Source organism: Phragmites australis, chromosome 1 (assembly GCF_958298935.1).
Source record: "Phragmites australis chromosome 1, lpPhrAust1.1, whole genome shotgun sequence".
NCBI classification, from domain to species: domain Eukaryota; kingdom Viridiplantae; phylum Streptophyta; class Magnoliopsida; order Poales; family Poaceae; genus Phragmites; species Phragmites australis.
Genome location: NC_084921.1, coordinates 53567806 through 53639894, shown reverse-complemented (window position 1 = coordinate 53639894; position 72089 = coordinate 53567806). Strand labels below are relative to the sequence as shown.

At 41.7% G+C, this 72089-nt stretch overlaps 4 protein-coding genes across 7 annotated transcripts; 2 read left to right on the top strand and 2 right to left on the bottom strand.

Annotated features, from left to right (window-relative positions):
* Nucleotides 1-18896: 18896 nt before the first annotated feature.
* On the top strand, nt 18897-19943 carry LOC133886243 (uncharacterized). The gene is made up of 2 exons (XM_062325994.1): nt 18897-19190; nt 19254-19943. Exons 1-2 carry the CDS (start codon nt 18897-18899, stop codon nt 19941-19943), a joined length of 984 nt encoding a protein of 327 aa, XP_062181978.1.
* Nucleotides 19944-20539: 596 nt separating this feature from the next.
* On the bottom strand, nt 20540-21619 carry LOC133886237 (glutathione S-transferase T3-like). Its single transcript, XM_062325981.1, has 3 exons — nt 21512-21619; nt 21191-21415; nt 20540-21109 (listed from the first exon to the last, which is right to left on the bottom strand). The coding sequence occupies exons 1-3, from the start codon at nt 21617-21619 to the stop codon at nt 20540-20542; spliced, it is 903 nt and encodes a 300-aa protein (XP_062181965.1).
* Nucleotides 21620-39465: 17846 nt separating this feature from the next.
* Nucleotides 39466-46143, top strand: LOC133927540 (probable histidine kinase 3). Of its 3 annotated transcripts, none has more exons than XM_062374013.1 (12): nt 39466-40599; nt 40691-40957; nt 41211-41377; nt 41455-41664; nt 41778-41964; nt 42083-42134; nt 42220-42449; nt 42551-42649; nt 42758-43866; nt 44041-44392; nt 45336-45406; nt 45776-46143. In XM_062374013.1, exons 1-10 carry the CDS (start codon nt 40171-40173, stop codon nt 44297-44299), a joined length of 3009 nt encoding a protein of 1002 aa, XP_062229997.1. In that variant the 5' UTR covers nt 39466-40170; the 3' UTR covers nt 44300-44392; nt 45336-45406; nt 45776-46143. The 3 variants fall into 3 exon arrangements, with proteins under 3 accessions (XP_062229997.1, XP_062230006.1, XP_062230002.1); XM_062374022.1 differs by having other exon boundaries at nt 45336-45490; XM_062374018.1 differs by lacking the exon at nt 45336-45406.
* A 791-nt stretch (nt 46144-46934) lies between these two features.
* LOC133927563 (calmodulin-binding transcription activator 4-like) lies at nt 46935-52827 on the bottom strand. Of its 2 annotated transcripts, XM_062374029.1 has the most exons (11): nt 52651-52827; nt 51971-52096; nt 51752-51867; nt 51541-51629; nt 50802-50847; nt 50039-50489; nt 49793-49920; nt 48797-49500; nt 47992-48535; nt 47582-47875; nt 46935-47405 (listed from the first exon to the last, which is right to left on the bottom strand). In XM_062374029.1, exons 1-11 carry the CDS (start codon nt 52661-52663, stop codon nt 47388-47390), a joined length of 2529 nt encoding a protein of 842 aa, XP_062230013.1. In that variant the 5' UTR covers nt 52664-52827; the 3' UTR covers nt 46935-47387. The 2 variants fall into 2 exon arrangements, with proteins under 2 accessions (XP_062230013.1, XP_062230017.1); XM_062374033.1 differs by lacking the exon at nt 52651-52827 and having other exon boundaries at nt 51942-52073.
* Between the last annotated feature and the right edge of the window lie 19262 nt (nt 52828-72089).

Genomic DNA, 72089 nt, shown 5'->3' with positions numbered 1-72089 from the left:
ACGATATATGCATATATGCATCCATGCATTCGCCGTCCTACGCGATCGATCCACAGAAACCGCAGTTTTCCAATAAAAAAATCATACTATTAACCGAACTGTTGGTATACACTACCGCAGGGCAACATGTACACGATGTACGTTAACGAGCATAAGAGGCATTGGACTCATTAATATATGGATGAATATCGCGTCGTGTTATATACTCATCCGTTTAGAAATAATAGGTCTATTTTGTTAAAAGTTAAATTTATATACTTCAACTAGCATTTAATCAAATTATAAGAATAATTACTATAAAAAAGTATATAACTAGATTCATAATTTAAAATGAGTTCACACTATATAGGTTTTGTAGCTATAAATGATATATTTTATAATAAAATCTTAGTCAAAATCTAGTTTTGAAGACCGAGTTAAAAAGAAATACGTCTACTATTTCTGAATGGAGGAAGTATATAACTATTAAGGTAGTCTCGCTATAATATTTTGTCCCGATAATCTTTGATTAAAAATTAGTATCTTTAGTATAAAAATTAGAAGAAAAGATAAAATTTATGTTAGTGGGAGAGAAAATTATTTATGCTTCAAATTTATACCTGACCCATATGCATGTATTTGTTCGATTTGTATATATTTTGATCAACCGCCATAATTATGCGTCAGGAGTAGGCATCCTAACAAAAATCAAAAATAGATTTGTCTTGCCTCCGTGTTATGCCTTATCTGTTGTTTGCTTGATGATAACTTGAACTACATTATGCTTCTTAACCTATTATCTAAGTAAAAAATTTGAAATTTTAATTATTTTAATTATGAATGTTAGCTATTGATTAGTTGTATTTTACATTGACTCTTTATTTAGGTATTTGATTTTTTTTTCTAAGACCATATTTGATATGGATGCCTCTTTTTTCTATTTAACACAATTTCAATTTTTATTAACTTTGTTTTATTTGGACTCTTTATTTAGATATTTTGCTTCTTGAACTATATGGAAATCAAACAGCCAATTTTTCATATCTTTTAATTCCGAATTTATCTATTTATTAATCATATTTAATATAGATTCTTTGATTTAATTTAGATTATTATTATTTGGACTATTTATTTAGATATTTTTCTTCCCAAACCATATGTAAATCGAACTGCTAATTTTATATATCTTTTAATTCCGAATTTATCTATTTATTAATCATATATTTGATATAAACTCTTTGATTTAATCTAGGCCGTTAGATATTCATAACAATAAGTTGTCTAGATTTTTTTCTTTTTTTATTACCGTTATAACATCTTGAGAGGAATATGTAGTTTTTTTTTTCTTAAATATTAAGATAATAGATAGATAGATAAGAGAATATGTACACTTGTATCCTCTGGCAGCCTGGCCTGGCCCCTACGTACACACGTACGTACAGTGTACTGCCTGCCACTACTGCACGTATAGGAATCTCATTTCGCGTCGTATCAAAAGCGTATACCGGTACGGTTGGGTACGTGCGTGCGTGCGCCTGCAGTATCCAGAGACGAATAAACCCTTGAGCCAGCCGGCCGGGAAGATGAAAAACTGTGGACGGACGGACGGATGCGTGCGTAATTATTCCTGCATGCATGTACGTCAACGGTGAAATTGCTACTAAATCATATCGACGCCCTGATCCATCGATGAATGGGTCACGAGCTCATGCTCCAGAATGGTCGGCCGGCGGCCGGCCGGTGTAATGTCATATCGTGCCATGCATGCCATGCAATGTCAACACCTTCACGCCGCACGAAGGGTCCTTCATTTATACTACGAGTCAATGCATATGCGCATAAACACCAACATACTTCATTGCTACTAGGACATTTACAAAACATTACCAATAACTGCTCGGACGTACGTGTATACTCCGTATATGGATGTATGTACCATGCGTATACTATTACATACGCACACGGTACACTACAAGACATGATCGATCCTTTGTCGGTTTGCCGGTCACACCGTCAAGTGACAAGCACGGGCCCAGGGCCGGCCCTGGGGCAGGGCGGGCGGCGGGCCCTGAAATCTGGGTCCCTCAACCAGTTATATATATGTATTGATCGGTCTATTACCTATCAATTTAGCCTGTGTGTTGCAGTAGATCACGTATGCTCCCATGCATGCAACGGTACGTCCGTACGTTGCTGCATAGCGTACAAATCGTACCAGTGCCTGCGACGTACGACACCACGACGCATTCATCCATATACCGGCTGGCCAGCCTCGCTGGCCTGCTCTTTTTCCGCTGCTAGCTGGCTCGTCTCGATCGATCTGTGTGCACTGCGAGCAACCCGGTATTGGACGCTGGCTGGGCATCCGTATAAATGGGTTCCGGTTTGATGGATACGTAAAATATCATAAAGAATTGTATTTGTAAAATATTATAAAGAATTGTATTTGTTTGGTCGTATGTACTATTTTAGTTTGATCGTGAGTGTAAATATATGTCTGCAGTCTAACTTTGTGGATGCAGCCTGCTGTATCCATTTATATAGACGGTGTATTTGTCAGTGTCATAAAATCACATTTGTACCAGCAACCAATCAGAATATAAACTCTTGTATCCATTCATAAGACTTTAAATTTAGTCAATTAATTAGAAACTCAATTCAACATGTTTAGATAAATATAAATAATCAAACATTATTTTTTTAATAAATATAACTTCACTCCACTGCCTATACGGACCGGACCATTCCAGCAACAACGCATGATCATCGCTTCATTGCTCTCTCGCTGCCTCCAAACATGCGCAGCGCAGTACGCAGTACGCATTCACGCGTCCATGTTGGCTGCTGGCTGCATGCCTCGTGGTACGTATCTCTCGCTACATTGTACTGCCTGATGTATCTCTGGATCTCCGGCCGCTACGTATTCCTGTACCATCAGGTGCTGTACTCTCACTGTGGCAGCCTCCAGCCAGGAACCAAATACGAACCCCTCGCTTATCGATCGATCTCCGGCATGCGGCAGATACGTTCCAAACCGGAGGCGGAGTAGGCTTTCGTCGCCAATGGATGGATGATCGACTGCATGATCGAGGGCGAGGAAAACAAGAACGACAGGGCCAAGGATTTCAGTGGCGAAAGGAGGCTTTAATTTCATCATCGATCTTGTGTTTCTCTTGTTGCTCCCTGTTCAAATGCAACAATCATGTCGGAGCAGCTGAGCACAGGTCAAGTGGCTATGCATAGTTAGTGCCTGATGCCGGCATGTGCCGGAGCCCAGCTAGCCGGCCTGAAAAGTGGAACAACACTCAAGGCACAACGGCAAGAGGGGGGGGGGGGGGGGGGGGACGTAGCAGTAGTACTGACTGAACCCGCATGCAGCAGCAGATAGACACCCATATATCGGCTTGACTTTGAGATTACTGTATCATGGACTAAATTAAAAGGGAACATGTACAGTAATTACTACGAACTCGTTCTCTCTTCAGCTTTTCCGGGCTCTCTCAGCAGCGCAGGATCTAATAAATCCCCTGCGCCGTATATGATACTAGTACAATAGTTATTTGGCTGATCTTTTCGATCAGTTTAAAACAAGATGCGAAGTGAGATCGATGAGTACTCTTCTCAGAGCATCTCTAATGACTAATAGTTAGCTCTTAGATAGGAGAGCGTATGTCTTCAAATTTATATAACTCTCGTTGTTTATAATTTTTTATGCCTTATAAAAAATAAAGGTGCTGAAGTGGGTTCTATTTGTACGTATACGAAATTATACTTTTATGTGATATATAACAAATTGTGAACGATGGAACCGTATAAATTTTAAGAAATATGTTTTATTATCTAAGAGCTAGTATTATCTCTAATGTCCTTAATTTGTGTCGCCAGTCTGTCAGTACAGTATAAGTCGTAGTAGCTACTAGCACCCCAGCTAGCTAGTAGCACGGAGTTCAATTTCCCATCGAGCTAACACAGTGTATCCAAATTAGAGTCTCGATTGCATGGCAGCAAGTATCACCGTCACATAGACTAAATAGGCGACCGGCTGGGACAATAAGACTATTGTTGTAAACATGGACCGGTAAACACAACTGACAGGAGATTATCACTATCGCTAATTTAGTATCCGTTCGAAAATCAATAGTAATGTGAGTTACAAACCGATATTGATTAGAGTTTCGGTTGTATTATATTATATATAAATGTTTAGCAATATACTATGTCTATCTGTTCCCATTGTGAGACAAGCTGATGATATGGCTCCAGCTGTTGCAAGTACGTACAGCCAGTACATGTTATTGGTCAAGGTTCAACAAGACAAAGAATGTTTAGTTAGTTTATGCACCTAATGCGCGCGGTTTGGATGGTCGGTCGTTTGTTTGGTAAGAAAGGGATACGCGTATACGATGATGAGGCCGCCTGAATTAGGGGAGGCAATTGACCAGATTACGCCGCAAGCCCCGTCTCTCGAGCAACCAAACCCAAACATGCGTGTCGATCACTTGTCGTTTATGCGTATACCATCGACGGGACATCTTCGGACGTAGAGAGTCAGATACCAGTGTAATATCTTGGCTCATTAGTGTTATGATTTTAGGCTGTTTGATTAAGTATTCTGTTTTGATAAGATTAGTCTTATCTTAGTAATCTAATATGTTAGAGTCAGCTTATAAGTCTTATTATTCTTCGCAGGACCGAGAACAATGACTAAAAAAGGTGAACAGACGTATCAATAATTTCTTTTAAAACATATGCTCTTCTTCTATTTTATCACATAACACATCTCAAAAATAGATCACAACAAAGCGTAACGTAAAACGCAAAAACACAGCGGAAACAGATGAATCCGGAAGTTCCGTGTAACATCCTGAGTTTAGTATATTAAATTATTGCAAGATTCACTCTAAATTAAAAAAATTATAATTAATTAAAACTAACTAAAATTGAGAAAATATACGACTGAATATATATATATATATATATATATGTCTTGTACTTATCCTTGTTGTTCAAATAATTTTAAAATCAACCATAGAGGATACAATTGAATACCTATATAAATTGCTTTATGTTTAAAACTAAACTGTGAAGTCTTATCCTTGAAGCTATCTTATATGCATCTATCAACATTTTGAAGTAGTATAGGGCTTGCTGATTACCTTCCGTACTCACTCTTATTATCATTTAGATGAGAAAGCCGATGATGACTTCATTGGAGCCGAAGGTAAGGATAAAGAATAGACTTAGATGTCACGTTTGCACCTTAACTACTTGTGGCTTTGAGTCATCATTTCCACTATGCTTTTTGGTTGGTCGTCAGACCAGGTCTGTAATATACAGTATGGTTTGTAAATCTTTTATACTTTGAATCTTAATTATGTATGAAGTTTGACTGTGATGCCATAATTGTTATACTATGCGTGTCAGCTACTTGATCCAGGGACTGATACGGAAGACATATGAGATCCCGGGTTTGAGGTCTCACATTCTGAGTTGGATCGAAAAGTTCTGGCCTATCGGAAGTTCCGGATTGAGACTAGAAGAAGAGCCTCAGGATGAAATTTTGAAATTATCCAGAAGTTTTGGGTCGAATAGATCCAGAGGAAAAACTGCAGCATGAGAACCCAAAATTGGTCCAAATCCAACAAAATTTTAGTCATATCTTAGCACGTGCATGGTGAATCTTTGCCCAACAGATATTTTAAAGAACATTAAGATTTCACCATTGATTTCGTGGATTTGGTTAAGAACTCAAAAAGGAATAAAAAACATCGAGTGAAGAAATCTCCAAGTTGATGATCTAGAGGCAAGAGAATTTAAGACTCACTTCTATACATTTGTATGTGAATTTTATGCCTCTAGCAACAAGAAGAAAGATTTCACAAGGTGAAAAAAATTTCAGTTTTCAACAAAAAATGAAAATCGCAATGAAACACCGAAAACTTACAACAAAGCAAGGGAGCCAAGAGAAGAAAACTAGAAGGAGGCAAACAAAATCACAAAAGAAAACATAAATTACATCGCTTGCAGAGATAAGTCCTATTTTATGTAAATGATAAATATTTTCCTAAAAAAACTCTCATATATTAAAAAGGCTAAGCTTCCTTCTCTCATCTCCAATAAATTCCTAGCATAAAGCTCAAGTGGCTAGCTCAAAACTCTTATACAGTCATACCCCTCTATTTATAAGCCTAGAGTGCTTCCTTAGATGCCAAATTTACTTATTCTCAAAGTGCTAATCGTACCTACCACCGAGGGCATTTCCATCCATTTTCTCCTCCGTCTATCGATCGACTGTGGCGCCTTCATGATTTAGCTTTGTCTCGACGCAAGATTTATGATGATGCCACACGTACTTCAATTCTTCCCACAGTTTTTAAGTTAAACCGCGAAACTCCTTGCACGCTCCTCAAATTGTGACTCACCGCCACTTGCTCACACTATAAGAAAGTGTTACGATATCGATACGTGTACTCCATCTTGCGATCTTGACCACTATCAAGTCTCTCCCGCTTCTGATCTTTCGGGCTACCTTATCACATTACCGACATCCCTTTTACTTAACTTTGTCAACACATTGTCTCTATCCATCTTTCATACTTTGCTTGACCTTCCACGTGTACAGTTAGGACCACCCTTAACACTGCCTGGCCTCCTTGATTATCCTGCAATAAGCACCTCGCCTAGTCCCGATCATCCCGTCGTCAACTGTCAAGTGCATCCATAAGCTACACATAATGAGACAAGCAAACATATTTCTCCAACTTCATCTCTAGTTAATCAAAAATTAAAATTCTCAGTTAAAATTGCATTCCCAAAAAGAATCTTGAACATCAGACATCTGAACTTTAACTTGGGGTCCGGGTCAAAATCGAAAGTTTCGGTACACGGAAGTTCTGGATTCAATCCAGACATGTGCTCTCTGTTTTAGTTTTTCTATGACATTGGAAGTTCCGGTTTTGTACCGGAAGTTCAAGGTTTGCTGCTAAAATTGAACACCGAAAGCTCCGGCGAGACAAAAACTCTAAACACCGGATATTCAACCGCAAATTTTGGGTTCACCAGAATCAACACATCAAAGCTCATATTAAACTGAAGATCACCAAACCAAATAAATACTAATATAAATCACTCATCATATATAAATTATAATATATTTTAACTTGGTTTCTCATTCTGAATATAGGAACTACATGTTAACTGTTTTAGATGAAACGAGATTAAAAATGTAAATATATGCTATGCGTACCTGATGACTTGCACAATAAGTGGATTTTGGACATAGTGTGCTACAATGAGTTATTTTATTCCGTTTTCCAGCAGAAGTTGCTGCGCGCGCTCTTAACCTTATCCCCGCAAATTGAAAAGTCGCGAAAGAATTAACGATGCTACCGTGGTACGTACGCATAAAGTGCCGAACTCTCCGCTTAGGATTATTGCAGCTGCACGCACGCACTAATAATGCAGGCCATTCCATTCTTTTGTTCACTGTATTTGTTCGGGGTTGGTACATGCATGCATTCTACTGCATCACTTGTACTTGTGAATGAGGACTCACAGAACGGGACATGTAGTGATGTAGCTAGCCCAATCAAAGGGAAAGCAACGCACACGCACTGAGAGAGAGAGAGAGGACTGAGGAGTAGGTTAACAAGCCTGTTTGGTCCTTTCCATCATTGCATTGGATATATATTCTGTCTCTCTGGCTTTTCGGTTGCGAAGCAGTGATAGGAGCAAGGAGAGTGATGGCTGCACAATTATATTGCAGATGAATGGTCGAACTCCCTTCGTCCCTCCATTACGCACTATATATCTTTCTCTTGATCACCCTTTTCGGCGGTGCCCTACCTAATATTGCTGTCACTGTAATAGCCAATAGGTCTGTTTGGTTAGTTGAATTAATTTATACATAGATGAGGTTATACGGGATTTAAGCAGGTTTAGCTGTTTGGTTCGTTTAATCGTACTATTCTATTCACGATGAGATGATTTAGACTTTTAGAATATATAAGAAAATATTATACCGAGCCGTATGATAAAATCGGCCAAACGGTCCCATACAAGTTATGTCAACACTCTTAATTACTTGTGGTTAGTGATGATTAGTGATTATTAGTAGTCATTAAGGATTTTTAGTAAAATATTAGTTATAATTAGATATTATTAACTATAACTAATAATTATTGTGGGTATTTAGTGATGGTTATTGATAACTAAAGTTATAATTAACTGGAATTAGTAATGATAAGTACTAATTAGCATAGTTTGAATAATAAAAAATATAAAATTATTATTTTTTAAAATAAATAAGTTATACATGAATATAATACATTGCTTTTAAAACAACTAAACACATTCTCGTACCATCCCATACATCCAACTAAATACATTCTCGTACCATCATATACAACTAAACAAATAACCTACATGTACCACCTCATCCAAGGTCATCCCATCCATTTAGAACCATATCATACTATTCAACTTCGTTCAACCAACCGAATACACAACAATATTAAAATATCTAATATGTAAATGATTTGTTTTGTTTTGTGGGTCACTTACAATGGAGAGAAGACTTAAATCAACTATTCTCTCACCACATGAAAAAAAGCTCATAAGTGACGGGTGATAGCCATCATGAGTGACGGATCTCACACTCATCACCCTGTCACTGATGAGCTTATTGGTGATAGCTCACAGTATGACCCGTCACTAATAAAAGTCATAAGTGACGGGTTATAGCTGTAATATGTCGCTTATAAAAGGTTATAAGTGACGAGCCACAATTATAACTCATTATTTATGACTTATGCACGGTTTTTCGTGTTTTTAGACACGAAAAAAATAAAAAAAAAACAATTTTTTTCACAGATTCATCCCAACATAAGGGTCATCACCACTCGCCACATGTCATATGCTAATTTTTTACATTGTTTTTATACACTGCATTCTGTAGGAATCGAAGTCGCGACCTCTGCTCGCGTGTGTTGCCCGTTATCATCTCACCCTCACGTGTGTTCTGAAGGAAGCCATATATTTTATTCTTTTAATATTTTTTTGCCAGATTGTAATTTGACGGATAGTCATAAGCGATGGGTCATTGTTAACCCGTCACTTATTATTGTATTTTGCTGAATTGTAATTTGATAGGTGACCCAGAGTGACATTCGGTAATATAGGCTTAACTTTTACATATAGACTCTGATTTTAACCTTTTTTCACTCTACGAACATCTAAAAAAAATATACATCCGTTTCTCCTTAACTTTGTTGGGTTTAAAGAATTTTTTAGGCTAAAAATAGCCTAGAAAATTGAGTTCTCGTTCCCTAAAGTTTCTACACCGTTTTTGGAACGCACGTTTGTGTCCATAGCCGTCACACTTTACATGAAACTTGAGCAAAAATGTATAATGATTCCTATTTTAGTGCTACTAAGGTGAAAAATAAGAGAAAAATAAAATAAAATAAAAAAGTTTAGCATCATATACATATATAAAATAAATGTCACTGATGAGTTTTTCATTGGTGACGAGTCACAACTTGACCCATCACTAATGACTGGCTAGGATGATCCGTCACTAATGAGTTAGTCATTTATGATAGATCATAACTTAACCTATCATTAATGATTGGTTATAATGACCCGTCATTGATGAGTCGTCATAGATGACAGGTCATAACTTTGATCCATCACCTATGACTGGCTTAAGATGACACGTCACTGATTAGTCATCATTAGTGACGAGACACAACTATGGTTCATCACTAATTTTATATCTGCTTTGTTTTTTTTTTTCACGTAGTGTCTCCTCTTAATATGATTCTGTCTCCTGTTACTTTCACACTATTTATCTCTTGGACATCACATCATGCCATGAAAGTAAGCCTAACTTAGAGAGGAAATTAAAATATATATATTTATATACGCTTTGTGTAGACTATAATAGCTAACTAGTTTATGGCAAACAATTAGTTAATTGAAGGAACATTCTTAATTCTATTGTAGTGGGAGAGTAATGCAAGTCATCCATAACCACGTGTCATAATTCAAGTCGAACGCTGGGAATTAAGACACGTACTTAATCCAACCCTTCTCATGACGTGTATTCTAATGCTTGCTGACGAATGGATTTCATGAACCCATCTAGCATTTTTTTTATAAAAAAAAATCCAAACACTATCAAGCCAAAAGCAAATGCTACAAGCCATGTAGGTCTCGAACAATTCTCGTGAGTGTGCGTGTGTTATATGATACTAGAATATTTAGTACTACAAAGATGTTGTATATGTGTAGATGTCCATTGGAAGCCAAGGCAGGTCTGATAAATTTTTTAGGAAGTACTTGTCATATTTTTAAATTTTTGTAAAGAGGCATGTACTGGTTTTGGGTCTACTAGATGTCTTGATTGCGGCCGGATCAAAGTAGCCATGTCCTCATGAATGCTTGTGAAAGCAACAAGTATGTTGCTTTAGGGATTAAGAACATGATTGACACAAATCAATAGGGCTTTCTTGGAAGTGAGGTCCCTAACTTTAGCATCAACGTATCTCTTAAAAGACAAAGGGGTTCAATTCATAAATTAATAAACAAGTGATGCATATAAGCTAGGCCTAACCAGCAAGTAAGCATATCATGAATGGCCCAAGTTTTTCTAAGTTAAAGAAATGGTTTCCATACTTTACTGTTGCTTCCTTGTGAAATTTGGCCCTACAGACCAAACCGCTTGGCCCTACAGAAACAAATTAAAGCCCCAAACACCACTGCTTGGATGGAGGAAAGATCGAAAAAGAGAATACAAATGGTGTCGCTAGCCTAATAATAATACGATATATCAATGCCTCTTCTTGGGAATACAGTAGTTTACTGCAGGAAGAATAAAGTTCAAAACTTATTACAAGCTATATATACTCAAAGTAGGAGTATATGCATTTCTTTTCTTAAAAAATGTGGCCCTGGTCCTGAAAGAAAGAAAAACAATTGTAAGGTATCATTCTCGGAACAAACAAAGAGGAGTGCACTATGCAAGAACGATAAGAAAGAAAAAGAAACATTAATTTTATCAAAACAACACTTGATGGGGATAAAGGAAGTATGACAAAAGCATGATTTGGTTGTTGCCCGGACACTAATATTTTGGGGTATCACCTTCCAAAATCGCATTTGAGCTAAAACCTTGAATTAAAATGACAAAAATGCTTAGGTAGCAATGGACATCAGAATTTTGCATAGATGATCGGCTATCAATACCGGTTCTAGAACTGGTAATGATATAATATCGCTGCTGGTATATAATCTCCTATGGCTAATCATCGCTACGTGAAAAAAGTTATTAGTGACAGGTGATAACCGGCATTAGTACGGGTCATGTATCCGTCACTCTTATCGCGTTACTAATAATAGATCGTTGACCCGTCACTAATGAGCTCATAACTGTAATATGTTAGTAATATTCAGTCATTAGTGGCGGGTCGTAACGGTGATCTATCACTATTAATTAAATATTAGTGATGGCTTGTAATCTTGATCTGTCACTAATAATCGATGAATATTTTTCGTACTTTTTGGACAAAAAAAAGTCAAAAAAATTTCACCCAAGCCATCCCAATACAAGTCCATCCCATATACCTCACAAGCTATATTTTTTTTCACATTGTTTTTAAGTTTGTGTTCCATGAGAATCGAATCCGTGACGTTCTCCTCGCGCGTGTAGCCACCTTACCACCTTGCTATCACATAGTTGTGATAGAAACCGGATATTTTATCCTTTTAACCTTCTTTACCAAAAGCCATTAGTAACGTGTCATAACTATGACCCGTCACTAATGACTAATTTTGTTAAATTTCATCGAGGGTTATGATTTTGCTGAATGATCTTAAATAAAAATTTTGTCAACTACAAAGTTGTAGATGTCGCGGAGTTCTACAGTGTTCATATAAAATTTGTCTCTATCCTACTTCATATGAAAAGTTTATGTCTAACTCGTACAGTGTTCAGTAAAATAGCCATAACTTTTGCATACAAAGTCCGATTTAGACGTTTGATATCTACTTTCAAAGCTAACTATAAGGCGCATCCGAAAAAAAGACATGTCTTTAGATTTGTACCTTTCTTGACAAAAAAGGCTCGTAAAACCCTTCATATGACATCTAAAGTTTTTCGTCGAAAATTGACTTCTCTGATTTGTTTGAAATTTTTTAGAGATATAGTGCTACATCTGAAAGTTAGTGCTGCGCAGATATTTTATCAATCCAAGTTACCAAACTCATGATAAAAATCTTTGAATTTGCAATTTTCAACTTTATGATCCTATGCGTGTAACTAGAAGGCGCATCCGAAAAAAAGACATGTCTTTAGATTTGTACCTTTCTTGACAAAAAAAGGCTCGTAAAACCCTTCATATGACATCTAAAGTTTTTCGTCGAAAATTGACCTTCTCTGATTTGTTTGAAATTTTTTAGAGATATAGTGCTACATCTGAAAGTTAGTGCTGCGCAGATATTTTATCAATCCAAGTTACCAAACTCATGATAAAAATCTTTGAATTTGCAATTTTCAACTTTATGATCCTATGCGTGTATTTTTCAATAATTCCTACTAGTTTTACACTGACTCAACACTTTAGTTTGTGATCCTATGTGTAGTTCCTTCGACAATCTTTATATATATTTATTTGTGCATCTATATGACTTCAAATCAAAAGTGATCAACTACAAAGTTGTAGACCTTGTCGAGGGCTACAATTTTTATATAAAATTTTTCTACATTCGAGTTAGTATAAAAAAATTATGATTTTTTACCTGACAGCAATGACTCGGGATCCGACCAGTTATTAGTGACAGGTCATCTAAAGTCGTCACTAATGAGTAAGTTATTAGTGACAAGTGTCTTTATCACCCGTCACTGATATGCTCTCTCTACTCGTCGCTAATGACTAACTCATTAGTGACAGAATTTTAAATAACCCGTCACTAATGAGTGTGCTCTCTCTACCCACCACTAATAACTCTATCATTAGTGACGAGTTTTGAGGTCACCCGTTACTAATAAGTGTGCTCTCTCTACCCGTCACTAATGACTCCATCATTAATAACGAGTTTTGAGGTCATCGTCACTAACGAGTGTGCTCTCTCTACCTATTACTATTGACTCCATCATTAGTGACGAGTTTTGAGGTCACCCGTTATTAATGAGTGTGCTATCTCTACTCGTCACTAATGACTCCATTATTAGTGATGGGTTTTAAGATGATCATTCACTACTATCTTTAGTGACGGATTGTTCCATTGCCGTCACTAATAATCTCTCATTAGTGACAGGTCTTGGTTGAGTCCCAACCTGAGTCACACATTAGTGACGGATTGTTATTTAACCCGTTATTAATAGTGTATTAGTGATCCGTACTGAGTAGCCATCATTAATAACTTGTCTTCTTTAATAGTTCTTACGTGGTGCATGTTGATCTCAAACCGAAAGTGATAAAGGCGTGTGTTTGGATATAAAGGGAAACTAATATGAATTCCTTCGTCCGAGGTAGATCAAGCACTAACATACACCAAGGGACATGCAATTTGATGGATTCTTGTGGCATATGGATCGAACAATTAACATCACCGTCATGGTCTCTCATAATTAAATGCCTTGCAAGGGACTCAATCATCACGCGCAGCGATTGGCGGGAAAGAAAGGAAGGAAGGCAGCAACCAAGTAAGCAACCATGGCGACAGTGCTGAGAGCGTATAAAGCGCCTAGGCTAGGGTTCTTCTCCTTCTTCCTGCAGCGAATTTCCAACGACTTCCTTGCTATGTACCTGTGCAGGCATCCAGCTTGCTGACGATACGGTTCACATTCTAAGGGACAGAGACAGAAGAGAAGCCACTTGGAGACCGGATAAAGAACCAGATAAGCACGGCTGTTTCTGTCCTTGTCCGTGTCAAGGCCGCACCGTGGGACACAGGGTTCGTCGGCGCATCTGGATCTGTGGACCAGGCGCCACGCGTCGCGCTGGGAGTGGGCGGATGGCCTGGTGGGGGAACCCGCGTGGAGGCATCTGCAACCGTCCAGGGAGTCGCTGTCCTCGGCTGCGATGAGCTGAGAGGGCTGAGACTAGAGAAGAGAGGAGAGGTTGGTGATGAGCTAATCATCAAGCAGGACCATCAACCCCCCAACATTTATATGAAACCTAAAAAGAGAGGCTTTTTGGAAAGGTGGCAGGATTATGCATATAGGTACAGTGAGTAGAGGTTGGCAGAGATGATCCATCGGGTTAATTTCGGTAAGAGATTATGGTTTTGTTTGTTTTTACTGTGGATTGTCACAAATTAGATTCTGTGGAGAAGTTTTTTTTTACTATAATATGATTTGTGAATTTTGATAATCGACTTTTAGATTGTGATCGCTTGTTTTTTTTTCACTTTTAAGGCTAAGAATCCATAATCAAAATAAAAAACAAACATGATCTAAAGCATGTGATAATCTCTAGCGATCCAGATTAGTTGAAGTACTATTGGAGCTAAATTATATGATGGATGCACGCATTTTGAAGGATAAGAATAAACATGTTGTTTTATAATTATAATGTGCCCAGCCAATTAAACTCTGCAAGTTTTGATTTGTGTTGGAAGTATTCGCGCATGGATTCGTAAGCTTGCCTTTTCCAAGAGCAGCCCTAAACCAAACCTTGTTGAAGTTTAAACCCCATTCCATCTGGAATAAACGACTTCCATCAGCCTTTGCACGCATGGTACAGTCGTATACAGCCATAGTAGGCACCACGCTTGCCATCATGGGGATCCAGCCCAGGACCTTTTGAAACACTTGAGAGACTCTTGGAGCTCCTCTACAATTTTCTAGTATGAAAGATGGAAATTTTTTTTAACTTAGGCTCTTGCCCCTAACCAAACAGCTCGTACCTCCGCCACTGCTGGCCGTCAACCTTATCCAGCAGAAAAAAGCTGGAATCCTAAGTTGCATCCACCTGTTGCCGATCTAGTGGACACGGCACAGGCGTAGGCGCAAGAAAGGATGCAGGCCAGCTAGCACTAGCAGCCAGTGCCTCGTGCGTTGCTGAATTCTGACGGTGCGAGCTCGATGGAGCGAGCAGGCGGCCATCACACGGCGGAATCGGCAGCACCCTACGATCCGAGGGTTGGACTTGGATCGCAGTAACCTACTGCTACAGAGTGCGTCGTCACTTTGCAAGTTTGCATGCGATGCATCTTGCATCATGTCACACGGAGGATAACAGACTTTTTGGTCCCCCCCCCCCCCCCTTTCCCCGGCCATCAGGCACGCACATTCAGGAAAGCGAGAGAGAGAGAGAGAGAGGAGGAAGGCGAGGAGAGAGAGACGAGGCGGGAGAGAGTGTGGAGGAAGAAGAGGAACAGCACATGTCGTCCTGTGCAAGTGCTGAAAACGACCACTCCACACAGGCAGCATGTCGTGTTTGTAGGCAGACGAGACGTACACATGACACATGCGGCCATACTTCTCCCGTCGGGCTTTTTCTCAAGTGACGTCTATGCCCTTTTGCGAGCCCTCAATTTGCAGTTCTACACCAAGAAACTCTAGATTAATTCTAGGAATAAATTCTTCCCGTGCTACTAAAATTCTTTTCACCTAATTTTTTATGTATCAATAACATGTGAACTTAAACTCTCATGTCATTGATATATTCAATGCTATAAGTAAACGTTCAGAAGAAATCCTCTCTAATTCTAGAGGACACCACACCGATCTTGAAGAATCATGATTAAGATGTACTGCAATTCATGCTCCGGCTCTGAAATTAGGCATCTGCCATTGACTTTTGTAAAAAAAAACGCTTCGTTTGGAACTTGTAAGTCCAGACCTTATCAAACATGTCATAAAAAATAAGATAAGGTGACAACGACTTGAATTGAAGAGGGGCTGAGTTTTTTTCCCTATCTGCTACGCTACTGAAGAATATTGTTTAAATAAGTACCAGGCCAATAAATAAATCAACTTCGTATTTGTGCATGCATTCTATAAATTATGCTCCTAAATACATTGTTCGTACGTACGACCGGAGAATTTGACGTGCATGTTTATACTACAATTTTGATAAATGAGCTCCGGAACTAGATAGACCCAACCGGCCGGCCGTCTTCAATGTTTGCCTGTTTGTTCCCATTGCTAGAGTAATTATTTTGCCCATCCTTGAATGTTCTTTCGGATTCTTCTTGTTTAATTAAGTATTCTGCCATGTGTTAGCTTTAAAGTGCAGAATAATCCTGGCATCACATCTGTTTCATGCATGCTTATCATTTTGTATTTATTTTGCTACATATTATTCATAGTAATGTGAATGTAAGAGCGTGCTACAGATTATCCACGCACATAATGCGCTGCACTATAATATATAGGTGCAGTTGGTTCCGGCGAAAACTGTGTATAGATACTAGATACAAATATTTCAATAAAAAGTTCACAGTTCTAGTTGCCCAAAAAACCTTCGCCTTTCATCACATCCTCCTGTTCTATCTAATGATTTTATGCTATCATGCTGGCATCTTTTCACTGCCAGTGCACTTTGGTGTTCGCCTTACCTCATTTCAAGACATTAACGAGCAAGTCTATATTTAAAAACAATTGGTCGATTTAAGGCACTAATGTAATCCTTAAATTTGACAAATCCATAAAGCAAAAGAACATATCTTAAATAAATATCACGTCAATCGAGAGAGACATCTATTTTGTTGGAGGCAGATTATAACAGTGTTGATTGATTAGAGATGTTACAGTTGTATAGAAAATATATCTTCACTTTAAGTATAGGTAGTATTAGAGCTGTATAGTGAATGCAACCTCCAAAATATAGATGTACAGTTGCGCAATCTTTTGCGCTAGTTTAAAAAAGAGAAATGCCAGTAGGATATTAGTAAAGATAATTATTCCCCCCAAGTGATCCCTGCCAAAAGAAAAGCATTGGCATCTATCCATTCCATCCATCCATCTATCTATCCTTCCTTGCCAGGAGTGAGAAGAGATAGACTTAAAAGAGTAGAGGTTGCTATCATCGGACGGAGCTATCAAGCTGAGCAAGGAAGTGTGCAAATTAGTACTGCCACTTGGTCCGGCAAAAGGCGAAACGAAAAGGAAAGGCAAACGGGATAATGTGAGGGGATGCATCTAATTGGCGAGGAGCAAGAGCAAGGAAGCAACACCAAAGCAAAGCCTCCACAAGAAAGCACCCATGATTGTTCTACTCACATCACTTTCTCTCTTTATATATTATGAAAAATAGCATGTATTTTCGAGAGTACGTACTTTCAACTCGATTTATAATTGATTTTACTGTAACTAAAGCACATACTATTTTTCAAGATATATATATATATATATATATATATATATAATTTTTTAAGATATACTACATCTGTTCATAAATAGATATCGTTTTAGGAATTTGATTTTATTCTTAAATAGATGTCGTTTTAGGTTTTTAATGTGGTGTTTTATTAGAGTGTCCATATTAAAGTATATTTAAAAGTGAAGTTTCAATTCAATGAGTATGGTAGATTAGTGGCTTATATATCATTAATTGAATATAAGAGAAATCGAGAGGAGTAAATATATCATATATGAAAGGATTTATTACAATATTGTTTTATGTGCCGAAGGCTAAAACGATATTTAAAAAGAACAGAGATAGTATATATTACTTTTTAAAATATACTACATCCGTTCTCTTTTAAATATCGTTTTAGTCTTCGGCACACAGAACAAGTTTTTAATAAATTCTTTTATACACACATGTTTACTCCTCTCGATTTCTCTAACACTCAATCAATGGCATATAAGTTAGTAATCTATCGTACTTATTAAATTAAAATTTCACTTTTCAATAGACTTTAATATAAAAATTCTAATAAAACATCATCTTAAACCCTGAAACGAAATAAGATAATATATATTTCTTTCTAAATACCAATTAAGGAGGAACACGTACAACCGGGGCCAGAGTACAGAAAAGGCTCTGGAGCCAATTCCAAACCCCAATCCATTTTAAACCCTAATTACTAATTTGCATAATTTTTTGTCCAATTAACTTGCACCATCGAAAGATAAAAAGTTGCATCATTGATCTCGTGGCAGAAGTACTAATACTATTACAGTGTCCAGTGGGCATCATCATCTCACATCAATTTACCGCGCACGCAGCCTTTGCTTTTCTCCTCAGTAGCATGGCCGCTCCACGTGTGCTTTTTAATGCCTTTTTCCTGCTGCTCAACCCAGAGAGAACCCCGGGACGAAGGGTATTATTACTGATGGTAAAATAAACTCGGCGTTAATTACTGTGCAGGGGAGTAGGAGGCTGTCAGTAATTAGTATCAGGTGGAGGACTAGTTCGCCCTTTTTTTACCGCATCCTAAGCTGCAGCGGCGTGTAAGGCTATCTCTAGCAGCTATTTAAAATTTTGTACTTAAAATACTATTACAGCATATCTATTATTATAGTATTTCTCATTTCGTTCATCTCCAGCAGAAAATTTATATTTTATCTACTATTTTCTCTCTCTTGTATTAAACGGTTTTTTCTCCAACCGTCATAACCGCCAAAGCAGTATTATTTTTTAAATGTTCGCGCTGCAACGGCGATACAATGGTTTCGTAAATATTTGCTCGGACGTTAATTAATTTTGTTACTTCGGAAATAAATATATGGTTTTCTGTACGGACTGTTTCATTAACAATTGTGCCAGCCATGTAGTGCAACGGGATAAAATTTGTTGGCATGATATTGTATCAAGCTTGTAGAGGAAGGTGACTCGACTTGCAGAGGAAGCCTCCCGACTAATGGCGTCCTGGGGAAGGAAGTGCGGTGACTTACCTCACAAGGCTGAGCATGGCACTATATATAAGAGGCAGGTGTAGTGTAACATATGCAAACCACCCAAATGGATCCTCGTGTAGCTTGGAAGGAGTACTTGAGGGAGCTGTGTTTCTCCTACAACGACTCTTACGATGAGGAAGATGATATGTTCATAGAGACTATGAGATCCTGGCAAGCCGAGTCGGAGGAATCAAAGAGGCGACCTTGGGGTGGTTCAGTGCCTAGTCGGAAGCGCATCCACCTTTATCGGCTGGAGGGCCATATTAGGTTGTACAATGACTACTTTACCGATCCCCCTGTGTACCCTGACTACATTTCCCGTCGCCGGTATTGCTACAAACTGCGACTCTCCACATTCGTAAGAGTTATGTGGTGATGTATGTGTGCTGTGTGTAATGATGTATGTTGTTGCAGGTTCTAGATGAAACATAACCTTTTCCTCAAGATCGTGGGGGCGGTTAAGGAGAAGGACCCGCGGTTTCAACAGAGGAGGAACGCTGCAGGTGAGCTAGGGCTGTCCGTGCTGCAAAAAGTGACTATGGCGTTTCGTATGCTAGCATACGATGCGCCGGCCGATTCTCTAGATGAATGCCTCCATCTAGGGGAGAGCACCATCATTGAGAGCATGAGACGTTTCGTTCGTGCTGTCGTCGAAGTGTTCGGTGATGAGTACCTCCGTTCTCCGAATGATGAGGACACTGCTCATTTGTTTGCTATCAACGCGAGCAGAGGGTTTCCAGGGATGCTGGGAAGCATTGATTGTATGAATTGGAGGTGGAAGAACTGTCCGACGGCGTGGGCAGGTTCTTTTACCAGCCATGTCAATGCTCCGATGATCATTCTCAAGACGGTTGCATTGCAGGACCTGTGGATCTGGCATGCCTTTTTCAGCATGCCTAGTTCACTAAACGACATTAATGTTCTACACCGGTCACATTTCCTCGACGACCTTGCCGCAGGCGAGGCCCCTAAGGTTCACTACAGCATTAATGGGCACCATTACACCATAGGCTACTACCTTGCGGATGGCATATATCCGGAATGGGCCACGTTTGTGAAGCCCATTCCATCGCCTGTTGGCAGGAAGCGGCAACACTTCGTGCTACAGTAGGCGGCTGCACGCAAGGATATGGAGCGCGCCTTCGGAGTCATGCAGTCTCGGTTTCCCATAGTCAGGGAGGCAACGAGGTTATGGGATAAGGACACCCTTTGCTCTATCATGACCACCTGCATTATCATGCACAACATGATAATCGAAGACGAGCGACAAGATGATGAAGTCGAGTACATGTACGAGGGTCCTGGTGAGGACGTGCAGCCATCGCACGACTTAACACCTTCCTTGATGGTGTTGAGCCAACGGTATAACGCTATTCGAAGCAAGCATAGCCATTAGCACCTCTGGGACGATCTAGTTGAACATCTTTGGCAGATACACGGGGGTGACTGCTAGCGGTCTCATCTAGTTTTATGTTAACATTAGCTTTGCTTGATTTGTGGAGTGCGTTCTGGATTGTATGGTTGCTGCTTTCTATGTGGGTTTCATGTAATGTTGTCAACGAATGGAGATAATATGAATTGGCCGAGATCGGTTGGCTGGGAAAAAAGTCCCAGTGGGAGCTTAACATACCACACTGTCAAACCAACGTACATCAACACATAATATAGCATCCAAATTGTGAACCAAATTCATAATGCACTCATACATCAAGAAGAAGGACCAGAGGAGGCGCACCTTGCTGCAATAATACTCTGCCGGAGGCTTTTGTAGTATTCTTTCTGCTCTTCATCCATTTGTGAAAGATCCATGTTCATTATGACCATCTCCTCCTTTACTTTCTTCATTTGCGTGCGCTCCTCCTCCAGCCGTAGCCGCTGGCGCTCGACATTCATCATCTCAGCGAACCTCTCTGCCCTATCCTTCTCGATCTTTTCTTTCAAGGAGAATTGTTGGTCAAATATCTCCTTCATGGGGGCCGAAGCTGAGTTGGACAACGTTGAACCACGAGCAACTTCATTGGACCGAGTCCTCCCAGGAGGCCGTTTTGGTCGGGGTGTGGCATTGGACGCAGGGGCATCCGCTTCATCTACTCCTGGCGATGACTGCATGTTCTGCGTGGACGCAGGGCTGGTGGGGCTGCCGACGCCGGACGTCTTCTGCTTCTTGTGCGAGGACTCGGATTGCCACTTCGGATGATATCTCAACTCCTGCCAACATGGAAGAAACGTGAACTCTTTGTGCTCCACGGCCTGGAACATCTTGCATGCCTCCACGATCTGCCATAAGTTAGGCACGAATGTCATAACAATACCAGAAAGCAAGATATGCAAATAATCACAACCCAAAAAACATGATACCGTCTCCCCCTCGGTGGTTCCGCTCCTCCTAGAACTCATGGTCCGAGCGTAGTGACCGCATAACTTCTGCACCATATCGTTGATGAAGGTCCACCTCCCCTGCAATGACTTCTTATTGCGGGTAGAAGGGAAGTCTTTGTTCTCATGGAAGTAAGACTCGATCCTCTGCCAAAAAGCTCCTAAACTCTGATTCGACCCCACCACAGGATCCATGCTCACGTTCAGCTATGAAGCCACAAGCAGTAGATCTTCCTTCATGGAGTAGCTTTGCCCACGGCCACCCCTAGTTGCCATCTCTGCCGGTGCTTCTTGAGACTGGACCTGAGCCACAGGAGGCTGTGTGCCGATTATGCCTTCTTGGGTGGTCGGCACAACGTCGTCCCAGGAGATTGCATCGTCGTCCCCACGAAGGAAGTCTGCATACTCCATAGAGTCCCTTCACATTAGCAAATAAGCACTGACATACACAATGTGTTGAACAACTTCAACATGTTTCCTTCTAGTTAAATAAAAGGCATTCCACCACATGTCTTATCAAAAATTATTGAAAAACCAATTGACAGTACACACAAATATAGGGTTCGGCTTAGTCGCCTAGCTAATTCACAAACAACTACAACTACTAAACCTACCCGCCTACAGCCTCCATGAATGATCCGATTCAATGGATATGTCGTCATCCGAATCAGGACACAAAATGGTTTTAGAGCTCTAGTCAGCGGGAAGGATGTCATCTTCATCAATGTCCTTTGATCCCGACACTTCCTCGTCGACTGCTATGCTCAAGTTGTCAGTGTTACCAGAATGGTTGGGTACCTTACCGCTGATCAAAGCATCTTCTACCTGAAAGACAAGCTGCTCCAAGTCCTGCGCTATGCTGTCCAGCTACAGAAGTGCTCAGTTCAGATCCATGGCCGCAGGGCAGTTGTCCGTACTCAAATTGTCGTAGGCAACCTTCTTCAACGCTTGAGCTGCTTCCTGCACATGGTCTTGGAGCATCGACACAGGAGCGACAAGCTCTGTGGCGTCCATCTAGAACCAGGGCATGCATGAACGACCATAGTTTCCAAAATCAGGGGCAAATGGAGTGTACCAATATGGCAACATGTACAGACAACCTCAACAGCAAGCATGACCAAATAACTAGCAGACAATGTGAACTTCGGATATCAAGAGATGAAATTTCCTCAATTTGTCAACACAAGCTACCAGGTATGATCTAAATACTTCCAGAACTCCAATTGCAAACAAGCTAATAGTTCTTTAATTCTCCAGACCACATATCCTATAGTTTCTACCGTTCAACCAATGCAACAAACCAAATTTGCTCAATTTCTGAACATAACCTATAGTCTGTACATTTCAACCACTGCAAAGCACTACCAGGTATGAGCTAACCACTTTGAAAACTCCAATTGCACAACCTACAAACAATCTAGTCGGATCAAACTCCAAAGAGATTCACACAGAATTGCATAACCTAGCAGGTATGATGTATCCACTGTGCAAAGTCCCAAACTACCTGAACCCCAAGACCGACATTGTGTTCTACTCAATTGCATGTTTCCATGACAACAGGCATATCACTATGCATACAACAATCAACCAGCAGGAACCTAGGTATTCACAATTAGCAAGATTTCACACTGGAGCACGAGTTGAAGCTAAAGATCTTAGCCTTTCATGTATGCCGGAAATGCCCCTGTGACTATGGCACGATGCAGGACGCCATCACTTGCATCGACTACGGCAAAACGAGACATCTCCTTCTTCACCACGCATCGAAGCTATCCTTTGCACAACCACAACAACAACGACCAGGGGAGCTCGGCAAGCCGGAGAAGACAACCAAGCACCCCGATTCACTGACCAACAACAAGCCACATTAATCGCTCCTCCCCTGACATCTCCCTGTGTCCCTCTCTATCTCCCCCATCCTCCCTATGGCGACGACCAGCGGCACATCAAGGAGCCCAACCCCCCTGGCTAACCGACAATATCTCAACGCAAGACTTACCAGAGGCTTGGCGACGACCAGGGACCTACTACTGCGGCCGAGCACACCGACCGGGGGGGGGGGGGACCTAGGAGCGCGGTCGCCAGATCTGTGGCCGCCCAATCCTCTGTCTCTCTACGGGAGCCACGAAGACAGCCCAATTCCCCTCGCCTACAGGGAAGCGGCCGCCGCATCCCTCCGCAATATTGCCATCTCCCAGGCCCTCTCTACATCCCTGTTGCGGACGATACAGGCTCCGCTGGAGACCACTCCCTCCCTCACGTCGACCCACATCCGACGTGCATGCGGTTGGGGGAGCGGATACGGGCTCCGCTAGAGTTGCCCTAATAATTCTTGTTACATGCAGGGGTGGTAATAATCCCTCGGCCTATAGTGCTTAATTATTAAGGCAAGGGCAGTAATAATTCCCCGGTCTCAAGTGCTTAATTACTAAGGCTACTCCTAGGGCAGAGTATCATGTATATAAATGAGATGTCATATAAGATTTTTTACTAATATGTTAAGTAATTAAAGAAGAGAGAGGAGATAGCAGTATCTTATGGAAGATACAGCTTTGGCACGATATCAAAGGCAGATTGTGAGGGAGGGGTATTTATTAGATGTGTCAGTTATAGAAATAATATACTGAGTGAAGAATATTTACTACTGTGTCAACTTGATGTGACAATATAAGGAACCTTGCTAGAGCTTTAGCATCGAGAGTAGTCTAAGGCAGGTTATGCAACAGTGCCGGTCCTTTGAACAGCAGGCAGGCAGGGAGGGAGGGGGTTACATTTAAGGGCATCCCAAGGGATTTCCTTTGCGAACAAGAATCTCTTCGCGAATGGATTCTCGTTTCCTTCAGCGCTCCAATGGTTTCGCTTCACGGTTTTTGTCACGAAGGGATTATTTAAGATCATTCCCTCTAGGACAGAATTCCCTCTCATTTCCCTCCACGAATCCCTTCGAAGGGAAGCTATTGGAGATGAGAGAAAATAAAGGGAATGAGAACATAGAGAAAAATCAGGAAGGGAACAAAATAAAATGAATATGGTTGGGGATGGTCTAAGGGCAGCTAGGCTGCAAATCACAAGCTCGGATCAGCTGCTATGTACTGAGCATTTTACAGGCCGCAGGATTGCGAATTGACAATAGAGATGGAGCCGTTTACCACATGGTCTGATGGTCCTCAACGCGTGGGATCCTGATACAGGCCACGACAACACAGGCGTCATTTGGAACACGAGAATTATATATACACATGACGAATCTATTTTACTTCTAGACGCATTATAATTTGCCACTACATCACAACTCTAGCTACAACTTTAAAAACTGTCAGTTTCAATCCACTATATAGACCAGTTACAATTGCGCATCTACAAGTATATAATTACAAAACGAGTAGCTAGCGAGTTACAATCAGTTAAAATTAGAATAAATTTTAAAAACTTACAACTATTTTGAAATATGTTGCGGAAAACTTATAATTATAATTTTTGGTGTCTAGTTAAAAAACCTATAACTATTTTGACACATGTTGTAAAAAACTATAACTTTCTCATCGTGACGCAACAACAACTAGAGTTGACCCTAGACACATAATATATATATTGTCAGTGCAATAGGTAAAGGGTGCCTCACCCGGTGGATCCCACGCTGTCACATATCAACCGACGGGCGAACACCCTTAAAACTATGGCCTCACCTTGTGACCAGGACAAGCTCTTTCTAGTCGTGAAATAAAACCCTGCGACCTGCCCATCCTGCTTGCCGAGCAGGTACTCACATAACTAGTTGAATCACATTTAATGCCATCCACTTGAGTGGTTTTCTTCCCTAGGCACTCCCTTTTGACGTGTAAGGTCGTGAGCAGACGCGTTGTGCAGTGACTCGTCCCACAACATTTAATGCTATGGAATGGCCTTGCAGGCGAGTGTGACAGCGTTCGGTGGATAAGATAGAGCGTGCTGAATGACTAGACAGAGACATGTGTGACTATCTATCACAATGATAGGCCAAGAGTAGTTGACTTCGTCAGGTATATGTCTGTGTCAGACCTGGATTTAACGGACAAAACCAAATACGGCTTATGTGTGCCTAAGATGTTCAACACACATAAGAACATCATATGTGAAGTAACATAAGGAATATTTTTATAGAATAAACGTTAAACTCTTACAATAATTGACATATATTATCTTATATGAAGATATCCGTAGCGGAACAGAAGCACTAATACCGACCAACACCGCAGATAATCAACCGGGAGACACACGCCTAGAACGTCACAAACTTGTCTTGATAACCTTCAAAACTTTCACTCACTGAGCAGCACTATACATGTTGCATGGGATAGAGAAAATAGCAAGTGTGAGCACATGACACACTCAACAAGTGTACATAAAAATAATAATATGCGGACTTATAACAAGAATAGGCTAACTCATGGTATATTTGTATAAATACGGGTAAAGAAAATAATTGAACTTTAACACATTGAGAAATTATCAAGTGCTAAGGGATCTCATTCGAAATGAATTTTGGTCCTAGTACTATGATTAGATTCATACAAGTCAATTTTTTTGATGAATTTTGGTTCCATTTGCGTTTTTAACTGCTTGTTGAATTTATTGGTCTTTTATCATACCAATTTATCCATTTTGATCTTCGGATCGTGTTGATTCGCTTGTGATCATAGCTTTGATTGATTGTTTGTTCACTGATCACAAATGGAAAAATATCTAAAGAGTTCGACTAATCAACATCTCTAAAAATCCATCTGAATCTCAAGCTTTGAAAACCTTCAAAAGCTTCTGTTCTGATGAAAATTTGCTCATATCAGAACATCTGGTGTTTCAGACCGGAACATTTGATCAGTTAAAATTCTCAGATTCTATCCTCGAAAAATCAGCATATCGGAACTTCCAGTTTCTATATCGGAACTTCTGATCCTCAGCTTTTCTGGAAATTTCAACATATCGGACTTCTGATCCTCTGACCGGAACTTCCGATGTGTGAATATTGATAGCTCTTTTAACCATGGTGAAACATTTTTTCTCCTCATTCTATCTTTTCACTGTCGGCCTCTCACCCTCTCATGCAACTCCACCGGCAACCGGACCCTCTGATCGACCAGAACCTCTGGTGCCTCCTCCGATTTGGTTTTCCCCTCGGTCGGAGACTCTGATTCATCACGGGATTGAAGTTCATCTTCGTGCTTGCTCTCCTCCGAGGTAACTCCATCTCCTTCTAGGTTTCCTTCCAAATCTTAGAAATCTTTTGAATCCTTTCAGTGGATGAGTAGTTTGTGGTTCCTAGATATTGGATCTATTATCGTTTCGCATAGTTTGGAATTGGGCTATGAAAATCAGAACATTCGATCAGGATGACCGGAAGTTCCAACCATATCGGAACATCTGATTCGATCAGTCGGAACTTCCGATCTTCACAGATTTCAGTACTTAAGTCTAGGTTTCAATCCAATTCTCTTCCATCTTGATTCCAAGTCTTTACACATATTTTATCTATATCAGGTTCAATGATGGAAGGTGGACATGTCTATGAGAGGAGGACCAAAGCTCGGGCCGATTCTTCTTTGCCGGAAAGCTCAAGACAAGGAAGACATAATAGAATGTAGGCAGCTAGTAGGGGCAGAAATCCAAATCCAGATATGTCTGTTCTGGAGGAAAGTGCTCAAACTGCTAATGTTAGTAGAGGTGGTTCTTTACCACCTAAAAGAGGAAATAGCTCTAGTTCTCAGACAGATATTGAGGAAGATGTTCTAATGGAGGAATAAAGAGAAATTTGTCCCTTAAGGATGCATGTGCCTGACAGAGCCTATAATCATCCAAGGCATTGCAACAGCTACAAGGGAAGATATGTAGTTGTCAAGAAGCATAGGGAATCATATCCCTTGGAGTATGATAGGTTCTCCACTGACAATAGCTTTTGGAACTTCTTTCAGCAGGATTACTATGAGTATGTGATTCTTCCTATGAAGTATCCTACCTCTCGCATGCAGTGGATTTATTGGAGCTATATGGAGAGGCAAAATGATGGCATCTTTAATGAGGTGATAGCGGCTTGTGACTTTTATAATCTAAAAAATATCATGGCATTTGAATATCCTTGGTGTGAAGAAGTGATTGTCCAGTTTTATGCTACCTATTATGTTAAAAAAGATGCCGCAAGGACAATCCATTGGATAACCAATGGTATATGGTATAAGATCAAATATTTAACATTTACTAGACTTTTGGGTTTCACTCTAGATGATTGTCGCAACACAGAGAAAATCCATAGTGAAAATGTCATGGAAACAGAAAATATGGAGTTCATGTACTATATGGATAGAGAATACAAACTTGGCAAAATAACTGGTCTTCATCCTTTCTATGCTTATCTCAACATGATGTTCAGAAAGACCATTGCACCCAAAGATGAAGATGCCAACAATATTCTTTCTTATTCAAGAAACTTGATTTCTAGAATGAAGGAGAACACAAAGTTTGATGTGTTTAACTTCATTTGGGAGGAGATTCACTTTACCTCTCTTGATCCTAAAAGAGGTTGTGGTTATGCTCCATATACCATGTTCATGATTGAGAGAGTCACTAACCTCACCTTTCACAAGAAAGTGAAGCACGCAAGGTTGCAAGTAAGGTTAACTAAGAGGGTTCATTCCTCTACGAGAGTAGAGTCACCACTAGTTGAGTCTTCTTCTTCTTGCACTCTTCGGATCATAAAGTCCATCTTTTGCTTGTGCAAAAGTACTCCTGTGAGAGTTTAGAAGGAGAGGGTTGCTAGGAGGAAGCTCACCAGAAGAGTTAAGGAGATCCACATGCACCTTGACATTCATCCACCTTACTCTCCAGACAGCTCTGAGGTTGAGGATAGCGAGGAGGACGTGATAGAGGATCCTTTCCAGGATGATGTTGCTCCTGCTCATGGTTCTAAGTCCGACAAAGATGAGGTGGGAGACGAGGAGGACAATGACGAATAGTTCTTTATCTTAGATTCTTTCTTCCTTTTTGGTGTCTTGATGTCAAAGGGGGACAGAAAAGCTTAATCTCTTATCTTAGGATATCTTCATTTCCTTTTCATCATTGTCAATCGGGCGTTAGTTGTTTTATGTGTTGAATTATGTTTAAGTTATTGTAAAAAACTTTATTGTACTAGTGTGATGTAATGTGCTACTCTTATAATTTGTGGATACTTTGTCTTATGGATGCTATGTTATGTGTTTATTTATTTATTTGCTTCATAATTGTGTGAGCTATCATGTCATATGCATTTTCTTTTGATTATGTGAGATGCCATGATTTTTGTATTCATATCCTTTTATGCCACAATATCGCACATTTTCACACTTGCACCCCACGAATGCACAGATATAGGGGAGCTCTCATGAAATCTCTTTTAAAATGTGCATTTGTTATTCAAAAATATTTCATACAATGCACACCTTTAGGGGAAACTCACTATATATCTTAGCATTCAGAAACAATTTATTTAACATCTCTTGTAAGCTTTAATTGTGTTATCATCAATCACCAAAATTGGGGAGATTGAAAGTGCATCTAGATCCCCTAAGTGAGTTTTGATGGTTGACGACAAACGATTAATGGAATAATATGTTCAACGAGTATTTTAATAGGTAAAAGTCCCAATGATGAAAGCTAAACGACGCTAGTGATCCCCAAAAAATGAAGAAAGAAGACGACACTTGGTTACTCCTATTGTTATAGGAATGCCGTACTATTAAGAGGGATGCAGCGTTGAAGATTTCGCTATGAACTTAGTGCTCAAAGTTAATACTTAGATAAGAGACACTTTTCACATACACGGACACTTAGGTTTATAAGTTCTGTTGATATTGAAAGTTCTGATGGGTTATATCATAAGTTCCAATCTTAGTCGAAATGTCCGATGTGTTTAAATTTCTAGCGCTCAAGAAGTTTTCATTTGAATTGGAAGTTCTGATGCTTTAGGTCAGAAGTTCCGATGTGAGCCAGAATGTCCGGTGTGTTTAAATTTCTAGCGCTCAGGAAGTTTTCGTTTGAATCGGAAGTTTTGATTCTTTAGGTCGGAAGTTCCGATGTGAGTCGGAATGTCCGGAGTTTTCTCAAACCTTAAGTTCTCAGCTTGGTTTTACTTTTCGCAAATCGGAAGTCCTGATATGTGTACATCTCTAGGTTTGGTTTGAGTAAAGCAAGTCAATGCTGTTACTTTTCACTGATCGAAAGTTCTGACCATAAAATCTAAAGTTCCGATGTGGTACGAAAAAGTGCATAACGACTAGTTTTTGGGGGGTACCCTATAAATACTCCCCCTGTCTCTTCTCTTCGGGCTACTGATGCTTTGATAGAAAAGAACCTCTCTAGAGCCTCAAAGTTCACCTCTCCTCTCCCTTGCTTTGTGCTACATCTTGAGAAAGGGATTTGAGTGAGAGATCTAGTGGAAGTGAATAATTTTCATCTTTGAGCACTAGGATTCATCTCCAAGCATTCTTTGTGCTCATTTATTACTCTTGGAGATTAAGATCTCCATCCACCGATTCACTTGTGGTGCGCCGTGAGAAGTTTGTGAAGACCGGATTCTGCCTCGAAAAGGGAAAGAATACCAAGTAGAGCCGATGAGTGTAACCTCACGAGGAAAAGGGTTGAAAGAGACTCGGCTTAAGTGCGATTGAGCCCCTCAACGGACACGTAGGATTCTCTTAAGGATCCGAATTTCGGGAACAAATTCGTAGTGTCTCCCCGCTTTGGTTATTTCTCTCCTCTTATGTGATTTCCAGCAATCCGTTTAATATATTGTGCTTGGTAGTTTTACTTCAAATTGAATAGCATCTTATCCTATTGCATCTTGCATTTCATAGTTTAACTCATTATTCCTCGTAGATTTAGCTTCGTTTGAAATCCAAGCAAACCGGAAGTTCCGATCGTGAATATTGGAAGTTCCGGTATAGGTCGGAACATCCGATCATCTGAATCAGAATATCTGATATCTGTTTCCATTGTGTTGTTCTGTTTTATTATTTGCAAAAGCGCCTATTCACCCCTCTCTAGGCCGTATCTCGATTCTTCAAAGAGTAGAAAAGCATGAGGTTGGATTTTTCAAAATAGGTTTTTAAAATATGACCTTATGACACGACCATTGTATCTAGGCTTGTCTCATACGGTCAGTATGGCTCTGATATCACTTCTGTCACACCCGGTTTTAATGGACAAAACCAGATACGGCTTATGTGTGCCTAGGATGTTCAACACACATAAGGACGTCACATGTGAAATAACAAAAACAATATTTTATGTAATAAACATTAAAATCTTACAACAATTGACATATATTGTCTTCTATAAAAATATCCACAGCGGAACATAAGCACTAGTGTCCAATAATGCCGCAGGTAACCGACTGTGAGACGTACGCCTAGAATGTCACAATCTTATCTTGATACTGTCGATGTATTAGGAACTGGGGGTCCCTGAGTCCCGAGGATAGGCCAGCCGTCCGCCACATGTCACCATCATGCGAGGTCCCTCCTGCGGGATGAGGAAAATCTAAGTTCCGGGAGAAGGTGCTCGGGGCCACAGTCTCTGGTCTCCGAGCACCCCAGTTCCCCGATGACCCGCAGAGTCCAAGTACCGGGAAGAAAGTGCTCAGGGAGGTGCCCGGTCACCCCCGAGCACCCTAGTCCCCCGACGATCAGAAGAGCTAAGTTCAGGGAGAGAGCGCTCGGGGGGCTGCGTGCGGTAGCCCCTGAGCGTCCGGTTCCCCGAGGGTCAGTGCAAAAGTGCTCAGGAGAGAGTGCTCGGGGTTGCACGTGGCAGCCCCTGAGCACTCGGTTCCCTGAAGGTTCGTGCGAGAGTGCTCGGGAGAGAGTGCTTGGGGAGGTAAACAGTGCCCCCGAGCGCCCGGTACCCTGAGGGCAAGGGTAGGCATTCTCGGGAGAGGGTGCTCGGGGAGGTAAACAGTACCCCCGAGCACTCGGTGCCCCGACGACCCAGAAGGGCCCCCGAGGGGCCCGCCGATGAGGTGTCAACCAGTCAGAGGTCCGAGGCCGCATTTAATGGGCATGCGCGGCCTGACATCCCCAACTGCTCCCGCCGCAGTGTCAGTCCCTGCCATGCTTTGGCAGAGAGGCGTGGGGCCATTAATTGCACGGGTCCCGTCCCGTATCATCCGGTGTGTCTCGGGATAACATCGCCAGGATCAAGGCATTCCGCCTGCCGCCCTGCCGTGGCAGAGGAACAAGACAGGGCGGGCACGCCGGGTGCCTCTGTGGCTGCCCGGTGGGCCCTTTCAACGGCGCCCGTCGCCAGGGCGCCCACAGTGACAAGTGACCGGACGCGCGCCGTGTTTTTTCCACCGCCCCAGTCACTTCGCCCAGAGGAAATGATGACGCCTTTCTCAGTCGTGGCGTCTTGGAACTTGTGCCCCTTCCTTCCCGTTCGGGGTATGTCGCGGTCGGCGAGTGCATAAAAGGATCGGCATACAGAGAGGGAAAAAAAGGCCAAGCAGTCAACCGAGAAACTCAGACGAAGAAGACGAACCAAGCCAACAGACGAAGACATTGCAAGTAAGCCTGAGCAGAGCTCCTGCCGAAGAACAAGGAGCCTCAAGCTCTTAGTTAGACACTATATTCTTGTAACCAGATATATCCTCAGGGGACCTCCCTCAGAACAGTTATTGCATCCATACAGGAGTAGGGTATTACGCCCCCGTGCGGCCCGAACCTGTCTAAACTCCGGTGCATTTACTTCCCTTTGCACTAGGTCAATCATCCCCCACCACCGGCCGTTGCATTTACTTCCATTTCCATTTATTTCTCCGACGAACTTATTCAGGATCATCCCCCCGACCGAATCTCTAAAAAGGGGTCTCTTGGGATCCCTGCGACAGGAGTTAATCCTCCGACAGATACCCTTCAACATCTTCACTCACTGAGCAACACAACTATGTCGCAAGAGATAGAGAAAATAGCAAGTGTGAGCACATGACGCGCTCAGCAAGTGTACATTAAAATAATGATATGATGCTTATAACAAGAATAGGCTAACTCATGGTATATTTGCATAAATATGGGTAAAGAAAACAATTAAACTTTAAAATAATGAGCAGTTATTAAGTGAGTGTAATCCAATTAATCCAACCCCCAAGGTTGACTATCCTGTAAACCAATACCACCACGTACCACCAGTTTCACCAAACCATAACTATTCTACCACCATAACCAAAACCATAACCATCTAATAATGTGAGGATCCAAGTCTCCTATAACCACGGGTACGACTGTTATAACAGTTTTTATACTCTACAGAAGTTGCCCAACTTTTAGCCACGAGTCATGATATCCATATTGCCGTTTCCGCGAAACACTTATCACACACCAATAGTGTGCCACTAGGAGATCTCTATGAAGCATGGTCCATCAATTAGTTTTTGATACTCCAACTAATGTCAGCCAGACGTCTGATTGATATGCTAAGTCTTACCCATATCGGCCTAATGTTTTGTATGATACTTGAGTTATCATTCCACGAACAGGTTCTTATATGTGACACTTGGGCAAAGACTACTCAACAAGGAGATAACCATCAGAAAATCAGGGGAGGGGGGGGGGGAATAAATTAGATGTTATGGTCATCCTAACCAAAGAAAATAGATGTTACAGCCATCCTAACTAAGAGAACTATTTTTTTGAACGTATCCACAAGCCTATGACACTTACCGTCATAAACAATTACCATCATCCTACCATTCTTTACCCAAGTCCTAGGGTTCTAAGTTACTATATTAAATTCACCATCATCATTACATATGTCCGTTAAACATGTATATGACACTACCCAACATCCCGACAGTATGACTAAGCAATTCTACCCAAAAAACTCATACCAACTACCACTTAGACTTCAAGGAATGTAAAGAAAGAACTAAGGATAGCTCTAACATAAGTGACTACTCATCAGATTAACAGACATGCATGCAAGTTGTAAAACAAATCTTTTATAAAACTTAGGAGAAATATGATCAAGAAGTATACTTGCCTCTTACCCAATGTTTCTCAGTGTTATTGAAATCTTGGTCTTGAAGTCCCACGGACAGATCCGAAGTGTTATCGACTAATTGTGGATTCTATTGACAAACAAAAGCAGCATCGAATAAACACTAGATAAACTCCAAATGCAAAAACAATAGGAATAGAACAATAGACTGAGATCTTGGTTGAGCTACGCAAAAGAGAACGAAATTGACTAGGCTTCTTTCAAAGAAAGGTAAAGAGATAGGAATTAGGGCTTCACATGAAATGATAGAAAAGATTGTTCGAAGCATTAACATGTGCGACCTACAAATTAATATATATTTTTAATATCATAAACCTATGTTTGTGGTACAACGGCATGTATATCCGATCAGGACCTATATGTTATTGTATCAACCATAAATTTACTAATCAAGATAATATCTTCATGTTGTGGGGATCTAAATGTTAATGAGGAATATCTACTATAGAGCTATGAGAATTGATACTTAAAACTAGCATGGTTGGATAGATCATATTTTTAGAAAAATTTGAGCGTGAGAATCACTCAAATCGGAGCTAAAATAGAGAAGAATATGAGGTTTTGAAGTTCCAGAGAGTATTCTGCAAAATTTCTTGATTTATAGGAATTTTCCTGAAAAAAATTTGTACTAAAAAAGCTTGAATTGCCGACTGGATATGATGATTGGGTATATCCGCTGACGTGGCAAGTGATTGGGATGACACATTAGGCAAATATGTTGACGTGGTGAGATGAGGTGGCAGCTGACTCAGATTATGGTGCTGACTGGATTATGAAGAACATGTGGCGCTTTTCTATTGGTGGCCCAATGGTTATATTGATGATCTAATATTGGGCATTTAGATTGAATTGGACGGCTGAGGGGATATGGCTGAGGCTGGGCGGCCGGAGAGAGGTGAAGGAAGCTCGAGTACGATGGCGATCTCATTGGAGAATGGCTGGAACCTCGTCGCCGGTGTTGGGGGTTAACGGCGAGCGACAGAGGAGCAAGAGGAACTTACATGGCTCTTACCTCGTGCAATAGTGAGGTCGGAGAGGTGACAGAACGAGCCAGCGGCGAGAGGAGGCAATTGTGATCCTCGGAGCTCAGCGGAACAAGTGCTCCGATGGCGGAAAGTCGACGAGAAGCACCAAAACGACTTCGCATGAGCTTGCGGTGTCGAGGAACTACTCACAGGGGGTGGAGATGGCTTAGGTGCGGCAGATTCGCGAGCTCCGACGAGATTCAACAATGGTGGAGATGACGCTTAGGGTTCTTGGCATCTCAGTGATTTAGGGCATGAGGGCGGCGAGTTTGTGATGGAATCGGCCAGAGGCTTGCTCGGGTGCTACTTATAGCCATAGGAAGGCATGCTGGGACACGAATCAGCGGCAGTGTGGCGTGCTTGATTCGAACTCAGCCGGAGTCCAAGAGGGAGATGATGACAACATGGGCCCATGTGGCGGCGTCGCAAGGCAATGGCGAAAAGTGTAGGGGCATGTTCAGCAGCGAAACGGCAGGCGAGTGTGTGCGGGAGCGACCGGTCAGGAGAGGGGCAATAGTAGCGGCTAGGCCGAGCACGTGCGTTGGGCCAGGGCGCGTGGGAGCAGGCCAAGGGAAAGAAGATGGGCCGGTGGGCTGGGTTTGGTCGGTCCAGGTGGAAAGGGAGGATGGGCTGGGCTTTGGTAGGGTTAGGCTGATATTTAGATTTGTTTTGGAATTTCCAAAAGTAGAAGATAGCAAATAAAAAATTAAATGAAGTTTAAAAATTCTAGAAAATTTAACCAAGCTTTTGAAATCATTTAGAAGCCAATAAAAATATTTTGAGCTTATTAAATTATTTTGGTATTTTGGAAATTAAATATAACACAAAAGAATTCAAGTAAATCCCAAATGAGCTCAAATAAAATCTAGAAAAAACCAGAAAAATACGACAACTCAAAATAAAATCTAAATGCCTATTTTTAGCATGAATGCATATAAACATTTAATAATCCTAGGAAAATAGGATTATTCCTATTCTAATTATTTAAGCAATTAACTAATCTTGAATTTTTTTAGAAATTTGAGAAATCTGAAAATCAGGGTGTGGCAGTCTGCCACAGAGTTTTGCATAGTCCGTTTGTATGTATACATTTTCCCCTGTATATAAAGGGGGAAGACACGATTTGTAAGTACATAGAAGATACTATGTAATAAGTTCATCCAATCTATAAGAAAATATGCATGATGTAAGAATATTATATCACGAGAGAACTGAACCTAAATAAAATCATCGTATTCTTAAGTCCATTAGATCCGACCAAAAAACACAGATCAACGCGTCCATCGTCTAGTACACCCCGGATTCATTATCATATATATATATATAGTATGATTGATTAGGAGAAAAGAAAACCAATTAAGAGCCAAAACAAAACCCTAGCTAAAATAATCCAAACAGTTCGTGCTGACTGTTTGAGCTGCATGCATGCAGATGCAGATGCAGACAAAGGGCAGGGAAGCCTCGCTCGCATCATGGCATACACAGCCTAGGAGGCTAGACCTTGAGTTGTTGTCATGGCATGCTTAGACTTCACCGTTGGACAGACGCGAAATGAGCGGCATTGACGAAGGACGAAATCTCAATGGATCTTTCCTTTCGTAGTCTTAAAACGTGGTCAGCTTTAACCTCTGCAGAAAGAAAGCGCGCGGCGCTGTAGGGGAGTAATGGATACATCACTCGCAGGACTTGCCTTCCTTCCCTTTCTGAACAAGAAGGGCTCCAGTTTTCTGGTGGCGTCGCCGTTGAATGAGGCTTTAAAAATGGCAGTACAAGTGCTGTTCTACAAACACAGAGCGAAGTTGGTGATCAAAGAGGAAGAAAGAAAATCTTTGGGCCTGTTTGTGGACCTCTTAGAGCAGTTTTTAAGTGAAATTTGTTAAATAGTAATTTATAGTTTTTAATCTCAGAGTGATTCTTTGAAATGAACCAAATGCTGAGAGCTTGAAAACTTAATTTCTACTTAGTTCACTTTAAAAAATCACTTTATCTATAAAATCTATTATAATTAATCATTTTTAACTACAAAATCACTCTACTCCGATAATCACCTCCCAAAAAAATTGAATAGGATGAACTCTGCTTAACAGTTAGGCCCTTTGCCTCCTCTCCTCTGCTATGCTCTCCTCTCGTGTGGTGCACGGCCACAATTGCACATGCCTTTCTGTCCGTAGGAGCAGTTCCGTCAAGAGCAACATTTAAGCCAGGGGGGTAGGGGCTGATCAGTTGTAACTTAGAGGCGCCATTATGATTATATTACCATACTGGCCATGAGATTTGACGTACCCACCATTTAGGACTTGTGTACGACACGCACGTATGATCCAACGCAGCAGCCAAGCAATGGTACGTAGGCTGCAGAGGGTCTTACTTGACCGTACAAAAAGGAAGAGAGAAAATGGCTCTCAGGCACTCGTTTAAAAATCAAACGGGTTCCTATATGGTTCCTTGGCCTCAGCCCCTTTAATTAAGTTTTAAATCAGCTCACCGTTTCTATGGAAAATTTTTTATACAGCGGTGCTCCACACATCTATTTCTAAAGCACTATCTGGATGGCCATAACCGGTCTTAATGTGGATTTCAAAATAATAGATCTTATCTAAATAAAAATATTATATATAATTATTACCTAATCTTATATTTACTAATTAGAGGTTCCTTTTGGTGCCTCCACGTTAATTCTAAGAAAATTCTAGAATTTCCATAAAAAAGTAAAACATCCGACCGTTGAATTAATTAATTGATTAACTGTAATTATAGGTCAACAACCAGACAAAATAACATAGAAGATTGAAAAACAAATCGTAGAATCTAGCCCAAAAACTACTTCTTGCTTTGCCTTTCCTTCTTTTTTTTAGATATCCCTCCACGTTAATTCTAAAAAAATCCTAAAATTCCCATAAAAAAGCAAAACATCCGACCGTTAAATTAATTGATTGATTAACTGTAACCATAGGTCAACAACCAGACAAAACAACATATAAGATTAAAAAAACAAATCATAGAGTCCAGCCTCAAAACTACTTCTTACCTTGCCTTTCCTTACTTTTTTGTTGTAGATATCATTTGTCCAACAAAGTTACGTTAGCAAACTCTAACTTAGTTACGTTAGCAATCAACACATTTTTCCAAATCAATTATAATCAAATATTACAAAATTAAAACAACAGAATGCAAACATATTGCGGATTATCACACAAAAATATTATTAAAGAATTTATAATGTATTTCAAAAAAATAATATGAGATACGGTGACGACATTAATAATAATAATAATTTCAAAAAATCAAGAAACAAATAAAAAACAATTTGCATAACACATAAAATAAAAATTATAAATTAGATATATTCAAAAATAATAAACATGATTCCAATATTACGAAAAAAATTATATTTATATTTTACATTCTAATATTTATATATAAATAGTTGATGTATCTTAGCATACAGCTATTATTAATATAAACATCTACAACTCAATCGTAAACTAAATTTTTAGCCTGTGCAGTCGTAAATGTTGATGTGCTAGTATATATAATTAGCGTTAAGTGAATCTAGTGTACCGTTTTAAATCCACATTGAGACCTGTGACCACTATTCAAACGGTGCTACGTAGATTTTTTTTTCCCGTTACATGGGATCAAGCCTGCTTTAATTTGTCCGCACATGTCACGGCCCGGAGCCACTGCACTGCGCCTGTGCGCACTCAACTCCACCATCCTTTTCGCATCATTGGTGGCCAGCTGAGCTCGTCAGAGTGATGGACTCACCCCGCTTCGGCTTCCCTTCATGGCTAGCAGCTGCCTTTCCCTTTCACCTCTATCTAATTTCTCTCTCATATAATTGGGGATGGGGATGATGGCTAGCGTCCAAACGACGGGGCTTAGCTACGTACAACAGAGGATGGGGGCGACTGCGCAGCTCAGGGCCGGGAAGGCCCGGAGCTGCACTGCTAGAGGAGAGAGCAATGAGAGTTGCAGCTGCAGTGGAGCAGCTACCGGGTGATCGCCGTCTCCTCCTCCTCATCCTGAGGAAGACAACAACCACCTGTCCCCAGACCCCAATGGTGGCGGGCTTTATGCGGGGCCCAACGCGCCTTATCGTCCCCTTCCTCGCCTCGCTCCGTCCACCAGAATGCTTTTACACAGATCAGCATCCCACATCACCCCGGCCTCACACCAACAAATCACTTTGGGGTTCATGATCAGGATCAACGAGAGGTCTACCATTCAGGTAATGTGGACCATGTACTACGAAACTCCCCGTTCGTGTACAAACCATCACAGGATTCTCAAGAAATACTGCAGGAATTATATCATTCTTTTAAAATTATTATATTCCAAAACAAGGCTCAAGTGACTTCAAATGTGCAAGGATCCAAAACTTTAATACTCCCTCAGTTCACAATGTATGACGGATCTTATTTTTTAAAAGTTAAATTTTACAAGTTTTGACCGATAACTAGTTAAATAATATATATGTTTAGTACATAAAAGTTGTATCACTATATTCATATTTCAAAGTATTTTTAATATGTTGTTAATTTTATAGTAATTGGCAACATCTTGTATGAGAAATTAATAGTCAAAGTTTACTTTTAATATTTTTTGAAAACAAGATATGTCATACATTTATGCACGAAGAGTGTACCAGGGATTTTAATTCTGTTTTACATTTTTTTTTCATCGGCGAAAAGATCAAAATTTCGATCATTTTTCATTCTCTGTTTTACGGGTCATATATGTCAGTGAAATTTTTTTAGAATGAGATATTTTGTTTCTCTCTGAAATTCTGTCAAATTTTGATAAAATTTTAATCTCTAAGTGTACCATACTACTACTATAGGAGTAGCGAGTTTCACGCTTCCTAAAAATAATAAGCTGTTTACTACAGTACAATCAACCCACTCTTCTAAGATAAAAAACAAATGGTAGCAAGATAAAAAAAACAAGAGAATGATAGGAACGTATTAAACCGCTCACTTGCTCATCAAAGAGCTCTTACCCCGTAAACAAAACTCACCAAACACTTTGTGTGTGTTTTTTCTCATTTCTGGTTTTGTTTTGAGGCGGAGCCATGGAATTAGAGGAGAGAGAAAGAGGATGGCGGATAGGCTCTCCATAAGCCAAAGGAGGGAGACCCACATAGAAGAGAGAGCAGCCACTTGTGTGCTGGCCTCTCCCACTGTTGTCACTGACTCACTGGTGCCACCTCCCCTCCTTTCCCTTCCTTTCTTCCCCAATCCCACCCCTCCCCTCCCCACCAGCCTACTGCTCCTCCTCCTCTGTCGCCGCTGCTGCTCTCCCTTTTACTCGTTTCCACCTCCCACCCTCTCACCTCACCTGCTTTTCTCCTTCCCTCTCCAATCAACCCATTCTCCCCCAATACCCCGTCCTCTCTGTTCCCCTCTCCCTCCCCTAGCTTAGCTTCCTGTTCTGAAGTTGGGGCTGCTGTTGCTGTTCTCTTCCCACCTAGTCGTCTCGTCCCTCCCACCGACTGCTGCTGCTTCCCCTCCCTCTGGTCAAAGCGCCTCCAAGATTTGCTGTTTCCTGGAGGAGCAACACGCAGCCAAGCAGGCTGTTCTTGGAAGTCAGGGCGGCAAGACTCAACAAGAGAGACAAGGGATAAAGGGAGGGAAGAAAAGAGGAGGAGAGATAAGGCAGGGGTCGAGGAGAAAGGGTGTGTTTGCTCCCTTCGGGCATTGAATTGGAGGCAACAGTGGAGGTAGGCGGCTGCTACAGCTCGGCGGCCCTCCATTAATTAGCGCTGCGTTGGCCCCGATCGAATCATCGATCACGCGGACGCCCTGTGGCGCATGCGCAGCGCGGACCGCAGCCGCCGGAGCGGCAGCACCAGAAAGGCGATGTAGCTCTTTGAGCTCCGAAGAAATGACCGGTGCAGCTCGTGGGAGGAGTGGTCGGGCGGGGATGGAGGAGAAGGACGCGGCGGCGGGGCTGGGCTTCCTGGGGCTGGACAGGATGCGGCTGCTGCTGCCGCTGCCGCTGCCGGAGAAGCTAGCGGCCAAGACGCTCCGGAGCCACCTGTGCAACCACTACCTGGGATCGCGCAAGGTGCGGGAGCAAAGGCGATGGTTGCTGCTGCTGTGGTTGGTCATCTGGTCGCTCCTCTCCTTCTGGATCCTCGTCTTCATGAACTCGCAGGCCGTCGAGAAGCGCCGGGAGGCGCTCGGCAGCATGTGCGACGAGCGCGCGCGCATGCTCCAGGACCAGTTCAACGTCAGCATGAACCACCTCCAGGCGCTCGCCATCCTCATCTCCACCTTCCACCACTCAAAGAATCCATCCGCCATCGACCAGGTAGGCGCTTCAAAGTTCTTGCCTCGTTCTTGCTCGCCTTGGAATCGATTCGCCTCACCGCCGCGGATGGCTGGATTGCTTGTTGCTGCAGTTGACGTTCGCGACGTACGCGGAGAGGACGGCGTTCGAGCGGCCGCTGACGAGCGGGGTGGCGTACGCGGTGCGGGTGGCACACCCCGAGAGGGAGCAGTTCGAGCGGCAGCAAGGGTGGAGCATCAAGAAGATGTACTCCTCCAAGAAGCAATCGCCGGGGCCGGGGGACGCCGAAGTCTGCGAGCCGGCCCTGGAGTACGCCCCCGTCATCTTCGCGCAGGACGCCTACAAGCACGTCATCTCCTTCGACATGCTCTCCGGGAACGTGAGCATTCTCCCTCCGTCTCCTCCGGTCTCAAGATTTCGTCTTTCCGACAGTCCAGGCCCGGGGCCGTAAAAGCTGCAATCTTTGGTGTTCACCGTGTGCCCATCGGTCATCACTGCTGTTGCTAGTGTTTTCATCACGGATTTTTGCTCCCACTTTTTAAACCGGAATAGAATTACTGATGGTAAAAAAAATGTTCTTGTCATCAGAAAGGACTATCGATCTAATCTCTCTGCCCTTTTTTCTCTTACAGGAGGACCGCGAAAACGTACTGCGAGCTAGAGAATCTGGGAAGGGTGTTCTAACCGCTCCTTTCAAGCTGCTCAATAATCGTCTTGGAGTAATATCGACCTACACAGTTTACAAGTCCGAGCTTCCTCCGAATGCGAGGCCGCAGGAGCGCATCCAGGCTGCTATAGGGTAAGGTTTTCATGAACCTGTCCTATTTCTGTTAGAAATCATGCGGCTGAATTGTCACTAACTTTTTCTGCAAACAGCTATCTTGGCGGCATATTTGACATAGAAGCACTTGTGGATAAGTTGCTTCACCAGCTGGCGGGCAAGCAATCCATCATGGTAAACGTGTATGATACTACTAATGAGAGCCCGATCAGTATGTATGGTTCGGACAATACAGGCAGTGGCATGTGTCATATCAGCACACTGAACTTCGGCGACCCGTCTAGGAGGCATGAGATGCACTGCAGGTGATTTATTTGTTCATCTATGAATCCGGCAATTGAAACGTGTTCAGAATAATGCAGTGTTCATGTGATCTGTTCTTTAAAAAACTTTGCATCTGATCTATTTCTCTTTTCAGGTTCATGCAAAGGCCTCCATGGCCATGGCTAGCAAAAACGTCATCATTTGGAACTCTTGTGATTGCTTTACTGATTGGGTACATATTTCATGCTACTGTCAAACGGATTGCCAAAGTTGAAGATGACTATCAAGAAATGATTGAGCTCAAGAAGCGCGCGGAGGCTGCAGATATTGCCAAGTCACAGGTGATTAGCTTCACTGCACATAATATCTACATGTGTTACTGTTGCTCTGTGAGACCAAAGGTTACTTATCTAAGTTAAAAATGTCACCTTATTAATACCTTGTCATTTCTGCATGTAGTTCTTGGCTACCGTTTCTCATGAGATCAGAACTCCAATGAATGGTGTTTTAGGTGAGTGCTAACTTTATCCAAGTCGTACTATATTCTTCATTGTTATTTGGAGTGCCATGATATGAATGATTCTCAACTTTTTCAGGGATGCTCCAAATGCTCATGGATACTGATTTGGACACAACACAGCAAGACTATGTTAGAACTGCGCAAGCTAGTGGAAAAGCTTTGGTATCTCTCATTAACGAGGTTCTTGACCAGGCTAAGATCGAGTCTGGTAAACTCGAGCTTGAGGTGGTACTCTTTGATCTTAGAACAGTTTGTGACGACATTCTGTCACTCTTCTGTGGGAAAGCTCAGGAGAAAGGACTGGAGGTAATCAAAGAGTATAGTCATGCGCTGCAGTTTTGCTGTTTTTGTTATAATGCACTTACATTGTTTTCATTATTCCTGATTATGGCATACCACGAGAGCAGTTGGCAGTGTATGTCTCTGACCAAGTTCCACGGACACTTATTGGTGACCCAGGCAGAATAAGGCAAATCATTACAAATCTCGTCGGGAACTCCATAAAAGTAAGAATTTCTGTACATGGATAGCAAAATGGAAATATGATATCTCTTGTATGTTTCTATGTATATGCATTTGTTCTTTGTTGGCTAAGAGTTTCATATTTCCCACAGTTCACAGAGAGGGGTCATATCTACTTGACAGTTCATGTCGTTGAAGAGGTCCTGAGTTGTTTAGAGGTTGAGACGGGAACTCAATACACAAATACCCTAAGTGGCTACCCAGTGGCGAACAGGAGGCACAGTTGGGAAAACTTTCGTCTTTTTAATAGGGAACTACACTCATCTGAGATGTCTTTTGCAACCGTTGCATCTGACTCAATAAGCTTGATAATATCAGTTGAAGATACAGGTGTTGGTATCCCGTTTGAAGCTCAATCCCGTGTCTTCACACCTTTCATGCAAGTAGGTCCATCCATTGCTCGCATTCATGGGGGCACTGGCATTGGATTAAGCATCAGCAAATGCTTGGTTGGTCTCATGAAGGGAGAGATCGGGTTTGCAAGTAAACCCCATGTTGGTTCTACTTTCACCTTCACTGTAGTGCTTACGAGGGGCCCCTCCAGCGGCGATGAGAGCAAATCGTCAGATTTTAAAGAGATCAATGCATTGGTGGTTGATCATAGACCAGTCCGTGCCAACGTTACCAAGTACCATTTGCAAAGACTGGGAGTTCAAACCGAATTGACAACAGACCTTGATCAATATACTTCTAAAGTGAATTGTGGATCACGGATTGTGAAGCTTGTGCTTATTGACAAAGAAACATGGCTGAAGGAATCACATTCCATGCCTCCTTTGGTTAGTAAATTGAGGAACAAAGATCAGCCGGACTCTCCGAAGTTATTTCTTTTGGAGAACCCTAAAAGTTCTGTCAAGAGCAGTTCACATATGTCCAGGGAATACAACTTGAATGTAATTCTGAAGCCCCTTCGTGCAAGCATGATTCAGGTCTCGCTACGAAGAGCATTGGGTGGGATAGATAAAGTGCATTGCAAGAATGGAGTAGTTGGCAACTCAACATTGGGCAACCTTCTTCACAAGAAACAAATCATCGTGGTTGATGACAATATCGTAAATCTCAAAGTGGCTGCAGGTGCACTGAAGAAGTACGGCGCGGAAGTAACTTGTGCTGACAGTGGGAAGAAAGCAATCACATTGCTAAAACCTCCTCATAGTTTTGATGCTTGTTTCATGGACATACAAATGCCAGAAATGGATGGGTGAGTCTTATCTTTGGCTGCTCACCGTCTCATCCTACTTTGGCCTTTCTTATGCCACAGATAACTAGTATCCGCAACTATAGTCTGTTGATACATATTACATGTTCTTGTCATAGATTGCTTAAATTTTTGAGGTTTAACCCTTTAATCATGCATTCGGTGCCGTTTTTGCAGATTTGAAGCCACAAAAAGGATTAGAGTGATGGAACGAGATCTAAATGAGAGAATAGAACGTGGAGAAGTCCCACCAGAATGTGCAAATGTTCGGCGGTGGCGAACTCCTATATTGGCCATGACGGCAGATGTTATCCAGGCAACACATGAACAGTGCCTGAATAGGGAAATGGATGGCTATGTTTCCAAGCCATTTGAAGGGGAGCAGTTGTACAGAGAAGTAGCTCGTTTTTTCCAAAATCATGATCAAGTTCAGTAGGTAGGTTTATATGGAGTGTAAAATAGTGGAGGATATCGCCAACGCACCCGTCGAGGCACAAAGTATTTTGTTGAAGATCCTGTGTTCCCAAGAGTAAGTGCCTGACTTCTCTAATGTCTTAGTTCATTTTAACGTAGTTTCTTTTTTTTTTAACTGTAACGTGTCTTATTGCTGATACTGCACACAGAATAAATTTCACAATTTGTCTTGGAAAATCCTTGCACGCCTTTTTTTGTTTACTTCTGTTTTTTCATATAATGATATTAGTCATAGAATTAAAACCGGATGGATGAAATGACACCAAGCTTTTAGCATCCTTTGTGACAAAAGGGTGTCATAAAAGCTGAAAGGTAAGTTCTATATGACATCGATTCGATCCGTGATGTTGTATGGCGCCGAATGTTGGCTAACTAAAAGGCGACATGTTCAACAGTTAAGTGTAGCAGAGATGCATATGTTACAATAGATTTGTGGTCATATAAGAAAGGATTGGATTCAAAATAATGATATACGTGATAGCGTATGGGTAATGTCAATTGAAGAGAAGCTTGTTCAATATCGGTTGAGATGGTTTGGACATATCCAACGGATGCCTCTAAAGTCATCTCTGCATAGCGGGATACTGAGGCACGGTGATAATGTGAAGAGAGGCAGAGATCGATCAAACCTAATATAGGAGGAGTCTATAAAGAGACTTAAAGGAATGGAATATCCTCAAAGAACTATCCACGGATAGTAACGCGTGGAAGTTAGCAATCTATGTGCTAGAACCATAACTTATACATCAGTTTTATTATACTGTTAGTACTTTTATTTTTTACTATTACTAGTACATTTATTATCATTATTGTTTTCTCATCATCTTTTTAGTTGGATCTTGTGAGTTTCATCTCTAGTCTACCCCTTGGATAGGCTTTGTTGTTGTTATTGTTCTGTTTTTTCATATAAGCACTGACCCACTGCATAGTAAGATATACATGAGTAGTAACAATATCACTAAGTTTTTTTATAACCATTGCTTCACATTGCTATACAGGTAGCCAGCAATTTGCAGAGTTAGGGGTCCTATTAAAACGCTAGAAATGCTGAGATGTGGCCTGCAGTTAGGTAAACCTATTTCAAATTGCTTTGATTCTGAAACATGTCGATGCGTACATTAAGCAAAAATGCTGAGATGTGACCTGCAGTTAGGTAAACCTATTTCAAATAGCTTTGTTTCAGAGACATGTCGATGTGTACATTAAGCAAAAACATGGCTTTATTGATTTAAGAATCGAAATAGTGCTACTAGACAATTATCAAGATCTAAAAAGATTAATATTATCTTAGCACCTTTTTTGTTGAAGTTGTTGGTAGTGATTCTAAAGAATTATGACCTTTCTTAAAGCAAGTTCTGATGTCGATATTTTTTAGCTCATTATTATAAGATTTTGGAATCCTTCAGGTCCAATGTCATGATTTTTCTCATTCTTTCAGGTAGAAGTACTAAAGGCTGGAGATGGAACCGCCAATGTTCTATTTCTTGGTACACCATTTGACCAAGCTGCAAAACAAAGTGTACAATATCTTGAAATGCATGTGCAGCTACTCAACAATTTTTTGAAGCCAAGGCGTGTGAAAAGTGCAGCTGCATTCACTAACTGCAGATGTCCTCTGCCACTGTAATATAGTTGTAGGGAGAGAAAATATCCTTCCACATTTTCCCCCGGGAACTCACAGTTGTACATATTAGGTGCTGGTTGTTTGTGCAGGCATTTCTTGGCTCTCTTGTATGCATTTTCTTCGCGGTGTGGGTCAAAGCTGTAAATGACACATTCAAAGATGGAAATTTTGTTTGACAAAAACATCGCCATCGTCGTCTCGCAGCTGTCATCCTGAAGTTTTCTCCTGTTGCAGTTGCAGGTTCTCGCAGCCAGATGATTATTCTACTGAAATCTGCCTGTTGGTATGGCTTTTGTAGTGTCTGATGAAATGTCTTTGCCTGATGTCACGGCTTGTTTTATGTATGGCTTGGAGCATATTGCCATGGCACCCAACTGCTGCATTATGTTAATCGTCCCCAAGTTCCAAAGTTATGCACTTGATTGTTGATTAAACTAATGCCAGTGGTTACACAGGCTTAATCTTCTGGTTCTCGCTCCAGCAATGGAGTCAGTCCCCTAGTGTTTGTCCGGTGCTTACACCAGTGGCTCGCATCCTGCTCCCTGTTTGTTTATTCTGTTGGTGATCACTTGTGCTATCTGAATTTGGAAAGGAAAATTTTACAAGGAGGTGTGTACATATTTTTTATCTCGACTGTGTATTTGTGTTGAGATTTGTGTTAAAGTGTTAGGTAGAAAAAAAAATAGATAAGAGAATCATCAGATGGATAAGAAAGATAGACAATCAAAGATAGAGGGTTTAATGCTATGCGGAGTTGCATTTTCCATCCGAATTCTGATAACGAAAGAAGTTTATGTTACGAGGCTTCGATGATTTGAAGCTGATTCCAAAAGCATCAAAGCACTCGTGATAAATGAACTGTTGGGATGTCACAGTCTTGAAGAAGAGAGGAGGATTGGAGTGAAGATGTTAATTCTATTAGTCTATACTGAAAATGGAAAAGAGAACGTTCGTTTGATCATCACTCATCATCACGTGTAAAAGATAATATTTCTCTCCGGCAAATGGCAACTGAGCTTCCTCTTTAAGATTTATTGTACTACAGCGTAGCTATCTCATATTTACTACCATATACAAACCTACCGTGTGAAGATGGTACATCTGGCGTGTCAATAAGGTTCTCGAAGCTTCGTCTACAAAGTCCTTGAACCTTTCTGAACTTGTAGCCAAATGCCAGTCACTGCACTAGCACATGACGTTGCTTTGTACACTCAAAACAGCTTTCAGCATGAATTCGCGGTGGTACTGGATCACCGAAAGAATCTTCTGTTTTTCTCAGGATCCACTGACCATTCTGAATGATCACCAAGGCTTTACCGTCCACCCAGCCAACTGCTGTTCAGATCATTTAACAAGGGAGATAACTGAATAGTAGCTGGCTTGTGCTTCGCTCTTCATTGTTGGCTTAACACAAGCGCCGCCTCTACTACTTTTCATGGTCGTCCTGTGATGGGGAAACATTTTTAGTTAGTTTCAAGTGAACAACAAGGTAATCTTTTATTCCAATACTTGTTTGGCATATAGAGTGAATTTTTGCCATGGAAATCAAAATATTCTTTTGCAAGTTTTAATGAATCACCATTAGTACATTTCAAACTTAATGACTAGATAGATATTCACCTTTGCCTGTTGGTACATTTCGAGCATCCTTCGGTACTGCTGTCTTGCAACAAGACTGTCAATGATAGATGATACCCTTGAAACAGCTTCGTTAATAGCTGTTTCCACTCTTTGCTTCCGGAAAACCTCGACTACATCTTCTTCCACTTCTTCATCAATTGGCATCTCCCCAGAATTGAATCCTCGCAAACCAACGCCTTTTCGGTACCATCTTAGCATCACCTTCTCAAGGATGCTAACACTTCGAAGTAAGTCCCGATATTTCTTTCTTTCTTGATGAGCTCTCACCCTTGCCTATCAGGATAAAGAGAGGACGTAGTCTATAAGATTACTTAGCACATGTTACATACACCTATGACATCATCGCTATAGGCACATATTATGTAAAGAGATCTCTTATGTAAATTTACCTGTATCTTGATGACATTTTTTCGCAGCTTCAGGAATTCTTTACGTTTTTTCCAGCGCCTGAAGTTCTTCTGGATAGATAATGCAGCTTTCTCAAGCATACCATGTGAAACAGCAATGGAAAGGATGCAGCTATTTCCATTCTGAAGAGCCATCTCTTGCTTTTTCCTAAAGGAGAGCACACGGAAGGCAGATTGTATGCACCCTGCAGCTTGAACAGCATTACGGATAGCTCCAAGGGAATCCTTAAGCGCAAGTTGATCATCAGTTCCGCCATGCACATCGGTGCTTTTGTCTGATATTCTGTCCACAGCACTAGGTATTCCACCACCAGTAGCAAGGTCTTTGCAGTTTTCATTTCCTTTTGATTCGAGGGAATGAAGATGAGTTGTTAACTCTGCTTCTGAAAGGAACGCAGAGAGGCCCTTGAAACCATATGCAGAAGCTATTGAAGCAGGTGTTTTAGCAGCGGGATCTTCTGATGTGGGATGTGACAGAGCACCAGGCGCAGCGCTGGCAGCAAGAAGAACTGCCACCATCTCTTCCCTGATGTTTTTTTTATCATGACGAAGTCAGGAGTAAACCCAGATTACAGGAACCCAATAGACAAAAAGATCAATTGCCTACATTATGCAAGGCATATCTTGTGTCTATAGTGCAAAAACAAGCAGATTCCTAGCAGCCAATAACCGGAGAATGGTAAATTACAAGAGATGTGTGACAGGCAAGATCTTAATTAAAACCTGAACATGGAAGTAGTTCACATATTGCATGGCATGTGATATAAATGTTTTTTTTTTTGCATACCTGCCAAAACGTGCAGCCCAATGTAGAGCAGTCCATCCATTTGCATCACGGTAGTTTATAGGCACTCCAGAACGAAGCAGTGGCTTCAAAGCCCAGTCATAACCCAAGGCAGCAATCGTATGTATAACACTGTGGTGTTGCTTAGGAAGGAAATGATCTCCTTCACTATTCTGTTCACATTTGGATGATAGCCATTGCTCAAACTTGTCATTAAGCAGTACTTCCATGACACGACTTACTGCAATCACATGGTCCAGATGCTCACATGTATTCTTCATAACTTCCGTAGAGTTAACTTGGAATCCACGGTTAGGATTTGGGAGTGACGAGATAAATTCTGAAAATAGTCCACAACCATGACCATCAAAAAGCATCTGCACGTAGTTGAGGAGCAGCAATAGTTCATCACTGCTTTTGGTAGGTATCTGATTGAATTTGAATTCTCGTGCTTCATTGCAGGGTTTCCCATTCCCATCCATCATGATGTTGGTAGCCTTCTCACGGAATTCAAATTCCCATGCTTCACTGCAGGGTTTCCCGTTCCCATCAATCATGCACATTCCCACTTTTCCAGCATCAAGGCGTGGAGTATGGCAACGGATGACACCTTGCTGAACAATTTCCACAGGCACCTTGACATCACCAAACAGCATTGCCCATGAACTGTGGCAAGGATTGCAAAGGAAGTCTCCTACAATGATAACCTGCATTGCATTATCAGAGGGTGACCAATCAATTGTTGTAATATCACTGCAAAAAAGTAGTCTCGACACAGGATTGCCCTAATCTATAAGTTCTTTTTTTGTTTCATTGAGGCCATAGATGAGCTCAGGCTTCATGCACACTCAGGTCATTATAGTTTATATATAGCATTATGTAAATAGAACATGTGGATATGCCCATATTGTTCAATATCTTGTCAATAGAAAAGAAGAAAGCAAGATGCATGTTGCAGTAACGTAATCTAGATTACTAGCTTCTAGTTCCATATGATACCTTTGTACTTTCGGAACAAAACACCCATTCTGGAGAAACCTCATGAATACGGAACCATTGGTTTTCAGTCACTGTCGTAGAAGCTGGATGCAGAATTGCTTCAAGTTGATCCTCCTCCAACCATGTGTCTGATTATAAAGAAATACATGCAAAAGCTACCAATTTAAGATAAATTTCCACTATATCTTAGCCAGTTGAGAGCAATGAGAGAATTGGAATACATGGTGTAATATGAGATTACTGCACCTGAATTTTTCAGCACATCAATAGCACTTGGAAATGGACCAGTTCCAGTTTCTTTACAAAACTCCAGTCCATTAAAGATATCCACAAGATCTCTACAAGTGTCTGGCTCCCCATTCTGAATCCCATGCACAAGAATAGGCTCATTATCTGACGGAATTTCCTTGGCGTTAACATCGCAATCTTCTTTGTCTTCCAGACTCAGCTGCATTTTAAGCTTCCGCAAGGCTGCCTTATGTTGAATCCAATCAGATTCACTTGTATTATTTGCTTCACTGTTTATGGTCACAGTCTGAGAACTAACTTCTTCCGCAGATCCTGGACTGCATGAATTGGGACATGGTGCAATTGACTTGCTAGTCCAACCAGGTGAACTGTGTACTTCAGCTCTGCTAGCACTGCCATTCTGATTCGATGTTGATGAATCATTTCGTGCTGATACTGAAATGCTGCCCTGGTAAGCGATCAACAAATAAAGGTCAGACACAGGACAAACTAAATTTAATGTTGTGGCTTCAATCACTGTAGCATTATGTGCACTAGCTTGACATGTGAGTAAGTTGATGAGAACTGGTGCTTGGTGACAATGATTAACTATCCATTTAATGCAATAAGTTCAAAGAAGCATCCAATGCCAGTGTTGGTCTGTAAGATAATTGACTATCAAAGTGGAAAGATGTCTAGCTAAAAAGCAATTTTTTTTTTACTCATCTTAATTGGTTAAGAATCAGAATGGCAGACCAAAGAAAGATACAAGGAGGCAAACCTCTAGAACATCTCTATAGTGGACAAGAACAATGTGGTCATAAGCCCTGCAAACATGAATTGCTCATCATGAAGCAATTGATTTACATGCTAATCAACGAGATTCAACAAGATAAAAGAACAGATCATAACCAACGCAGAAGATGTCATAAGTCGTGATAAGTCATAACAATGGCAGGTATAATACCGTAAGTCCAGTGGTGCATTATGACTGGTATAAGACCATCAGTGCCTGAAATGTATTAGTTCAGGAAATGCAATACCTGGTTGGGAACTCCTAATGAATACAGGGTTTAATTTTTTTCTGAAATATAATCTACAGCACCATTTTGCAGAATCCAAAAAAGTGCAAAACCTTGCATAATATTCTATAAATCATAACATCAAAACAAGTTGTGGTGCACAATGATCCACGATGACATCTTCAATTAAAAAAGACCCGGGACAATTTCTAGCTCTTGGGAATATCACTTCTTTTTTAGTAGGGGAATATCACAATTCCATCATCAATTCAAAGTGTAAGGCAAGTGCACTGAGTCATTGACATGAATAACTTGTAAAGATGAGTTAGTGCAAAAAGCTATAGCATAGCACAAGAATATAAATACTGCATGGATATGAAGATGGAATGATCATAAGTTCCTCCATGAGTGAAAAGACCCAGAGCACAAGAAAATCTATATGACGACATTCAGAACCGGAAAGAGTACGGAAAAAGGAAGAGAATAAAGAATTCTTACAGATCAAGCATCCAATATATCCGCCTCTGAAATGCAGGATTTTTGTCTTCACGAGCATAATAGCAATTCAGTGCTTCCACGTTATCAACCTAAAAGTTCCAGCATCAATACAGAAATGGTATTAGCTAGGCATCTCAATATGCAAGTGCTTATTACTACCCACTACGCCTAATGTGAACATGACTCTTCAAGAAAAGATAAATGAGCAGACCTTAAGGTGCTCATGGGCTTCATTAATTGTCTTCCCATTCTTCTTCTTGTGCCATTCGTGTCCATCATTTCGGAAATACCGAAGTACTCTACGGTTGTAAAGAAACCAAGAACCACCTGCAGTTTCAGAATTGGCTTGGTGAATCACATTCAGGGCTAAAACAAGCGCAAGCTTGAATCAGATATCTCACAAGCTAAAACTAAAGTCTGCTTTTATTACTCGGTGGCTTATGAGGAGGCTTATATGTGATCGTGAACCACTCATGATTCTGTAATATCTTCAGAACTTCGTGAGGCTTTAGCCAGCGGGTCTTCACCTCATGTTCTAGCTTGTGCATATCGAAGCCTGAAACAGTAAAACAGAAGGCAACGATCTCTGCTGATAAGAGATAGGAAATGGCAGCATGCCAAACACATAATAACTCAACGGATCATGATTTAAGGCTCTAAGTGGATCATTAACGACCATTAATTCGGTAATATATAAGAATTTACGGCCAAAATGAAAACCCTAAATTCCTACCGCTACTCTATAATGACCGCCTAAGAAGAGAGGAGCCGGACATCTCCTGCCACTGAAGTTAGCATGAGAGATTTCGCAATTCGCCCATCCCAAAACCAGCCCGAGTGGTCTCACTCGAATCAAAAAAACTTTTTTTTTACAGCAACTACACTTGCTAATTGCCCTATAGGGAGGGAGTAGTAGCATTCCGCACTAATAGCAAGCCAACAAAATTTAAGACTAATCGGGTGGCACCTTTCAGCCAGTCCAGCGCAAGCTCCCCCCCCCCCCACCCCACCCCGGGGGGATTCTTCAGGCCCAAAATTACACTCGGAGATTGCTCAAAAGCATCGAAAGATTGCATCTTTAAAGCGAGGCGCCATGGGATTCGGCCTTACCTTGCTGCTGCATCGCGCTGGCCCGAATAATACGCTCGCCCCAGCGAATCCAGCGAGAAACCAAGAACTCGCGGCCGACACCGTGGAGGGGTATCGATCCGAGAGACCGAGACCCGTGGTTAGTCCGGTTAGTCTCGCTTGGAAGTCAAGGCCGAGTCGCCGAGTGGCAGTGCTGCCGCTAAATATGTCGATATAGGTTGTGTGTACTGGATCGGTTTAAAATATGGTACTGTAGATAATAGTCTGAGTATAACTCGATTTGAGGCTAGATGGGTCGGGTCGGTACAGCACGAGGTCTTAGATCGTGTCTGGGTCGAGCGCGCTGTACAATAGGCTAGCATGACTCAACCTGTATTTTTCAGCATAGCACAGGCACGGTCTAGCCTGGGTAGGCATGAGGGCCCGAACTAGCCTGGACACGTGGCGATCTAGGAGGCACGGTCGGTCCGGCACGGTATGTGACGTCCCAGGCGGCATAGCCCTCGGTCCAGGAGGCACGGCCAATCCAGGTGGCACGCGTCGGCCCTGGAGCGGCACGGCCTAGCGGGTACGTCTGGGCCGACTGTAGCTGTTGTGCGTGGGCCCGGCAAGTGGGGCACAGACAGCACGTGACAACAGATGGGTTTAACGGGTTAAACGGGTCTCTAATGACTCGTTTAACTCGTTAACCTGGTATTTTTAAATTTTATAGCCGTTTTGTGACCGTTTGAGCTAAAAAATTCAAAAAAAAATATAAAAATCACAATTTTTCACATATAAATAAAGGATCACCTCACCCTTCTATTACACACTAGCAACACTATATGCTCTCTTATTTCATGTTCTCATGCTTGTCTCAAAGTTCTTAGGCACTAGCGTTTGAATTGTTGCAAAAAATTGAAGTAATTTCAAAACCGTCATCTTGTTGTCTTGATGTTGAAGAAATCTTGATGATTTTTTAGCATCGTTGTTCATTCGTGTTTTATTATTACTTTTATTAATTGATTATTTCTAATTATGAATATTTGCATTTTTTAGTGCCATTCAACATCGGTTATGGACGTCAGTGATCATGATCATAATACATCCATCGATCATGATTTTTTTTCTCTAAGAACTCACAGGGAATTACAGCCCATTTGATACCAGTGCTGCAGGTGACGATGGACCCGATGGTGAACCTCCGGTTGGTTCACATGCAGGTAATGCAGCAGCACCTCCATCGTCAGGCTCTACAAGCACACACATATCACCAAGCACTAGCTCTAAAAGATCAAGAGCCGGTACTTCCGAAGTTTGACAAGGCTTTGAAAGGTTCTATAGAGAGAAAGATAGGGTAAGTGTTATGTATGCTAGGTATTATATTTGCAAACATGGATTATCTGCAAATCTCTCAGGTGGAACGAGACATTTGAAAGGGTACACTACAACTTACAAGCGAAAGAGTGGAGCAATCATAAAGTAGACGGTGCTGCAGTACAACCCCAATGACTATGTTCGTCATTTGGAGGATGATTCTACCAATGCTTGAAAAGAGTTATGCCGCTTCATTGCAAGAGCGGATCTACCACTCAATATTGGTGAGTCTCCTGTATTTGAAAATTACATTAAGCAAGCTTATAATCCTAGGTTTACACATGTTTCTAGACAGATAACTAGTAGGGATATGATAAAATACTACAATACGTGTCGTAGCAAGCTTAAAGAAATATTGCAAACGTGCACATTTTCAGTTGCTTTGACCTCGGATATATAGGCATGTAGGGCTAGAGATGATTATCTTAGTGTTGTTGCTCATTTTGTTAATAATGATTGGGAATTAGAAAAGAGGATAATAGGTTTCAGGTTGATTGATAGCGCGCATGCCAGTGAAAATATTGCTGAAAAAATATCTCAAGTAGTTTGAGACTTTGGCCTGATGTCACACTCGGTTTTAAGATCAAAACCAGATGTAAACTATATGTATGCCAGGATCAGTTATTCATACATATAGCGACTTCATTAGTGTAACAGACACAATGCTTCTTATTACAACGCTAAATATTACAAAATGACTATACACGGGTCTAAAGAAAAGAACACCACAGTGGAAAAATAACGGCCCAGCTCCAAGCCAACAGGCAGCCGATCGGGAGTTCCACAAGCCTAGAACTCGGCATCATCTTCAGGGAAGTCGTCTTCAGGGAATTCTTCAAAAGTTTCACCTTCTGAAACAGCAAGCGTGAGTATTTCCAATACTCAATAAGTGGGGGGGAAATGAATTTGATATGGTGGCTTGAATTAAGGTTTCCTATTCTCTAGGGTTTCATTTGCATAAAAGCTGATTTTTATCCTTGAACTATGGAAAACAAATTTTATTTTAAACGGAAAAGATGTACTAAAGATTTTCTTTAACCTCCGAGAATTCAACCCAATTCCCAATCCAAGAAAAACAACCACCCGACTAATTATGTGAGGGTCCATGCTGCTCATAACCGTGAGCACGGCTGAATATTTAGTTTGACACTCTGCAGAGTTTGCACACTTTACCCACGAGTCGTGATCTTCTCTGTTGCCGGCACCTGATGGTACCTTACACACTTCCGGGGTGTGCGCCAAGAGATCACTACGAGGCTTTTCCAAAGAGTCTCCCAGTATGCACTTGCTCACTGAGGTTTCACCGCCGTACATAAGTGGAGTAACCCTCCACCCCAGAAGCCCCCTCTTGTGCCGGGTAGAATCGGGAAGTAACCCTTCCTTATCTACACATCCGATTGGCTCATACAACACTGGGAGAACATTTAGTTACTAGGCCAAGTCGTACCATATTGGTCTCGTGGTTGCTCTGTTTGCCATGGATGTTCGCTCCACGAACCGGTCCTTAAAATGGTCTGGGCAAGACCACCAATAACCCCATAAGGGTATATTACCAAACATTTCAAAACAACCAACCATGCTGGGAAAAATATCCCTTTCTTGCCCAAAACCCCAATTATCTTTGTTGTTAACTCCCTTAACATCAGTTTTCATGATATTCTTCCTATATCAACTTTTAGTTCATAACTCATGATTCATCACCTACATGCTACATGTTCATCTAAAACATGGCTAAGCATAAACATGGTGACTTTGCAAGGATAAAACATCTACAACTAACACTAGTATTTGCTATACTACCCATTTTGTAAAACAACATGCATATTTGATAAAGACTATCTTATATAAAAACGGGGTTTGCAACAAGGTCAAGACACTTGCCTTCGTCGAAGTGATGCACCGGTCCTTCAAAATCTTCCTCCTGAAAGTTGCCGAACTCCTGGACTGAATCGTCTACACAAGCACACAATCTAACATAAGAATAGTACACCAAACAAACCTAAAACTAGGGAAAAACCCTATAAACAGAATCTACACGTCGCTACGAGAATATAAGCGCAAAGATCGCCTAAATCGGAGCTACGAGCAAAACGTTATGAGCGTTTGAAGTTCTAGGGGTGATTCTCCAAAATTTCCTTATTATTAGAGAAAATCCGAATTGTTTTTATACTGGAAAATTGGATTTATGATGTCATAAAGCGAAACAGATTTATTTCTTAAAAAAAGGCGTGGAAAAGGTTCACGGGGCTTGTGGACCACGAAGGACACACCGGTCCACCGGTCCATGGTGGACCGAAGGGGTATGCTACCGGCTGATCTAATCCAGGCCATTGGATGGAGATCCGACGGTTGGGATTTAAAAGAGCGGTGCCGGCAGCTTTCAATGGAGGGGGCGACGGCTGGCAGCGGCAGGGGCGGCGGCGAGCTCGCCGGCGATGCGCCAAACGGTGCATCCGGCCACGGTACTCAACGGTGAGCAGCGCAAAAGAGAAAGGGGGAGAAAGGGAATCTCACCACGGGTTCGACGGCGGCAGAGGAGTACCGGAGACGGCTGGCGACGGCGAGGGAGGCTGGCGGTGCTTCGGTCTTCGGCGGAAGTGGCGTCCGGTCGCGAGAGACACACCAAAAAGCGCCGAGGGACGAAGACCGAGACCCTACGGAACCGTTTGAGCGAAGAACAAGGTTAGTTGAGGCTCGGCCATGGAAGAAACGGGCGGCGGCCGTGCTTCTTACCGTCAACAATGGTGGTCTCGGCGGAGGGCTTAAACCCGAGCGCAAATCGAGGGGAAAAAGGACGGTTCGGGTGGGGAATGAAGCAACGATGCCGAAGGAGAGCTTAAATAGCCGAGAGGGGAAGGGAGGCGGCCGGATTCGAGAAGATTGGCCGGCGGCCCCAATTTTAATCCAATTTCGGTTTCCATGCAAGGGGAAGGGGAAACGGCCGGAATCAAGAGAGGGGAAGGGGAGGATCACGGCCATGTGATTGATTTCGCGATTCAATGCGCGGGGCGGCTTCGATTTGAAATGACGGCGGCATAAGAGGGCTCAGGCGTCGGGCGGTGAGAGGAGGAAGAAGGCGAGCCGATCAGGCGGCGGCTCGGCTCACGGCTCGGTGGGTCCCACGCGACAGCGAGAGCGGGGTGACGGGCCGGCTGGAGTGGTCGGCTCGGCGGCTGGCTTGGGCCAGGGTTGAGGGGGATTTCGGCCCACGCGGGAGGGGAGGAAGGGAGGAGGAGGGGGTTTGGGCTGAGGGAAAAGGAGATTTCGGCCCGAGAGCATTTTCTTAATTTCCAAAACTTTTTCCATTAGAATTTTCATCAAATTTCAAAAGAGGTTTTAAAGCGGCGAATCCTAGCGAAATTTTGCAAACTTTTTCCACCCAATAAAACCTTATTGCATCTATAACGGCATGAATGCAACCAAACAATTCTCTTAGGCCAGGTTAAATTTAGAAATTAATTTCCTATTGAACTAAGTTGCAACACTTGATTTAAATTTCTAGCAAAATTTTAAATTATTGCAAAAATTTGAATTTTGGGTGTTACAAACCTACCCCCTTAGGATGAATCTCGCCCTCGAGATTCGGGTTGATCTTCAAACAACTGCGGGAATTTTGCCTTCAGATCATCTTCTCGCTCCCAGGTTGCCTCATGTTCTGAGTGATGGCTCCATTGAACCTTGCACATTCTAATAGCCTTTCTTCTCGTCGTTCGCTCTGTAGTGTCCAGAATCCTGATAGGATATTCTGCATAGGTCAGATCTTCTTCTGGGTCCACTTCTTCCAGGGACAACTGTTCTTCTGGCATTCTTAAACATTTCTTTAATTGAGATACATGAAATACGTCATGCACGTCAGCCAGTGCAGATGGTAGTTCCAGCTGATAGGCTACCTCTCCACGTCTAGCGATTATCTTGAATGGTCCAATATACCTGGGTGCCAATTTTCCTTTAACCTTAAATCTGCGGAGACCTCTGATAGGTGAAACTTTCAAATACACCATATCCCCCACTTCAAAGGTCAATCCTCTCCGTCGATTATCCGCATAACTCTTTTGTCAGGACTGTGCAGTCCTCAAGTTTTCCCGTATGGCCTGAACCTGCTCTTCTGCTCTCCTAAGAACTTCTGGCCCAAACACTTGGCTTTCTCCAGTTTCGCTCCAATACAGCGGAGTTCTGCACTTTCTACCATACAAAGCTTCATATGGAGGCATTTTAAGGTTGGCTTGGTAGCTGTTATTGTAAGAAAACTCTGCATATGGTAAGCTTTTATCCCAACTCTGCTTGTACTTCAAGATGCAGGCTCTTAACATGTCTTCCAACACCTGGTTGGTCCTCTCTGTCTGTCCATCGATTTGGGGGTGATATGCGGAACTGAAGTTCAGTTTAGTGTCCAAGGATTCGTGTAGTTTCTGCCAGAAGCGAGAGGTAAATTGGGTACCTCTGACCGACACGATCTTTTTGGGTACCCCATGTAGACACACAATCCTTGACATATACAACTCAGCAAGTTTCGCACTTGAATATTTTGTATCACTTTAGATAATGTCGGTGCCAACTCTAGAGTTATGGATATTCTTACTCCGTTGTTTAGTACATATGTTGAATATCTCTTGTTATATCAACGATGTGCTTGTCATATTATCAATCTTATAGTAAAATCCGGTTTGAAGAGGTTGCCGCAATACAATAGACGATTTTCGTACCGTAATATCTTTTGTAAACTCCTCTAATCAATGTATTGCAGCATATAAGCAATATTGTATTACAATGGGTGTGCGTCCATGTAACTTTGTTGTAGACATAGCAGTAAGATGGAACTCTACTTTCATGATGCTCAAAAATATTGTACCATATAAGAGCACATTTGGTGTGTTTATTCATAGACACTATCATCAGCATGGGGTCAAACTTTACTCACGGAAGTGCATTGGTACGTTGTCAAAAGGATACTAGAGTTTCTTGAATTTTTTTATAATTCAACTATAAGTTTATCAGGAGTTTATTATCAAACATCTTGTTTAGTAGTGCATAATATTATTGAAATTGCTACTCATTTAAATATGTATAAAAATGATGATCTTCTAAGAGATTATGTAGTTCCTATGAAATCTAAATTTTTAAAGTTGAAAGAAATTCCTTTATTGCATGCATTTGCCTTTATTTTAGATCCTAGAGCTAAAATCGCAGGTTTTTTTAGAGTTATCACAATTCTAGATGATGCTCTTGGCTATGATTATTCTACTTATTATATTATGTTTGTTATAAGTTATTCGATGCTTATAGTAAATATGAAACAAATTATGCCGGAGTTCGCTTGCAACGACCTTCACTAGCACCCACAACCAGTAAGAAAACGACAACGTGGGGAAAAATATTTGGTGGATGTTCTTCATCAAAAAGTTCAGAATCTTCGTCACGATCGTCTACAACTACAAATGCTGAAATTCCAACATCTGGAAAGGAGCTAACTACCTTCATCGACAGCGACGTTATCAGCTATGAACAAGAAAATTTCAACATATTGCAATGGTGGCATGAGCACAAAACGAATTATCCAGTGCTTTCATCATTAGCACGAGATTTGTTAACGGTTCCAATATCTACAGTTTCTTCTGAGGCTGCTGTCGGTGGATGAACATCGCAAGCGAGGATCCTGAGGGACCCCCTTTGAGATTCGGTCGGGGGGGCTGATTCTGAATCTAGCTTGTACGTGGGGTTAATGCGTATGTATGGGACTTAGGCGGGACGAATGATCGTCGACTAGTAGGAGTAAATGCACAAGGGATTTAGACAGGTTCGGACCGCACAGAGGCGTAATACCCTACTCTTGTATGTCTGGTGTGTTATTAATGCTCTTGGAATGCCTTTCTCTGGATCTCTATGTTACACGGTTTTTTGGTCTATCTATCAAGTCTTGAACTTCGGTCATGACGCCCTCGAAGATGTGGTGGAACATGTGATCAGCCTGCTGGTACCCCAGTGCCGACTGGTTGGGATTGGCCCCATCCTCACCATCCTCGTCGTGTCTAGATTTACGCTCTCCAAGATCCTTGTCGATGATGTCTCGCACAACCTTATACTCAGTCAGGTTGTAGGCATCTATGTGGTGGATCAGGCAGTAGCCACGACCCTTCTTCCCTCCTTTTTCTCGAAGTGCCGGTGTGTTTGGCCGGTCTACTCGACTCTCATGACGTTGGACGGTCCTTTCTTACGTTTGTTCCTCTTTTTCTCCTTCCGGCCGACCCCTTTGGCGGAAATGGGCTAATCAGAGGTCGGCCACAACCTGGCATCAATCTAATGCTCTCAATCCTCAACGACCTATGTGCACTTATCTGTGAGCTCAAAGAGCTCGGTAGTGCTTCGGATTTGTTTTGTGGTCAGCTTCTTGAACATCTTTTGGTCTCTGACCCCTCTCTTGAATGCTATGATCATGTATTCACCTGTTATCTTTGGAATAGTGTTTTGGTGCTTGGCGAAGCATTGGGTGAAGTCTCAGAACAACTCACCTTGTCGTTGTCGGACCTGGAACAGGTCGTCCCCAACCCTGGGTTGGGCATAGGTCCTTTGGAAGTTGGCAATAAACTGGTCACATGGATCCTCCCAGGAGTGAACTGACTCATGGGGAGGTTCATAAGCCAGGACCGGACTAAACCTGTCAAGGCGGTCAAAAAGTAGTTGACCATAACTTTTCTGTGGCCTCCCGTAGCCTGCATCATGGTTGTGTAGATCTACAAGAACTCTTCAAGGTTGGTCGAGCCATCATACTTTTTGGCTAGGACCGGTCGGAACTTGTCTGGCTAGCACACCTCTCAAAGCTAGCTGATAGGGCGTTGCACCCCATTCCGTAACGAGGAGTCACCCACTGATGGGCGATGATGCATGCTTAGGGAGAGAAATGACAGTCACGTGGTCATGTGCATGGGATGGAGGAATCATACGTCTCCGTGCATTGGGGAGGCGAGTGGTAGTGATGCTTGCCCTTTTCTTGCTCTCACCGAGCGGTGTCCTCCTGCTCTCGAGTGGCTACCTGGCCCTGGATCATGTTGCGGAGGTCACATTAGCGCAGAGAGTCGCACAGGTTAGAAGGTTGGCTATCCCGATGCGGCAGGTGATTCGAGTGCTCCCCATTACCGAGGGAGGACAGGATCTTTCCTGTCGTGGGGCCTGCCACAAGTCTTGGCGATCGCGACCTTCACCAGTCCTAGCAACGAACGTGATGTTTGCCGTCGAGCAGTCTCAACCAGGAGGGCAAGATCTTTCCTGCCGTGGGGTCTGCCACGAGTCTTGGCGATCACGACCTTCATCAGTCCTAGCGACGAACGTAGGGCCTGCAGTTTGGCGTCGAGCAATCTCAACCAGGAGGGCGAGATCACACAACCATGGACTTATTGGCGAACCCTCCGATACTGATATTGGTGGGTGGCTATGAAGTATTCACAAAGTGCCACAGATTCTGTGCGGGAGTCATGGCCTCATAGTCGAGGTATCGTGTACGGAGTGGTGAAACATCGTGAGGGGGGAGCCCCCGGCATTTGTACAGCGAGACAACCTTGGTGACGACGCTGCCAAAGACGACGTCATATATGACAGCTCCTCTAGGCAACGTTGTGGTGGTTGGTGTTGTGTCAGAGCATCCCTGTATCTGGCGCCGATCTTATTTCCCTTCGGACGCTTGGCCTGGGGATCAATGCTAGCACCCGGAACACGGGAACCTCCGATGCCTCCCCCCCCCTACATGAAATTTCATGCAAACTTCATGTTGAACCTCGGAGCTTTCGGACTCCGCTTCGGTGTCCCATACCTAGAACACACCAGGCTCATCTGGGTAGTATCCCATGACGAATACCTCACGGTGACCGAGATCCTCGGAATGGGACTCAGCAGTTACTGTGGATCAAATCATAGGTAGCCCAATCTAATCTTCAACACCTACTGAAACACAAAAATGCGCCTCCTACCTAGCGCGCCAACTATCGAGGGTTAATCCCTGACAATGATTCCAAGGTATACCGATCGAGGGGCGCGTGAACAACGCTTGTGGTGTATATGTGTTTGCGCATGTGATGAACTCAAGAACACATGAGTTATCCAGGTTCAGGCCTCCTGAAGGATAACAACTCTACATCATGTGTATATTGTTATCAGAGTTTGTGAATGGGTTACAAATGAGTTTTCGCAACTCCTCATTCTCCACCCCCTACAAACTGGGTCCTCCTCTCTTTACATACTAGAGAGAAGGAGAACTTACAAGTGGACCCTGTTTAGCATACCTATACTTAGCTAGATATTCTACTCTTGAATCATCATCGTGGAGAACTGGATGATCCCAACTTGCTCTAAGAGCTCCGCGTGCCCGTCCCATTCGTGGAATGCCTCCCTTTGTGGACCTCGAATGCCCGGCCTATCCCATTGTCGTGTGCTGTAGGACCGTCTGCCAAACTGTCCCGTCCCCGCGCTCTGTAAGTCTACCTGTAAAATTGTCCACTTGTTTGGTCGTCCTGCAGACCCTGTCCTATCCGTCGTGCGGCACCATGTCGGCCTGCAAAGCCTCATCTATGGAATGGGGAAATACCCAACTGCGTCAGCCATGACTTTGTTCATGGATGAGGTGTCTTAGAAAGAAAAACACTTGAGTAGACAACAATAAATGTGATTATATGGGTTAGGTAAGGACTGGCCCTACGACCAGCAAGGACTGGTTGCGGGATCGCATAATATCACAAGAAGGCTGGTCGCACAAGCCTTGCCCTGATCGTGCGAGTCTCCGCCTGGTCGCACAAAGGGCCATGGGTCAGGAAATATCTTGTTGGTCCCATTAGTTAGGATGCCCCCTCACCATCTGGATTGTACTATACATATATCAAACCCGTACCACATATTGTGTAACACCCTGAGTTTTATCATATAAAAATATAGCAAAATTCACTCCAAATTAAAACTATTTCTAATTATTAAACCAGTATAAAATCGAGGAAATATATATTTGAATATGTTTATACTTGTATTTGTGTATTCAAATATATTATTTTGGCTAAGTATTCCAAAGAGCATCAAATTACTTTATGAATCAATCCATGCATTAAATTGATCATATGCAGTTTGGTTTAATGGTTCTTATGGTTCTTTGTGTGGCGATTCAAATTTGAACGTCTCTCAAATTCGAATCCATTTTAGTTCCTTTTGCCAATTTCCTTTACCAAATCAATCCATGAAAATCAATCTTCCAATCCAACTCAAATCTATAATTCAATTATTCAATTGAATTATCTCCATTTAATTTTGTTCTACTTGAATTGAGTCTCTCTCCAATTCGAATCTCAATCTTGTTTCAATTCACCTACATTCAATTGACTTCAAATATTCTTGTTGAATCAATCTCAAATCCAAATACTCTTCATTAGATTAATGCCAAATCCAAATTCAGATCCAAATTCAAATACTCTGATTTAAATTTAATCCCAAATATCTCAAATCCAGATTCGATCAAATCATCGTCGAATTTGTCGATTTTGTATTCAAATGCAATTCAAATCATTCGAGTTATATTCGAATACTTTCTAGTTCAATCGCATCGCCAAGTCAATCCAGTTCGTTTACATTCGATTCAATTTCTAAATTCAAGTTCGAATCTCTTAATTCGAATTCTCATTCTAAGGTCATTTCAATTTCTAATGCAAATCCAATTTGAATCATCCAATCCAATCCAATTCAATTCAATCATCATGTATTCGAATTCAAAATTTGGATACATTCATTCAATTGTCATACATCTCAATTCAAATGCAATCAAATTGAATCCATTTATACATCCCAATTACAATACAAATACATCCATTTACAAATTCAAATGCAATCATTTGAATCCACATTCAAATCCTTCACTCTCTAATTCATCTGAATCTCTCTCACACATTTCCAGATCTTTTCACATTCTCTCTCATCTCTCCTTCTCTCTCACATCTCTCTCTCTCTCTCTATTCTCTCTCATGCCCACACCACTCCCATGCCCTGCTCTCTCTCTGATCAGCAGCACCGACCATCACCCCATGCCTCCCTAATCTTTCTCACCAGGCACCAGCCCATCCCCTCCCTCTATGCTCTCTCTCTCTATCTCTCTGATCCTCTCACCATGGGCAGCAAAAGCTCAACGTTGGCCGACACTTTGCTCTCCCGTTCACACCACCATGCTGGCCTCTAATCTTTTCACACCAGCCAACACCCATGCCTTCCCCCGCTGATCTTTCACCGATAGCCAAGGCCAAGTTGCCTTCCTCTTCTCTCCTCTCCCAACACCGAGCAACCACGAGCAGTAGCACATCTCCTGGCTCCTATGCTCTCCTCCTCCTTCACAACCACGCCATGCATACACACAGAGCATGCACAAACCCAAGCACACACCATACAAGCATTCACATACACACAGGCATCCACCATCGAGCACCCGGCCACCACACACATCCTCACCGCTACGCCGAGCTCAGGGTCGCAACTCCACCGCACTGCTGCACCTCCGTTTTCCTCCGCGCCGAGCCACTGCCCCGAGTTCCACCACGGCGCCAAGCCGCCCCGTCCTCCCACGCTATCGTCGTGCACGCAGCTTCAGCCCCTCGGCCATGTCAGGCCACACCACGCCACCGCCCAACTCGAGAGGCCGCACTGCACCATCCCTTTGCACAGTCGCCATGCGCTTCCCTTCGCAATGCGCACGTCGTCCACCCGTGCCACTGTGCTGCCGTGCCGTCGCACCACAGTCGGCCCGCTACCAGGCTGTCGCGCCATCCCGTCTTCCCCACCGACCATCTCCCTCCTCCAGCGCCACCTCGGCTCCTCTCTCCCCTGGTGCGCTCCTATCCGTCCATCTCTCGTCGCCGGCGAGCTTCCTCTCTCTCCCGATGCCGCCCCCATCTCCCGGCTCCTCACCAATCCCCTCCAGTCTCGTTCCCTATTTCTTTCCCTCTTCTAACCCACCGCTGTGAGCCTCCTCTCCGGCGCTCCTCTTCCCTTCAGCTCCTCTTCCCTCTCCGGCCGGCACCCACTCTTCTCCCCGGCTGAACTTCCTCCCTCCGGCCGACCACCTCCGGTCGCCCCTCCCTCTCTCTGTCCCTGGACTCTCTCATTCTCACCATGAGCCACACGGGCAAAAAGGTCGGTTGGCCTTATCTCTTGGCTCACACCAACAGGTGGGCCCATGGGCTGGTCCAGCCAATCCACCAGTCGTGGTCTACGGTGGACTACACACCGAGCCGACCTCGGTCCACAAAAGCCACAGACCGAGTCCACTAACTCCAGTCCACCATGCACCCCCTCACAAATCCCCCACCGGTCCACAGCTCCGTAGACCGAATCCGCGAAATAGTAGGCTTTTCTAATTTCCAGGATTTATCCTTCCGACAAAACTTCTAATAGCCATAACTCCTCCATTTCAACTCCGATTTCAGCGATTCTTTCGCTAATATTCCTCTAAAATCATAATATATCTCCCTACCAATTCTTGTAATTTTTGGAGTTCGTGTAATTTTCTCACTTGGTATTTATGTTAATTAATCTAGCTTAAGTGTAGATTTAATCATCATGTTAATTAAAGAATAGTTTTTAGAACAAACTAAAGATTGTTTTTATTTAAGTTGGATTAGATTGTTATTTAATGCTTAGGATATTGTTTAGTCTTGGTCTAATTAAGGTAATAAGATTAACTAGTGTAGCGGTTAAATAAATAAATATCAGTCGTTAGAATATGATAGAATAAATTAAATGTTGATAATTAATTAATTAGATTCAAATAATAGATTAACCTAGTTAATTAATTACATACATGCCTTTATGATAGCAATAAAATATAACTTAATTAGAGAGGCAATTAAGAAACACTAAGTAATTAAGTTAAATTATTAGAGAGACTTAGTAGTGTTATAGATTAGAATAATTAATCTCCACACTTAAGCACGTATAATTACTTAGAGTTGCCGATCGTCTTTCGCTAGGTTTATCTTTTGTCGTTTTCCCTCAGTCGTTCCTCTTCTGCTTTGGTGTTTCATTTGGTTTTGTTCTGGTGTTCATCTGCTTAGCCGCTGCGTGCTTTTCATCGTTAATCTGTGTAAGCTCAAAGTCAAGGTTCTAAGCTAGGACGTGAGGAAGGAACTAAAGGCGACGCCCGATGATGAAGAACCCCGGATGACTCAAGCAACAAGACCAATCTTGAATTGACCTTCGTGAAGGTAAATTCTATTTCCTTGATCATACTAAACCTATAGTTTTCAAATAATATACATGATCAACTAAAATCGGACTTATTATCGTATGTGCTGTGTATTACGTTTTTACAAACTACTTGTAATAGTTAATCCTATCAAACACATGTCATGTCTTGAATATTATCATCCCGAATACATATCACCATAGGATTACCTGTCGTTATCTATATTAACGTTGGATGATGTCATGATATCTAGCATGCTTAGTATTGAATACGTCTCTATTGATGACAAGATTTGGCATTTTTGACTGGTACCGCGACTAGATTCTTATTTCCGACAATATTTGGCTTAATGGGCGACCAGATGAACAGTCCCGTGACCGGATGAACAGTACCGGGACCAGATGAACAATTACTTCCAATATTATAAAATATGCGAGGTATGTCAAAAAATTGGTGATATCCAATTAGTTCCTGCTGCTATGATGCATCCTATTATCAAACCATAGCCATTCTGAGGTTGGGGTTTGGATTTCATCTGCCAAAGACATCCTCCATCATCTAAAGGTCATCGCTTTATTTTGGTGGCTACTGATTATTTTACTAAGTGGACTAAAGCTGTTCATCTCAACAATATGACACATAAGTATGTAATTGACTTTATTTTAGAGCATATTGTTCATAGATTCGGCATTCCGCAGACTTTAACTACGGATCAAAGTACTTCATTCATGTCGCACCAGGTACGTGAATTTGTCGAATCATTGAAAATTAAGCTTCTTAATTCATCTCCTTATTATGCTCAGGCTAATGGTCAGATCAAGTCTAGTAATAAAGTTTTGATTAAGCTTATCAAGAAGAAAATAGAAGAACATCCCAGTACATGGCATCGAGTTTTATCGGAGGCTTTGTGGGCACATCGTATATCTAAACATGGTGCCACTAAAGTAACGCCGTATGAACTTGTTTATGGACAAGAAGACGTTTTACCTGCTGAAGTGAATCTTAATGCTTTGAGATTGGCCAAGCAGAATAACCTGTCGGCTGTGGATTATTATGATCTAATGATCGACATGATTGATAAAGTGACGGATGAAAGGTTGAAGGCTTTGAGAGAGATCGAGAAAAACAAGTTGAGGGTAGCCAAAGCCTACAATAGGAAGGTAAAAGCGAAGTCATTTCAGATTAGTGATCTTGTATGGGAAACTATTTTGCCTATAAAATCGAAGGACAACAAGTTTGGAAAATGGTTTCCGAGTTGGGAAGGTCCATACAGAGTTGTAGGTATCATCTCTGGAAATTCTTATTTGCTCAAAAGTTTGCAAGAAGAGAAACTGGCTAAAGCTATTAATGGACGATACTTGAAGAAATTTTATCCGAGTGTATGGCAAGATGCTTAGAAGAAATATGGTCGATGTATTGGTTACCATCGTCCTAAGGGGTATTCATGGTCGATATCTTGATCATTGTCCAAAGAAAGGTAGAAGGGAGATGATATATTTTTCAATGAGCAAGCTTCACCAAAAAACAGGGGGGAGGCATATGTTGATGACAAGATTCTTATTTCCGACAAGATTTGGCTTAATGGGCGACCAGATGATTAGGCGACCAGTGACCACGGTTTGTTCCTGCATTTGGTCACCAAACAGATGGAAGAGTTGATCGAATCTAAGAAAGCCGAACTACATTAAAGCGTATTCGGGTAGATATATGGGAGTTTTTACGTGTTCAAATAGGAAATATATGCATGTTATAGAAAGTTTGGAGATCGGGTAGGCATAGCCGAATCATATCTGTAAGTCTTGTTCGGTTTGAATTAGGAGTCCTGATCTCTTACAGCTAAGACCTGATGCCCTTTAAATATGAGAGGGTCGTGGCCGATTGAAATCATAAAATAACAATCGATCAAACACAATTTACATTATCTTTCGTCTTTTACCTAGATCCCGTAGTCCCGTTCTTTTTTTTCCATCTATATTGCTTCCTGTTCTTGATCTCGACGACCAAGGACAAGCCTCCGGCCACCCGCGCTCCGACAGGGTCCCTCCCGAGCGTGGGTGACGACGAAGGTCCGACGACACAGTGCCACGATCAGGGTATCCTAGGTACTGCTCGCCGGATATTGCACACGAGGTGCTTAGTGTGTTGGCGTTCCACGTTTTTGCGTCAACAGTCTCCTCGGAGACGTCACTTTTAAAACACCTCTCCACAGAGATAAGATTTACTGTTATCAACGATAACTCATATACCATAAATCATTGATAGTTGTGAATTCCGTGATGGTTGTGAAATCCTTGATGTCGTGTGCGATATGGAGGGTGATGTGTAAAAATGGGTGAAAATTGTTTTGGTGCGGGCAGGTAGAGTGGTCCTCCGGGGAGGATGCTCTTGGGGGCTTGAGTTGCCTGATGGTATTCATTGCCCATGAAGATGCCTAGTCTGGTCGTTTAAGGACCGAGTCATTTCGCAACCATGCCTTAGCCACCCCCGTGCAACCATACGTCCTGTATGGGCAGGACTTAACTTCTCCTTCATCGGACTGAGTTGGGCATCATACCAGGAGGCTGAGAGCAACGAGAGCCAAGGGTCCATCTGTCCCACTGTTTGGAGGTTTTAGGGATCGACCTAGGCTTAAAAAGGGATGCTGGCCTTCGGAACATGCAGCCCTGATACTTGGCGTGTCTCGTAGAAAAGCCCGTCAGGAAAGGTGGTTGGAGAATCTCGGTATGATTCTCTCCTCCGCTTGCAACGGTTTGAGGCTGAGCATATCGTGTGGGTAAAGCTGTACAACCTCTGCAGAGTGTCAATCTATTCGAATAGCTGTGTCCACAGTCATGGACATGCAAAGGCAGAATCTTTTTGACTAGACTCTAGGTGTGTATGTGTCTTGATGAGTGAGTCTGTGGACTAGATGTCCGTGTGATGAGGTTTCTGGCTCAATCCGCCAGAGATGTGTCGTACTAGAGGTACACCGGATGTGATGATAGGTACTGTGGAGTAAGGTATGGCCCCTCCCAGGACCAAAAACCCCTAGATATAACCTGTTACCCTGGTTCTGGTTTTAAAAATATTATCAGGTTACATTCTAATACATTGGGGACTTGAGGTGATACTGAGTACCAACAGAAGATGCCTGCAATTGTTACTTTTAAAACTGTTTTTAAAAGCTTTGTTACATTTATTTCAAAAGAATAACAGTGGAGAATATAACTGGATACTTGCATAAAACCTGCTTTACGCTCAAAACTATGCCGTAAAGCCTTATCCTTGAAATATCTATTATGCATCTATCAACCCCTTGAAGTAGTATAGGGCTTGTTGAGTACCTTCCGTACTCAGTCTTGTTGCTTTCAGATTATTGAGATGGAGATCAATCTCAACCCAGATGACGTCAAAGAGAAGAAGTCTAAGGTCGCGTCCGCACCCGAGTTGCCTGTGGCATTGGGTTGCATCGTCCTTTTGCTCCGATGTGCCGTAGGCCCTTCTGCCTAGCTGTTTTGCTGTGGATTCTTGTCCACCATACCATCTTTTTGTTTTTCAGGTATTTATTTTACTTTGTTTTATTCGAAGTATATATTTGATATCATTCTGTTGAATTCTGTGCGTATCAGTTACTTTATCCAGAGACTAATACATGAGACACAAGGGAACCCAGGTTCGGAGTCCTGACATATTCATACAAATAATTTTTCTATCTTGATGAAATCAAAACTCGGAATGATTACTTTGATCATTCTACCTTATAGATGATAAGAAAAACTATTAATAACTCTATTGGTCACAACATCAATGCTCAAAATTTTCATATTTATGTACATCGCATGCGTCACAAAGAATTCAATTTTAGTGCATAATGCGTCATCAAATTTCTTGAATACATTCAAGAACATACATGTCGCTCTATTCATTAATTTTATGGACCATTTAGGTACTTTATAATGTTGATTAAAGCATCTCTAAAATAATCACACATGTGTCCCTTACACATAAGGCACTACAATTATGCCAAACTCATTACCTCAATTATCAATATTAGAGCAAATAATTCTGGACGCAGGATCAAATCTATTTACATGGAATAGTTTGGTTTTATACACTACAACATTAAGTATCTTATATTTATACTCATAATGGTATATCCGAATCTCTCATCAAGATAATCAAATCATTTGCATAACCAACCATAAAATTGCAATTTGCCAACATCTTGTTAGTGATATGCAGGTTTACACACCACATCATTAAACTAAATTCATCCAACTGCAATCATATGACTCTCTACATTGCAGTTTGTACATGAAAATTTGCCATCAGCTAAGTATTTGCCATCTGCAAATCGGTTATGTTTTGCGCATACCGATCTCACCACCCTACAACATACATCAAAGGGTAGTGGGATCCATATAAGGTATAATTATCCGTCAATCATATAATACATCGAGTCCCTCACAGGGGACATATTCATTACCTGTATGCTCATAATATTTTTAGGACAATTTTCAGCATTATGGGTAGATTAATACCACAAAGAATGATAGGAAGAAGAAGATAATATCACACACATTCATATTCAGTCCCCATATCTACGTACCAGAGATCCGAACTCTTATTCATAACATCTTGTATTTGCAATATATTGTAAACAATCTAACAGATGTGTTACTCGTCATAAATGTGTAACCAAATCCGATTCTCGTTATTAATGTGCCAAAAAGAGTGGAGATAACTAACAAAATCACTCAACTCCCAAACCAAAATAAGAGAGTGGGTGAGTATGGTCACAAGGGGTACAACTTCTTGCAATAATTCTCGAAAATAGGGAAGAACATCATCTAAGACAGTAAATACAAATCAACATCAAGTTGATAAACACCTTATGGTTATTCACTATATAAACGCCTATGAATGTTCATCATCCAAATACCCAGAACAAATATGTACACAAATTCAGGTGTTGGGTCATTGGAACATCCTAACTCTATTGTTTTGGAAAATACACGGAGTTAAACAAAATAATATTTTAACAAACTATACAGATTCTATAGAATCAATCAATATAAAAAATATAAATTGTCAATATATATTTCTCCTCAAAATTGCGGTACACCTTCAACGGGATCCAGACGAAAAGTCCTAGGCAGTGTGTTTTAGCACTCAAATTTGGTCAAACTAAATGTGGTAATTAAATATTTTAATTCCATAAGGCGATGAAATAGCTATGCTTGTAGCATAAGGGTTCACACAGAGACCTAACATCAATTACGATGATGCATACCCTATGGTATATATGAAAATCATGTTTGTATATTTAATATCATTGGCAAATCAAATTAATGGGATAGATTAGGACATATGTCCTTTTTGGCATAGCTAAAACTTATGTGTTTTTTTTCTTCTGAAAAGCTGCTTATTTGAAAAGCTTCTTATAGCTTCTGAGAAAAGTGGTTAGCTTATGGGCTTAATTTTTAGGCTTTTAGCTCAAACATCTTATCAGCTTTTAGTTCATTTTACCAGAAGCCAGCTTATAAGAAAAGCTATAAGCCAACAATAAGTTTAGTATTTGTTTCAGCTTATCAGTTTTTCTAAGAAGCAGAAACAAGCAGAGCCATATAAGTCCCTGATTGACTTCAAATTATAAATTTAAATACAAATTACAATATATATATATATAGTGTAAACTTTAAGCCGCTCTATGACTTCAACCGGTTAAGTTGATTATGATACAATTGACTAAATGAGTTTCATCAACACAAGTGTTACTCTAACCACGGCGATTGCATATGTGTGTTCATAATGAAATCTCAATTGGGTTTTGTATCATCTCCAAACCACACATGACAAATTATGTAATCATCTTAAGACGAAATTTGAGATAAATGATTTGGGTAAAACCAAATTTCGCTTAACTCTA

Excerpts from the sequence above, each read along its gene's own strand:
- LOC133886243 (XM_062325994.1), top strand. The coding sequence starts at position 18,897 with ATGGATCCTCGTGTAGCTTGGAAGGAGTACTTGAGGGAGCTGTGTTTC. Across the intron at positions 19,191-19,253 it reads AACTGCGACTCTCCACATTC|ATGAAACATAACCTTTTCCT; the intron begins GTAAGAGTTATG and ends TGCAGGTTCTAG.
- LOC133886237 (XM_062325981.1), bottom strand. The coding sequence starts at position 21,619 with ATGGAGTATGCAGACTTCCTTCGTGGGGACGACGATGCAATCTCCTGG. Across the intron at positions 21,416-21,511 it reads CACAGCCTCCTGTGGCTCAG|CTGAACGTGAGCATGGATCC; the intron begins GTCCAGTCTCAA and ends GTGGCTTCATAG. Across the intron at positions 21,110-21,190 it reads GAACCACCGAGGGGGAGACG|ATCGTGGAGGCATGCAAGAT; the intron begins GTATCATGTTTT and ends AACTTATGGCAG.
- LOC133927540 (XM_062374018.1), top strand. The coding sequence starts at position 40,171 with ATGACCGGTGCAGCTCGTGGGAGGAGTGGTCGGGCGGGGATGGAGGAG. Across the intron at positions 40,958-41,210 it reads TCGACATGCTCTCCGGGAAC|GAGGACCGCGAAAACGTACT; the intron begins GTGAGCATTCTC and ends TTTCTCTTACAG. Across the intron at positions 41,665-41,777 it reads AGGCATGAGATGCACTGCAG|GTTCATGCAAAGGCCTCCAT; the intron begins GTGATTTATTTG and ends TTCTCTTTTCAG.
- LOC133927563 (XM_062374029.1), bottom strand. Across the intron at positions 51,630-51,751 it reads AAGCCCATGAGCACCTTAAG|GTTGATAACGTGGAAGCACT; the intron begins GTCTGCTCATTT and ends TGGAACTTTTAG. Across the intron at positions 50,848-51,540 it reads ATATATTGGATGCTTGATCT|GGCTTATGACCACATTGTTC; the intron begins GTAAGAATTCTT and ends TCATGTTTGCAG.